Below are 60,948 nucleotides of genomic sequence, written 5' to 3' on the forward strand. Positions count from 1 at the left end.
ACCATTCCTGCCTCTCCCAGGCCCGACGCTCCGGCCCATGTCACTTAACAGTGAATATCGTAATGCTCCTTGGGAGCCGGGGGCTGCCGTGATGGGACCTGAGATAATACCCCGTGAAGATGGATTGGGTGGATGTTATCTTTTTAGAGGGAACAGCTGGCGGGACGACTTCTCTATTACTTAAGTCTGATTTATACCGAGTTTAATTTCATATAAATTTTTTGCAGGCAGCTGTATCAATCAGCTTCAAAGGCGGGAAGGAAATGCTACTGGCAGCTTAATCCTCGTAAGGCTTCGGCATGACTGACCACCAGTCTTCAATGTTGACTAAATCTGAGCTACTATTGTCATTAGTAATTAACGGACGGGTTTGGGAGTCAGGAAAGCGTGCGGAATCCTATATTTTTGCCGACAAATACTTCAAAGGAAACATTGTTTAAATTGTCTATTTTTGGTTTTGTAGCGTTGTGGAAGGCAGGTGGTGCGGGATTGCTGGCACACACATCCAGAGTCTGGGTTGCAGGCACGGAAGAGACCTCTGTGGGACTCATTTACTAGGGGTCCGCAGAGCGCCTTTTCGTTGGGTTTCGCACCGCATTTAACACTGGATTTTGGCGAACGCGTTCGGATTTTGGAGCCTCGGCGCCGGTTTGCACCCGACACAAATGGGGGGCGGGCCGCCAGACAACTTGACGGATTCGGACTAAGCGGGGGACTTAACATTTCGAATTGTGTCGCAAGACACGCACTTACAAGCACCTGGAAGAAGCAGGTGAACTCCGGTGGAGCTCGGCAGGGGAAGCGACGGATGCAGGAACTCGGGCGCATAAGCTACGTGAATCGCGCCAGACTTCATCTTCGTCAGACCGGCCGAATCGGGGATTGCGACAGGACCGTCTAAGTAAATTTGCCCCTGTGTGTCCATGCTGGATTGGAGGACTCTTGGTGATTCTGGGCTCTATTTCTCTCTCTCTACAGTTTATGGGGCAAGTGTCTTTTATATTCAACTCTTGCTGCTTGGTGGTGGACTCTCTGGACCCCCATTTGGCCTGGGCCTAAACACACCTCCCACTCCCTGCAACCAACTGCATCAACTTACCTCTGGCTCCTATAACAAACCTGTTGCATTGCCATCTTGTTCCGGTAACCAAATTGTTCAAATCTGTGAATTTTATGATTCGTTCATCAACGATTAAGTTCCCATGTCCGTCGTTCCTTCTTGCCTTGGCAGGAATTTCCTGATAATAAGATCTTACGTATTCCGATTCCCACAGAAAATTCTCAAATTTCTATCCCCTAGTGATGTTAACACAATAAATATCATTTTAACCCATGAATTCACAATTTTTCTGAGTTTTATTGCTGTTTTAGCTCCTATCACAAAGTGATGGTCATTTTGGGTGGGGACTCTTTAAGACACTATATGATCCATCTAGTTCTATGAGCTGACAATGTACTTAGATTATCAGGGTACAAGGTTTATATACACTTTTATTTACCTTCTGACATTGTACTAATATTTGACACATGAGACAGATCAGAGATGATAAAATCCATGAGATGCCTATTACACACAATGGTACAGTCAGCTCTCCTACATCTATGCTATTCCACAACACACTAGATCTGCTGGGCATCCCCAGATAAATAACTTATCTGTCTGTAGCTTGTAGTTCTCCTCATGCTTCTACAGCTTTAGGAACTCAGATTCTATGTATGAGTGTGAGTTTTGAGCTCCATCCGGGACTGCAGGGGGGGAAGGGCTAGATTGCAAGGGGCGGGGCTAGAGTGCAGGGATCAGAGACAGAGAGACAAGCCAAGCAAGCTCAGGCAAGATGGCTGCCGACCCTAAAGTCAGAAGATCATGGGTAGTGTCTAGGAGAAATTGAAATTGTGTACACCAGGACTGATAGAGACAGGTTGGACTTACATCTGTGAAATACTGCATTTTTGTTAATAACAGTGAATTAGAGAATGTGTTTTTTTTGTTATCCTGAGTATATTTAAGAAGCTTGTTTTTGTTGGGAGGAGTACCCCTTTAAGCCCATCTGCCCTCCGGAATCAGAAGTAATAACTGGCATTATTCATAAATTAACACTTTGTAGGGGATGAAGTGTAGAAAATACCATGGGATAACCCACACATTCCCACAGTCTATCCCTTGTTCCTGATGACTATTAGGGACCCTTTAGGCCTCACAAGAACATCAATAGGTATAATACACACCATAGATATAAGACGCTCGTGTCTGAAGTGCATTACTCTTATGGTGCACTGGTAATGCCCGTTTACACATCACTATTTGGGTTACATCTTGGGGTCCCGTATTTGCTTCTTGACTTGAACTGTTTAACTATGCATTTATCTTGACAAAAGGAAGCAATCTTCTCCGTACAAGAAGTCCATTGTCTTCCTGTGACACCAGAGACCTGAGAACTTCTTCAGGATGGATCCCGATTATCAGAGGAGCCCTTGTCCTGTAGGGCCCAAGGCAATTGCCCTCTTTGCCCTCTTGTTGAAATGGTCCTGACTTGCAGGGCTGTTTTGACCAAAAGGGCAAAAGGTGCAGTTTTACCAGGCTGTAAGACAGCAGGGGCCCGGCCAGTCCCTACTTTAACTCTGCACAGTTGAGTACAGTGGTAATAATAGTATGTTCGGTGTATCTCTACTCTTATCCTGCATAAACTGTATACACACAGTACTACTACTCCTAATCCTGTATGTATAGGTAAGACACTGTACTACTACTCCTATCCTGTATATATAGGTACAGCACTGTACTACTACTCCTATCCTGTATATATGGGTACAGCACAGTACTACTACTCCTATCCTGAATATGTAAGCACAGCATAGTACTACTACTCATATCCTGTATATATAAGCACAGCATAGTACTACTACTCCTATCCTGTATATATAGGTACAGCACTGTACTACTACTCCTATCCTGTATATATAGGTACAGCACTGTACTACTACTCCTATCCTGTATATATAGGTACAGCACTGTACTACTACTCCTATCCTGAATATATAAGCACAGCATAGTACTACTACTCCTATCCTGTATATATGGACACAGCACAGTACTACTACTCCTATCCTGTATATATGAGCGCAATACTACTACTCCTATCCTGTATATACGGGCACAGCACAGTACTACTACTCCTATCATGTATATTTGGGTACAGCACAGTACTACTACTCCTATGGTGTATATATGGACACAGCACAGTACTACTACTCCTATCATGTATGTATGGGTACAGCACAATACTACTACTCCTATCATGTATATTTGGGTACAGCACAGTACTACTACTCCTATGGTGTATATATGGACACAGCACAGTACTACTACTCCTATCATGTATATATGGTTACAGCACAGTACTACTACTCCTATCCTGTATATATGGGTACAGCACAGTACTACTACTCCTATCCTGTATATATGGGTACAGCACAGTACTACTACTCCTATCCTGTATATATTGGCACAGCACAGTACTACTACCCCTATCCCTTATATTTGGGCACAGTACTACTACTCCTATCCGGTATATATGGACACAGCACAGTACTACTACCCCTATCCCTTATATTTGGGCACAGTACTACTACTCCTATCCGGTATATATGGACACAGCATAGTACTACTACTCCTATCCTGTATATATGGGTACAACACAATACTACTACTCCTATCATGTATATTCGGGTACAGCACAGTACTACTACTCCTATGGTGTATATATGGACACAGCACAGTACTAGTACTCCTATCATGTATATATGGGTACAGCACAGTACTACTACTCCTATCCTGTATATATGGGTACAGCACAGTACTACTACTCCTATCCTGTATATATGGGCACAGCACAATACTACTACCCCTATCCCTTATATTTGGGCACAGTACTACTACTCCTATCCGGTATATATGGACACAGCACAGTACTACTACTCCTATCCTGTATATATGGGTACAACACAATACTACTACTCCTATCATGTATATTTGGGTACAGCACAGTACTACTACTCCTATGGTGTATATATGGACACAGCACAGTACTACTACTCCTATCCTGTATATATGGGCACAGCACAGTACTACTACTCCTATCCTGTATATATGGGCACAGCACAGTACTACTACTCTTATTGTGTATATATGGGCACAGCACACTACTACTACTCCTGTCCTGTATATATAGGCACAGCACAGTACTACTACTCCTATCCTGTATATATGATCACAGCACTGTACTACTACTCCCATCCTGTATATATGGGCACCACTACTCCCATCCTGTTTATATTCATAATAATAATCCTGGTTATGGTTTCCCTTCGGAGGGGAGGGGGGGCACTTCTGTAACGTTTGCACTAGACTCATCAATGTGTTACGCCGTCTCTGCTGCCTTGTTCTTTCGCACTATTGTATCTGAGCTAGAAGCATCAATATACTTGTCCTGAATAAATGACTGGATAATATACTGTACAGTATCAGCACAATGTGACTACAGATGGAGCCGGGCCCCGGCCATAACGTGCCCATTAATCACCGCTGATTCACGCTGCTTAAGTCAATGTGGACTCCTTGGCTTAGATCAAGATGTGGGAAGACAACAGAGATGAATCAGACATCTGACAGATAAGAAATGTTCTCCCATTTATCGGAACTCACAGAGATATTATAAATCTCTGCAGCTGCGGGAAAGTTCATTCCGTTAAAAGTTTTTGGACACCTACACGTTATGTGAGCGGGGACCATATGCCATTGTGTAGGTAGTACAGGGCGTCTACCCAGGACCCTTCACTGCCCCCACTAATTCCATAATTAGTTCATTGATTCCGATGTATTTGGATTTTTTTTCTCGAAACCCCGCCCCCATTTTTAGAAAAAAAATTGCTGCAGTTTCCGCACCCAATATGCAAATTAGGCGATTATTAATTATAATATTCATCGAGTGCATAAAATAAGAAACGTCAATTTTATAACATTACTTTATCATTTCAATTTTTTACTTTTAAGTTTAGAACTTTATCATTTTAAATTTATTCATTAATTATGTAAATATATGGAAAATAAGGAATTTATGCTGGAGTAGAATTTTTTGGATAAAATTGGTAGAATTTGATAAAATTGGTTTAAGTGGCATGATTGAATAACCCTAATGTAATTCGGAATGAATAATTATGCTAATAGTAATTATTTTTTAATCTATAGAATTAGAAAAGTTTGTAAAATATCCACTGTATGAAATATTTACATCTAAATATTTTGTTCTGCATTAAAAATTAAGTGATGTATTAATTACTTATCTATTCATAAATGGATAATATATATGCTAATTGGGCCAATAAAAATTTAGCAATTTTGTCTGCAGACCCCCACCATTTTTGTTTGCAGGCCCCCACCATTTTCGGCAAAAATGGCTGCAGTTTTGGCACCCAATATGCAAATTAGGCTATTGTCAGATGGGTGGTGCCAGGCTATCTGCCCCCAACAAAGGACCACCCACCTGACAGTAAAGAGCCATATTAGCATATTGGATGCCAACCTTTTGGGAACTGTAGGGACTGGAGAGAAATTGGTGCAAATTTACGGGAATTGGTGAAAGGACCCCTTTTAAAGGAGGACAAAGAGGTGGAGCTGGTGAAAGGTCTTCCTTAAAGGGGCAACTCGAACTAGTAAATGAGTAAAAAGTAGCTTAAGATATAACACCAGTAAGAGCAGTTTTTACCCTCCTTACCCTACATAGAAATATTTGGGCCCAGTGTACCCCCATTAATAGTAGAAGCTCCGCCCAGAGCAAGGAATAGCGATAAAATGGTATATTCCTGCAAAAACTTCATGGTCCTAAAATTTAGTGCTCCTATTGAACTATCCACATTCTCCCCCCACCAAAAGTAATTTAACATTTTTTAAAAAATTATTAATTACAATATTCATTGAATTCACGAAATAAGAAATGTATAATTTTAATCTATTAATTAGGTGAATACATGGAAAATAATTCATTCAAGTTTCAGTATAATTTTTAGGATAAAATGGACAACCATAATGTAATTAGAATGAATAAAAGTGCTAATAATTATTACTATGGTTGTAATTTTTTTTACACCTACCGTAAATTTTATGTTCTGTATGAAAAATTTAATCATGTATAAAAAAAACTTATCTTTTCACAAATGGAGAATATATAATTGGGCCAATTATATAATAATAATATCATTATTATGAATAATAATAATAATAATATAATTTACAATAATAATAACAATATACTAATAATTATTACTATAGTTGTAATTTTTTTTTACACCTACCGTAAATTTTATGTTCTGTATGAAAAATTAAATCATGTATAAAAAAAACTTATCTTTTCACAAATGGAGAATATATAATTGGGCCAATTAAATAATAATAATATAATTTACAATAATAATAACAATATACAAATAATTATTATTTTATATTATTTTATCTCATTATTATAAAATCAAGGTATAAAGGGTTTTTTTTTTTTTTAAATGGAAGAATAAAATGTAGACACTTAAGTATATAAATTTAATTAAGTTTAAATAAATATTAAAAATATTAACACGCTATTTCTGTGATTTCTTCTACGTTCCTCCTTCCTTGGCATCTACACACCCTTTCCCAACGACTAGAGGACCTCATTTGGCAACATGTCAATGAATCAAACGAGTCTTTCTGCACCTGACAGGCGGACTACATCAAGGTCATCTCTGTGCCCAGAGTGAGACCACTTAGCGCTTCCGTATCTAAGCAACCAAACAAGTCCACCCAGGGCTCCTTGAGTCGCAAACCCACCCTCCCCACAATGATCACACATAAAACCGACCCAGTGACACCAGCCGCGCTGATGCTAACCCCTCTGTCTGCATATGGCGCCCATTCTCAAGGCCCCTTCCAGAATTTCCCCAATTAAAAGATGGGGTTACTGCACCGATGACCTCCACCCAGTCCATTCCACTAATAAGGACCTTTCACACCTCTCCCCCCCCCCACCTCCTACTCTTCCTTCGTCCATTCTGTCACTGAAGTCATTTTATGAACCTTCTGTCTATGACAATAAATTCTGACTAAAAGGTATTTTAACATATACAAAGAGGAGAACGGGAGCCAGAGACGTTTCAATGCGGCTTCATAAATTAACTCCAAATGTCCTGCCCTCGGGAGCTCGTTATATCCCGTGTATATATAAAACCATCCAATTCATTATCGTTCTCTTCTTCCTGGTTTGAAGAAAATATCTACTGGAAATGGGGAAAAAATTGTGAGAAAAATTTTTTGCATTCCTCTGACTACGACTACAAAGTCACATGAGTACTTTCCATACTAGGATCCTGTGACTTCAAGGTTAAGCGCTACAATGTTTGGGTCATGCCATAACCTTGTTTATTACACCATAACTATGTTTATCTATCTATAGAGACATCATAGTCGCCAATTTCCCGCCACCAGCTATGAAACAGCTGAGAGATAACAGTCTATAGAGGGAAAAACTGCTAAAATTACCTCAATAATATTTGGATAATGTTTATGATGTATATTATAAAGTGGTAATGTATATTATTACCTCTTGGATAATTTTTACCATGATACTGGCGGTTCCCTACTTAAGGACACCCGACTTACAGACAACCCCTAGTTACAGATGGACCCCTCTGCCCACTGTGACCTCTGGTGAAGCTCTCTGGATGTTACTATAGTCCCAGACTGTAACGATCAGCTGTAAGGTGTCTGTAATGAAGCTTTATTGATAATCCTCGGTTCCATTACAGCAAAAAATTTTGAAACTCCAATTGTCACTGGAGCAAAAAAAATAATTTGTCTAGAACTTCAGTTATAAAATATACAGTTTCTACTTACATACAAATTCAACTTAAGAACAAACCTCCGGACCCTGTCTTGTACGTAAACCATTGTTGATTAAATTGATCCAGGAGCCTTTTCAAGCATGGTTGACATGGGGTGGCAGGAGAAATTAAGAGTTTAACCAGCACAACCCTTTGTCGGATTTCAAAGAGTCCTTTGTTCCCTTCTACCGAAACATGCAACCTCAGCCAAGACAAGCATACGTATGTCCACAGTTGGTCTAAGAAGTCAACACACAGCCAACATTGGGCTGGTGGTTACTGTTGCCTAAACCGCCCAACCCTACGACAACTTTTGACTTTGAATCCTTCATGAGGGTCTGAATTGTAGGTGTCTTCTACTACACACTTCTTGATTTCCGTATTGTTAACTTTAGGATTACCTGTGTATATAATATGATCAGTTCTTATACCTTAGCTATTCCGGTCTTGATGTTGACCTACTTTTGAAGGAACTAGAAATAGAACCAATATATCACATGTGACTTTGAATCCGGATGGGTTGTCCACCTCCCCAGACTACGAAATTCGTAAGGTTGAAGGATTCTGATATAATAGTGAAAAGTGAAACACATTACACAATAAAGACATATAGAGGCTATACGACATCACCTTAGATGTAGCTCAGTGCTTTTCCATTAATTCGACTCTAGTCCCAATGGATGCTTTTTTTGTACTACAATTGGCAAATTGTGGAATTTCTGGACAATTACTGTCATTTATGGTTAATTCTAAGGTCCTATGTGATTGTTTGAAGATACCTTCAGGCCTTGCCCGTCTTTCTTTGACAGCTCTTGTCAAATTTTGCCAAAGGCTAAAATTGACATCTTTGTCTATTTGAAATTCGAGTCGAAACTAGAAGGTGCAAGATTTGGTACAGAATTGCCCTGGACGAAATGAAAAAAAAAAAACCCTAAAGCAACTGATGATAAGACAATAATGAGGACATTGAGAAGACAATTGAGCATTGGAACCTTCCAAGATAGAAAATAATTACACAAATACTCCAAATTAATAACTGATACTGTATTTAATAATCAGCCAGATCAACCAGCAAAATAAACAAGATTTTGCCGCCAGGTTTCCGAAAAAATACCACAATTCACACACCAAAATATCTTACAAACATACTTATATAAGGAAAAAGCAATGGGGAATCGGAGATGAGGGGAAAATATACACATAAAATTATTGAAAAAGCGGACAGTCCCCATCTTTCCTTTTATAAATAGTCTCTTGTTAGACACCCCTACCGGGGATGAAGTCGGCAAAGGCTTCTTCAGTGCTTTATGTTGTGGATTGCAGTGCTAGCCAGTCTTTGACATCACATAGCCATCTTACAAGTGTCAATTTGACATTGTCTATTTCAAAACTTCAAAAATTTCTATACATGGATTAGTTCTCGCCTTGTCAAAACATTGAATGTTTTCAAAAATTCTGCAAACTCCTGTAAAAAAAAAAGTGCAAAGTCTTGGCAGAAACCTTGGCGGACCAGGCCGAGTGATGGATGCAAATATTTACCACGGTTAGTATGGTCTGAATGGGATCATTGTGTTTCCAAGAAGTCTCAAGGACCGTTCAGACTTTAATTGACACTTTGATCCTCTTGAGCAACATGACTTGTTTCTTGGTTTTTGTTAACATGAGTGAAACCCACCAATTAGGGCTTTTCAACTGTGACAGTAAGTACGAAATTATAATTCGTTACAAATCCACAATCCCTCAGGAATAGTAGTTTTTATCCTATGGATCCACCAGTTTTGGTGCCCCGATACATATTTTGGCTCCAAGTTCTTCTAGAATTCTTGGCCAAAGTGGATGGTGGAACGAAAACTAGTCCATCTGACATTAAAAGTCCAGGGGTTATGGGAGCACCTCCTTACTGCATGGGCATGTAAGGCCAATTAAAGCTGGACCCTGACAGAAGCATGTCTCGGATTAAAGTTTCAATGGGTGTCTTTCCAACAAGACGGACAAAGAAGAGTTGTTCTATAACTGGTGCTGAGACAATACGTAATGACGGCAGGCGGAGTAGAAGGCGACCAAACCTGGTTGGTTGGGTTGGATACTGGTTTCGGACATATTCTTCTAGGGCACATTGGGATTTCTCCTGAATGCTTTCTACATGACCGATATCAGACAATCCTACCGCATCTATAAAATAATAGAAAATGAGTTAGATATCATGAAGTGTTCCATCACAAATATCTCAAAAAGTCAAAAGTCATAAAACAAAAATGCAGTAAACAATCAATTGTTTAGTAGGAAAGTGGATTAAGTAAGTAATGTAAGGCATTACAGCCGAGAGCCAAGGTCTGGAATTTGAAGTTTTGAAGGCAAAATGCGACTGCTGATATCAGAACCCAATCCTGGTAAAGAACAGCTTTTTCTTGATGTAGGCCATGGTCAGACCGTCTTTAGTGTCTTCTTTAGAGGAAATTGGATCAAGTGTAATCTATTTAATATAAGAAAGGCTCTAAGACACCAGAATGCAAGTCTCTTGCTTTGATTCTGGATACTGAAAGTGAATCCCACCCACTATGTTGACCATATGCCCAAATAAAGCTCAATTATAATAAATATGGCTACCTGTTATGGAGGTTATAATCCCAGACTACTCTTGCGGATGAGTGATACTATACCGATTTTACGTCCTAGTTATTGAAGCTAGACCACACAGGGCATTCATAACGATGTGGATTTTTTGAAAGGCGTTGATAAGTTGTGATTTACTTATCCCACAAGTGGACTATCTAGCATCTCCTACTTCTGTGACTCGGGACTGGGTTATATTTGACAATCCAATCATTTCCAATTGCCGGACAGGTCCTTTAACAATAAAGAAATCTTAGTTTGCACCAAACCAAGTTCTCCCTGGACGGTAATAAGTGAGGAAACTGGACAGTAAGTCATGCGTTTTGCTACAGTGCCACCATAGTAGAAATTAAAGGGGTTGTCCGAGTTCTTAAAAAAAAACTCAGGGAGGCCGGGAGGGCGCTGCTTAAAAAAATAAAGTCCTACTTACCTTCCGGTGCCCTCTGGTATCCAGCGCTGCTGCCGCTCCGGGCGCCATGTAAACAAACATGGCCGCCGGAGCTGGACTCAGCTTCCGGACGGACCCGACAACCTTCCGGCCCGCATTCACAATGCTGTGAATAGGGACGGATAGGCGTGCCCGGCCATGGCCGGCTGGAAGCTGAATCCAGCGCTGCTCCGGCGGCCATGTTTGTTTACATGGCGCCCGGACCGGAGCGACAGCAGCGCTGGATACCAGAAGGTAAGTAGGACTTTATTTTTTTAAGCAGCGCCCTCCTGGCTTCCCTGAGTTTTTTTTAAAGAACTCGGACAACCCCTTTAAGCATTGAAAAATGTTCATTTCAATAAATGGTTATCTGTGTAGGACAGGGCAGCACAAGTCCTCCAGAAAGAAAGAGTTTCTTTGTAGCTGTCCTCTTTGGGATGCTGAATGGAGGAATACATCTGTTAACTCAATAAGAGGACCTCCCTATAACTCCTCAACTGGTTGACATCTCTCTATTATTCCATATATCGGAGTCGTGTCTTCACGCACATGGTTGCCCTTGAAGATAGTGTGGGTAGTGTCAGACCTTCCCACCAGAGAACCAAATAATCCTCTGGTGGACCAAGACTGGCAGAAGGACACCCTATTTAAAGGCTACTGGGAAGATAGGCCCCAGGATAATTTTATCTTCTAATTCCAGGGAACATTGTGGCTTAGAGGCTTGGAGGGTGGTGGGGTGGGATTAAGATTTCAGACCCAATGCACTACATATAGACTAGAAATCAAAGAAAACTCCCATCAATCCTTGCTGGAGAAATATTGATTAATATTTATGTCGGAGCTCTGCCTCTGGTGAGCAGCATGTGTTCTGGTTAATGATTTGCTGGTGGTGGCCATACAGACTAATCTACAGACGGTAAATTTCCTCATTTCCATATAACTGAGTCCTTAGTAGAGTCAACGTCCTACGTGGTATGTTACAGTTCAGCGCTGCCCGGTTCACATGGTCTGCACAGCGAGAGCAATGTCCTTGGGATAAGGATTACGGCGTCGGGCAGCTTTTGTGGGAAGGAATGCATTACACCCTTGTATAGTATAGTGACATAATTATTAACGCAGGCGGCCAATAACGTGCGTCACATATGTGTATTAATTGACTCTTGACCCCATTAACGTCTTAAGAAACCGCACATGGAACCTGCATTGTTGACAGATGTCAGGGCTGTAGCCGGCAAAATCCCAGTTTCCACAGTATTGGTGTTGATTGAGGGGTAACACTTAGAAGGAGTTCAACCTCAGACTTCATCACCCGTCCCTGTCTATAAGGAGACAGGATTGCTTGCCGTATGTGCTATTAATGTGTCATTGTAAGCAGACACAGGGCAGACGGGGCTTAGAAAAGATGAACTATAGGTTTTTTTCATTTTTATTCTATTTACTGTACATGGTTATGGGGCGGCCATCTTGTCTGAGCTACCTGGACCATAGCAACCTGTATTCTATTGTAGACTGCTGTGAGCATGCTCAGAGACCTGAGCAGAGGGAAGGGGAGGAGATAATATGTGTCTTATGTGTCTATTCTGAATCTCTAAAGAACAGGAAGCATCATCCTAGTATTAGGCAGTTATTAAAGTAATATAATATGTATTATATAATAAAAAGTCTTGATTTAAACAGGTCAAAGAATTTTTAATTTCCATTAAAGGGAGCTTAAGAGCTCCTGCGGCACCTTACAAGAAAAAACAGAATTGTGTAGGACATTTTATATACTTTTCTAGTTTTACAGGAATATCTAATTTTTGAGAAAATTCTGTTATCATATTTATGCAAATTAGCTTCTCAGTGCACTGGAGGCAGGATAGGAACTTGGGATAGGGCAGTGCTGGGTCTCACAGTGCAGGGATTGGCAGTATAGAAATGCCCTGCCCCTTGGTGCATTGAGAAGCTTATTTGCATTAAACTGAAATTTCTTCTAAGATTAAGCATTTCTGGGGACAGGGGCATGCACAATTGAAGCACCTACACAATGTCTTACAAAATCATTAGGGCTCTTTCCGATTTCCACCCCAAACCTACTATATTGATCCTTACAGATCCTTACGTTGTTCGATCAAGTAAGACGTGTTCAGACAATATCTGTGGGGCCAACAGAGTTGGGGTTCTAACAGTTTAGCAAGCCCATGCCTCTTTCTGCAGTGCCACCTTTCGAAATTCCCTTGTGTTCCCTTCCATTGAGGCAAGTTCCAGGGCAACTAGAGCATCAAGTCGCAACCTGAAAGGTGAAAGGGCCAACAGGAGGGTCTTTTGAGAAAGGTTGTAGAATAAAGACAAAGGCCAGCATGTGATGCATCATTTCCCCCATGGGCAATTCCTTAGATACATCATCAGGTAAGGTAGAGTGGTGCATGTGTGGGCACTTGGTGGAGTAACAATGGATACAGGGGTCCATGAGGGAATTATCAGTTTCCCAGTGGGCCACTTCTAGCTTGGATCCCAGACTAGGATGGCATCAGGGGGTAACTCAAAGTGTTTTATGTGAGCAGAAGATTGAAGGAAAGTGGACTGAAATGAGACCCTCTGGGAGTTACATCAATTCCTCGGAGGACTATTGCTAACTTCGATAGTATGACAGTGGCAGAGTGTAGTACGTGTAGCAGATAGAAGAGTTAAAGAAAGAAACTGGAAGCTATCAATGCATTCATCGAAAGACAGTCAAAAGACAGTCCATGACTCAGTGTCCAGACTCTCCTAATGGCTCGTGTCAGAAACAAGGAGATAAGCTGCTGTGTCTGGAAGGGGAATCACAATGAATAGTTTCCACCAAAACACTCATCTGGCAGCTGGATTGGGATGTCCATTTTTGTTCTTGTTCCCGAGAATTTATCTAGTAGTCATAATAATTTTTATGAAATCTTGTATGGGCTTTCATGAAAAAATAACCACCACATTTTTGGAAAGCAAATCCTATGGGAAGTCCACTTGGAAAGTTCTAATTCATTTATCTATGGGTGTAACCACTTGGTTAGACTTCTCATCAGACAATCATTTTGATAATTCCTGTAAAAACTGTGATTATTCTGGAATTTCAATATATTTATTCCTATGACTACAAACTTCCTCCGAAAGTGAACAGATGTCGAAAAACTGCACTAGTTGGGGAAGGGTTAACTAAAATGGTAGAGGGCCCAGCTATTCCTACAATTGTTAGCATTCAGTCCCATCTTCAACACTTGTGTAAGGGTAGCAGGTGGGCACGGCTGATTTAGCAGGGTCACCCGTCAAGACTGAGTGTCTCAGCTACCATCACTAAGAGCTATGAAGGTCAACTGGAAATGTCTCTGAAGTGCCTCTGACATTATCCATCTGACCCGGCAGGCACCCCTCTCTGCCCGCAGCCTCCTGTATCCAATAAATCATCCGCACTGATTGTTACCCCTGCGGTTCAGCATCAGTTATCAACATTTGTGTCTTAAACATGACACAGGAAGGCTTGTGCTCACACCAACACCCTTCATAACATTGTACGATGGAAGTTCTAGGATCCCCCGAGGTGCGGGCCTCACATTCCATAAACTGGGCCATGTATTGTAACACATAGACGCAGGCTTCTCCTCTGGTGTTGGGTAATTTATTGCACCGATAAATATGCAGTACAATATTTGCTCTAGGGTTTGAAGGTCATGACAGGTGAAACATCTGACATGCTTCCTCCACCATCACAGTTGTCACCAACTGCTTACTTCACTCCCATAATACGTTCCGTACAGCCTCAGAGACATACCAGGGTGAGTCCAGTTTTAAGAACCTGTTATCTCGCACAGAACTAAGGTCACACATGTTCGTAAAAGGTTTGCAACCAATCAGATAATGGGAATTCTAATGTGTGGAGTTGGTCTGAAAGAAGCTCTCAGTGATTGGCTAAAATATAATCTCTCCTCTGTGGGTGGAAAGTGACAACCCAAAGAGGTCAATGTTTTGGCCCTTCACATAAATGGATATGTTATCTTAAAAATGGATTAGAAATTTACTATAAACTATATAATATGATGTTTTATTAATTTGTAACATTAAATACAATCTAAAACATTTCTGGGTTTTTCGATTTAATCGACAACCCAAGGATCAATTTTTTAATTTTTTTTTTAGATTAAAACGCATTCTCATATTTGAAAAACTGCTAAAAATTTTGGACGAATGTGTAATCGAATTCATGGCAAAATACAACTTAATCATTTAAAAGGATGAAATGAGTTCTGTCTGTGGAGTCATTATTTCTAGAACTGCTCATGCCATGTGCTTTGAAGAACCCCCACTAATCTCAAAAAAGGAACCGTAACCTACAAATGGGTGTTATCCAATATAAATTATCCAATTGACGATACATATGGAAATCCATACAGTAAAATGTGTTGCCCATAGGGTCCTGGGGTAAAAAAAATCATATAGGCCATGCTGTTCTGTGATGGCCAGATATAAAAAAGTTAAAACAAAATGTATGCTAAGGTCACCATGACACAGACCACAAGGACACTCTTGTGTCTTCTGTCTAATCAATAGAGCCCTATGTATAGAAGTAATGCACATGGACAAAGCTTTTCCTGGGCTTCACATGCTATAGGGATTAGAGGCAATGTGCAATTAGTGTGCAGTGGGGTCTAAAAATTTTGTTTTTGACTTTACGCTATCTTAGTATTTAGAAAAACACAATAACCAGGTTACGAAGGGCTGTATGGCAGGACATGAAGCTATCTATTGTGAGGACAAGCAAACAGAAACGTGGATCTCATCTTCTTAAAGACCTTTACGTACGACTTGGAGATAAGAAGGAAATTTACAAAAAAGATCTTACCAGGTGTAAACAAGGCCACAGCTTTCAAGCAGGAATACTCGGCAGAGTCAACATGAAGTGCCTTCAACTTTTCCACCTGTTCTTGAAAGACTCGGATATGGTCCATGAAAGCCACCACTCTATCGGCAGACATGGGAGAGGCATGGAGGCCGGCCGCTGCCAGCAATGGGGCCACATGGAGAGGCATCGAACACTGAGCAGCATTGAGGACAAAAAGCTCGCTCCATGTCATGCGAAGGAGCGAGACTTGGTCCGAGAGCTGGAAGTCGGGGAAGAAAGGAATGTTCTTAGCCCACTCAATGGCGCTGAAAAGCAACCGGGCGGCCAATTCACAGATGTTCTCGATTCCCATGATGTTGTTGGGCTGTAGGCACTGAGCACCATATCGGGAAGTTGGGTATGGTTCTGCTCGGAGAAGCAAGGAGATGAATCCCGTTAAGTAAGAGTGACCATTGTAGGGATCAACGTTATTCAGAGCATATTGGCCAGGGCTGGTCTGGGGGTGCGACATTCGTCCACGCTGGACTGCTACAAGGAGAAAAGAAGGTATATATCACTATTCAAGTTCTGAGAGACGGATCAATTCATGTAGGAAGCTTAATAAGCTATAGAAGACTGGAACAAAAAGTTACACATCCTGCAAATAGAATCGTAATTGTGGTCGTAATCCATAACCTTCTAAGGCTTTGCAATAATTCACATGTTTAAGTTAACCCAAGCTAAATCCCCCAAGGGGCATAGAAAGGACACATTTCATAACCAGCCTATAAACCTTCAGGTCTCACGTATGTTTCTTGCTATAGGCTTGACATACCAGCTACAAAATATTCACATGACCTACAAAAGCTAAATGCTGAGACAGGAAATAATATCTGCCTTTCCTAAAGTCATCAAAAAATGTGAAAAGAATGTTGAAATTGGCATTTGTACAAGAACATCAAAGGGAATTTAACAAAAATAATAATAATTTAAAAAATTCTATACATCCAATCTGAGGTGGGTAGCCATCGGTGACACAAAAATGACAGCGTTGGCTACTCAGAAAACGAATTGTATATTAAATAATAAATCCTAAAATTTACTGGTAATTTTTTTTTTTTTTTAAAGGGATGTGCTTTTCTAAAACCACTAGAGGGAGTCCCATCATTTAACATTCAAATGATAATTCCTTTATAGATGAAAATAATAAAAATAATAATAGTGAAAAGAGTGTAATACAATAAAACACAAAAACTACATTACACAATTTACAAATTTGAATAAAATTAGAAATGTCAATATAAAGCTAGAAAAATGGTCATTAGTGATACTTTCCCAAAAATTTTTTAAAAAAATCACAGAATACTATATTTTATATGATCTATTAATATTGATTAACACAGTCTATATCTTTTTACGGTTCTATTTTTTGGCCCTATTTTTTTAAAAAAAAACTGATGATTCCTCTAATTATCTGAGTAAAATTTGGGGATTTTTTAAAAATTCTTTGTGAGCTTTCAGTTATGCCGTCGTATTTTTAAAAGTGAACAGGTTTAAAGTCGTTTCTGTAAGCTGTAGACCATGATATATCGTAAGCTAACCTGTGATAACGGAGTAATATATAGTTTTGCTGAAGATTTAAAAATTAATTGTAAATTGGAGTAAAAAAATCGAAAGATTAGATGTAGATGTGCCGATGACTTTTCATGTCAAAACCCGATTTCACACAAATTGGATCGTTCTTTTTGCAATTTTAATTTTTGTTTCTCATATGTAAAACACTCCAGGAAATGTACAAGGAGAAAACGGCAAGAGCCAGATGTTGTAAAACAAAAAAACCCAAAAAGGATAAAAACAAGCAAAACTAAAAACACAAGATATTATACCTTAAAAAGACTAAACCACATGTAGCCCTGCAGTATGTTTCCAATAGGAAGAAATTCTAAAAGCAATCTCCACTTTTTGGAAAAAAATATAAAAATCTGATTAATACAGCATCCAGCTATTCTCTATATCTAGTTGCCGTAATAATCAGATTTCTCCTGATGAAGTTTCTTCCATAAACGGAAACTTGGGTTTGAGAGCCTGAATTTTTATTGGTTATATTACTCTCTCAGCCTTCAAGGACACAACTACGGTTACCGATAGGCCTCCACTACACCGGCCACCATCAGATAGGTCTTGTAATGCGCCTTCTCGGGGGCCACTTGCCTGAGTTTCTCTTGCTGAGAGAAGCTGCCTCTCTACGGGGGTATTTTTCTCCCAGGAGAAAGGGATCCTGTTTTTTGCTTTGTATGCAACCTCAAAAAAAAAAAAGTTGCCTTGTTTCTAGCTTTGACTGGGTTAAACCATTACAATAATGGCCACTTGGTTTTAAGTGCAGTAGCCACATCTGCTCGACCATTTAATTACAGAGGAGAATTGATCATAATTCTGCAACATGTCATAACAGGAGAGGAGACTTGAAGGAAAATCACCCGGGTCACCGTAAAATTAATGGTAATTAACCCATTCAGTTTACAGCTCGCTGTTCAATTGCAAGGCAGCACACGTTTTTTTTTTTGTTTTTTTTTCCGCTATGCCACCCTTCCCCCTCCACTTCTTGTGTTTTGTAGAAAATGTGGGTTCGGGAGTCACCACCATGGTCTATTGTACTGGTGCACAGGCAGAACATGAGTGGAATCAGTCAAAAAACTCCATTGTCCATCACCGTTCAGTCATAATTTGGTGTAACGCTAATTTACTTTCATTGCCATTGTTTGTTGCTTAGTTATGTCTAGATTATTCCGTAGCGTATCCATTTTGTGTATTAGGTAGTAGCATTTAAAGCTATGGTCTTTAGATTTATTAAGTCTGTCTACATCTGTATTGCCAAGGGCTGTATATGAGGGCTACCGGTGTGAGGTGCCAGGGGGTGGACAATAAGCCTCTTTGTCAGAGTATTTAGATATATGGCTACCACCATAAGTCTACCACCGCTTTTGGCATCCAGAATATTTGATAATCCGACAGTTGGGGGATTGTGAAAGTTTTTAGCCCTTCAAACACATCACATAGTAGCTGGAAGAATAACCGTTTATCTCTCCCGACTCCCAAATGCACATGCAAGATCGGCAGTGGAAGACGAAGATTGGTCAGATCAATTAAAACTTGTCTAATCCATATATTCGAGAGTCATAAGGGATAGCTGTCGAACTATTGCTCAATGTGGCCCCATACCTCCATATGGTGGATTCTGACGATTTTACGGGTAATGTGTATGGAGGTCTTTAGATGGTAAGCTTTTGTGTGAGAGGAATAACTGAATAATCTGTATAATGGAGCATAATATGTCAGTATTATACAGATAATGGCGGTAATAATCACGCGTGTCACCCTCAGTAGATAACAGCCAGGTTGTACCTCTCTCGAAGCTTATTTTCAGTGCAAATTAGGCCTTTCCACTTATATAAAATGGTAATTTTCCTCAAAGGTCAGGTGACCTGCATATATTAGACACTCAATGAGCTGATGAGATGTTGGCAAATGGTTTAATGGTTTAACCTATTCTCTGCTATGATTTTGTGCGAGGGAATTAACTACTGACGGAAACATGTGTGGACGATGATCGAATCTCCGGTGTTTTTGATCCTTTTTATATAGAAATATTGAGATAAACAAATGAAAATGGAATTTTTTCATCCGTTAGTTGCCATTAATGTAGGCATTGTTACGTGAGTAGTAGAAGCTTCCCATGGGATGGATCCACCACACCAAGAAGAAGGCTTCCTAAAATGGTCCATAAGAGCTCTATTTTTACATCGAAAAACAAGGGCTTGTATGGGAAACTTGGATTCTCATGAGATTAGCCTGGTTTTATGGAGGTAAGGTCATATCAGGTCCTACTTTATCTGAACCCTTCATCAACTCTAAGACCATGTCTATGTCATTGCTATGTCAACATGGCTTGGAGTAGTGCTTACGTATGTGAAAATAGAGACATATTTGTAGAAGGTGCAAATTTAGGAGTGGAACATCGGTCCTGGGCAAAGAAGCACGTCTGAACATATATGGTTGGGAAGGGCTTACAAACAATAAAGTTTATTGTTTTGTAAGCTCTCCCGAGCCATGTATCACATTTTTCATCCATGGACAACCCCTTTAAGATAGACTAACACATTAGATGTTTGTGGGCAAATCCACCAATATTGGAAAAACCATCCAACCATTCAATGTTTATGAATTCAGATGATGTTTAAAATTATTTAAAAATTAAAGTTCTTATTAATTAATTAAAGTTGGTTATGAGAAAAAACTCAAGGCTGATGAATGTTTCGATCAATTCCATGAGCAGATTGGCAAACTCATCTTAAAGGGATTTGCTAAAGAATTTAAAAAAAAATGTAAAAAGAAAAAGCCTACATTTAGCTATCAAGCGTTCCCCACTTCTAATGTTTGACCGAAAGTATTGAAGGCTAAGCCAATCAGTGGTCTGAGAAGACTTGTGCACAATGACCATGATATCATGATGGAACCTAAAGCCCCAGGGACCAAAGAAGCAATTCCGGGACAAGGGGCCCCAGATGAGCTTAGTACATGTTTTATAACTTCCGTGGGCTTCTTATTAGGTGACCATGACTTGGTGACCACAATGTCGGGAAACATTACTTAGCAGTAGGTGGAGTCTATCTCCTGACCTAAGTAAAAGGTAAAGAAGTCAAGAAAACCTTTATCTGCATATATCTATGACCTACATGTGCGTCTGTAAGTGTCAGCCACACAATCCTGTGTAAACTAATGAGCACTTTTCTTATTGATTTGACACAAAGTCCACCTGAAGACAGGTTTTGCATTCTCGAGGCTTTCTTTGTAGTTGTCTCAGGTTTCGGTTATGCCTGCAGACAATGAATATTTTTTTACGTAAAATTTGAGTCTAGGAACACTAATAGCAATTACAATGGTTTGAGAGTGAAAACAGCCGTTTCTGACAGATGAAATTAGCAGATGTGTCTGGAAATGGCTTTCCAACATGTTGCAAAAAAATTATTTTGACAGATGGTCATCCTAGACAGGTGTTATTGGAGCATTAAGTGCAAATTTTTGAGATGGACATAGACAAAGAGATTGTCTCCAAATCTGATGAGTACTCTTGATATTTTCGGGTATTTGGACACCCAATGGTAGGGTTATCAAAAATCTTTACATTCTTGACTACCTTTAGTGATATCTACTACTTTTCAAAAAGTCTCATCTAGAATGAGACTCCTCCAGTTGTCGTTAGACCACAGGGTTTAAGCTATGGAGAACTTCTTACCATGAGAAGAGTACACGATCACATATTGAGATTCAACAACATTATTCACCTAGTTCTCAAAAATATGGAGATATCTGTATGACTAGGACCGAGCTCCTTTTGGTTTTCAAAAATATATCTTTCTAACCATGCGTGGTGGTATAACATCTCGCCAAGGAGGGTTAGCTTAACACATACTATAATGTTCTATTCAGTTTTGATTTTTTTTTTTGCTGCAATCTTAGTTTTGATCTTCAAAAAATCACAATTGTGTAGCCCTGGATGTTGGCCTCCAACCCAACATAGTACCATATATACTTGAGTATATGCCTAGTTTTTCAGCACAAAAAATTGTGCTGAGACCTCAAACTCGGCTTATACTCGAGTAAAAAAAATATAGCTTTTACCAGGTTTTTGTGGTAAAATTAGGGGCCTCGGCTAATACTTGGGTCGGCTTATGCTCGAGTATATACGGTAATTGATTTAGGATGATTTAGGATAATTTGTAAGTTCTGGTCACACTCAAGTTGACCTAAACTTGTATATATTCTACAGGTTAGATATATAATTTCCATATACTAGGAGAAAAAAATATGACCATATCATAAAAATTTATAAATATATTAAAATATAATATTTTTGTAAATATTTTTCGAGGTCCAATATTAGAATTTTGTCCAATATTAGAATCAGAGCTGATTTCTGAATCAACCACTCTATACAACCAGCAAAGACATTCTAACCATTACTACTGAAGACTTTCATCTCCTCAAATTAAGACATCATCTTCCAAAAAAAAAAAATCTAGGGAAAAAAAAGTCATCGCCTAGCTGCTGTTTTTTTATATTACAGCAATTTCCTCATCTCTTGCTGCTTAGGAATTTTGATACGTACTGTAGTTTCTATTGTGTCAATTTGACAAGCTCTTTAGAAAGAAGTCGAGCTAAGCCGGGGACAATTGTTGGATTCTATACAGAAAATCTACTGCTACATTCTACGGGTGACATATTCCAAAAACAACTTCTTACTACGGGTGGGTGGGCTGGAGAAGACTTCGAGTGAGATCTATTGGTATAAAAACAGATTTGGATAGATGGGGTAATTCTATTCTGTAATTCATTGCCATGTTTTTAGTTGACTGTTTAGTACTTTTATTACTATATTCGGTCCGTCCTCTATGGAGTTTACTATCTAATAATAAATTTTTTTCGGATAAATAGGGGAATAAAAAATACAATAAAAATAGTAAAGACTCCGCCTACTTGTATAAAAAAGACTTATACTAACTTACACAAAAGCCCTATAATATATAAATATATAATTATATTATTAAATTTACAGGCAGCCCCCAACTTAAGAACACCCGACTAACAGACGACCCCTAGTTACAAACGGACCACTGTATATTAGTAATTTACTGTACTTTAGCCATAAGCTACAATAATCAGCTATAACAGTTATCACAGGTGTCTGTAATTAAGCTTCATTGTTAATTCTGGTTCTTATGACAACCCAAATTTTTTTAAATCCAATTGTCACAGAGAACAAAAAAATTCTGTCTGGGGCTATAATTATAAAATATAAAGTTCCGACTTACATACAAATTCAACAAACCTACAGAACCTATCTTGTACGTAACCTGGGGAGTGCCTGTATTGACAAAAAATGTATAACATTCTATACTTAAAAAAGTAATTTACTGTTTGCTTATTAAAATTAACTTTTAGTTTAAATGCAATTTATACAAAAAGTTTTTTATAATTCAATACAAAAATAAACATTAAAAAATCTAACGAAAAGAATTAAATACACTTAAAACAATAATTAAGAAAAAATCGATGTTTTTGACCTTTTTTCTTAGACATTTTTAGTATCTTACGTTTGGGGGGGAAATCACTTTAGAATGAGTTACGTAGAATTTTTACATTGATTTATGAAAACATTTTAAAAGGTTTTTTTGTTCTTTGACAGCTCAAGTCATTTAGATCTGTCATTGATCTTCTGCGTTCAATCATTGTCTTTCTCTTTTTTTCGAAATTAAACATTTCTCGCCTTGGGGAAAAATCAAGACTTTCAGCTGATAGAGTTGAGCACCTCTGGTAACATTGCCAGTTTCATGACATTGTAAGATGAAAAGAATTTACCACGGGCTTTTAAGACTGACAAAACTTAATTGGAAAAAGTTTTAAATAAGTGTCGAAAAAAAAAAAAAAGGGCCGAAAGAAAAACTCTATACCTGTTTTTTCAAGTCAGTCAATCAACATACTTTCTCGACATGCCGATGTCCTGTGAAGGGCTGACCTTTCTAACATTGTGCAAGGTGTTTAGAGTAGGGATCGGATGACATGGCTCATTAACCCTTTGTGGATTGGAGGTGTTTGGAGTAAGGATCAGATGACAGGGATCGTTAACCCTTTCGGGAGGGGGGGGGGAGTTTTGTTTTCTGAAGCGTTAAAAGCAAATACCTAAAGCTACTCATTACAGAATGTTTACACTTACATTTTTTTTTAGAGTTTTAACTTTAACTAGAGAGCTGTAAATATTAACAATTTTTTTTTGAGGAATATTCATCTAATTGAAATTTAAAATTTTACAAAAATTACAAATATTTTTTTAGATTTCTCATTATTTGGTTTTTAAATTTTTTTTTTTCTAATACTTTCAGGTTGATAAGTATTTTTTTGGTTTTCCATCAAAAAGACCCAGCGTGACACAAGATACAGCAATTACTCGAGATTTTAGTGGATGTTTGTAGATGCTACCAGATGCTTAATCTCAATTTTGTAAACACATCATCCGTGTGTCGTGTTTGATCACAGGGAGAGAGTGCTGAAGAGTAACGCACTCCCACTTTTGTCTTTGCCTTTGAATAACTGGGCTGGTTCTTCTCGAACAGATTTGATACTGTCTTGGCAACAGCAATGGGAAAGCTTTCAAAAAGACAAATTTTCCCAGAAATGTTTTTGTATTATATATCAACACCTTTCATACTTAGTAAATCTAGAAAGAGATTTTTACGCATTTTTTACCATTTTATGTTTTTTTTTAAATTTTTTATTTAGTTCCCTTATAAAGTATGGCTGTACCATTATACAAGCTCTTACAACTCTTGTGTCACCCGGCCATCCTCATAGACTGTAAGCTCTTGTGTCACCCCCTCATCCTCATAGACTGTAAGCTCTTGTGTCACCCCCTCATCCTCATAGACTGTTAGCTCTTATGTCATCCCCTCATCCTCATAGACTGTAAGCTCTTGTGTCACCCCTCATCCTCATAGACTGTAAGCTCTTGTGTCATCCCCTCATCCTCATAGACTGTAAGCTCTTGTGTCCCCCTCATCCTCATAGACTGTAAGCTCTTGTGTCACCACCTCATCCTCATAGACTGTAAGCTCTTGTGTCACCACCTCATCCTCATAGACTGTAAGCTCTTGTGTCACCCCCTCATCCTCATAGACTGTAAGCTCTTGTGTCACCCTCTCATCCTCATAGACTGTTAGCTCTTGTGTCACTCCCCTCATCTTCATAGACTGTAAGCTCTTGTGTCACCCCCTCATCCTCATAGACTGTAAGCTCTTGTGTCACCTCCTCATCCTCATAGACTGTAAGCTCTTGTGTCACCCTCTCATCCTCATAGACTGTAAGCTCTTGTGTCACCCTCTCATCTTCATCGACTGTAAGCTCTTGTGTCACCTCCTCATCCTCATAGACTGTAAGCTCTTGTGTCACCTCCTCATCCTCATAGACTGTAACCTCTTGTGTCACCCCCCTCATCCTCATAGACTGTAAGCTCTTGTGTCACCCCCTCATCCTCATAGACTGTAAGCTCTTGTGTCACCCCCTCATCCTCATAGACTGTAACCTCTTGTGTCACCCCCCTCATCCTCATAGACTGTAAGCTCTTGTGTCACCCCCCTCATCCTCATAGACTGTAAGCTCTTGTGTCACCTCCTCATCCTCATAGACTGTAAGCTCTTGTGTCACCTCCTCATCCTCATAGACTGTAAGCTCTTGTGTCACCCCCTCATCCTCATAGACTGTTAGCTCTTGTGTCACCCCCTCATCCTCATAGACTGTTAGCTCTTGTGTCACCTCCTCATAGACTGTAAGCTCTTGTGTCACCCCCTCATCCTCATAGACTGTAAGCTCTTGTGTCACCTCCTCATCCTCATAGACTGTAAGCTCTTGTGTCACCCCCTCATCCTCATAGACTGTAAGCTCTTGTGTCCCCCCTCATCCTCATAGACTGTAAGCTCTTGTGTCACCCCCTCATCCTCATAGACTGTAAGCTCTTGTGTCACCCTCTCATCCTCATAGACTGTAAGCTCTTGTGTCACCCCCTCATCCTCATAGACTGTAAGCTCTTGTGTCACCCCCTCATCCTCATAGACTGTAAGCTCTTGTGTCACCCCCTCATCCTCATAGACTGTAAGCTCTTGTGTCACCCCCTCATCCTCATAGACTGTAAGCTCTTGTGTCCCCCCTCATCCTCATAGACTGTAAGCTCTTGTGTCACCCCCTCATCCTCATAGACTGTAAGCTCTTGTGTCACCCCCTCATCCTCATAGACTGTAAGCTCTTGTGTCACCCCTTCATCCTCATAGACTGTAAGCTCTTGTGTCACATCCTCATCCTCATAGACTGTAAGCTCTTGTGTCACCCCCTCATCCTCATAGACTGTACGCTCTTGTGTCACCCCCTCATCCTCATAGACTGTAAGCTCTTGTGTCACATCCTCATCCTCATAGACTGTAAGCTCTTGTGTCACCCCCTCATCCTCATAGACTGTAAGCTCTTGTGTCCCTCCCTCATCCTCATAGACTGTAAGCTCTTGTGTCACCCCCTCATCCTCATAGACTGTAAGCTCTTGTGTCACCCCCTCATCCTCATAGACTGTAAGCTCTTGTGTCACCCCTTCATCCTCATAGACTGTAAGCTCTTGTGTCACATCCTCATCCTCATAGACTGTAAGCTCTTGTGTCACCCCCTCATCCTCATAGACTGTAAGCTCTTGTGTCCCTCCCTCATCCTCATAGACTGTAAGCTCTTGTGTCACCCCCTCATCCTCATAGACTGTAAGCTCTTGTGTCACCCCCTCATCCTCATAGACTGTAAGCTCTTGTGTCCCTCCCTCATCCTCATAGAATGTAAGCTCTTGTGTCACCCCCTCATCCTTATAGACTGTAAGCTCTTATGCCCCTCCATCCTCATAGACTGTAAGCTCTTGTGTCACCCCCTTTATCCTCATAGACTGTAAGCTCTTGTGTCACCCCCTCATCCTCATAGACTGTAAGCTCTTGTGTCACCCCCTCATCCTCATAGACTGTAAGATCTCGTGTCACCCCCACATCACCATAGACCGTAAGCTCTTGTGTCACCCCTCATCCTCATAGACTGTAAGCTCTTGTGTCACCCCCTCATCCTCACAGACTGTAAGCTCTTGTGTCACCCCCTCATCCTCATAGCCTGTAAGCTCTTGTGTCACCCCTCATCCTCATAGACTGTAAGCTCTTGTGTCCCCCCTCATCCTCATAGCCTGTAAGCTCTTGTGTCACCCCCTCATCCTCATAGACTGTAAGCTCTTGTGTCCCCCCTCATCCTCATAGACTGTAAGCTCTTGTGTCACCTCCTCATCCTCATAGACTGTAAGCTCTTGTGTCACTCCCTCATCCTCATAGACTGTAAGCTCTTGTGTCACCCCCTCATCCTCATAGACTGTAAGCTCTTGTGTCCCCCCTCATCCTCATAGCCTGTAAGCTCTTGTGTCACCCCCTCATCCTCATAGACTGTAAGCTCTTGTGTCACCTCCTCATCCTCATAGACTGTAAGCTCTTGTGTCACCCCCTCATCCTCATAGACTGTAAGCTCTTGTGTCACCCCTCATCCTCATAGACTGTAAGCTCTTGTGACTAGGGCCGTCACTCCTATTGTTTTATATGACTTTGTTATTACCCTGTAATGTCTTATTTTATTTGTCTCTGTCCCTCCATAATCTGTAAAGTGCTGCGGAATATGATGGCGCTGTCTAAATTAAGACTATTGTTATCATTATTATTAATTTTATGTTTATTTATTTTTTCATTTTTTTATTTTGTTTAAAAAAATTTTTTTTGTAAATTTCAAAAAGTGAAAGTCCACAACCAAAACTCAATCGCTCAAATATCTACAAAATAAAAAAATTCTATCGCCCTCTACATTGTAGACAACGCCCCTTGAAAACTGGTAATTTTTTTGTTTCTGTGATGTTTTTTTTTTAATTTTTCCTTCTGAATCCACACATAGAGGCTAATTTACAACACGACTTTTTAAATTCTATGTAACAAAAATTTCGTGATATATTTTAGAACCTCAGGCATTGAATTAAACATACGTCAAGGTTGATTTTAGGATTTAGGATTGACCCCCCCCCCCCCCCCAAAGATGTTTTTACTAATTTACTTAACTTTTTGGAAATGATGATGTCACAAGGGAAATAGTCGTGGCCTCATGTCACGTGGATTTTATCTACTGACAGTGTGTCATGGGATAATAAGCCATAAGTTTGGACCATTGTGCCAAGATTTTGTTATGTTTTCACGTGGAATTATTCAAAAAAAATTCCATATTATTAAATTATTTTTAAAAACTCTGATGTTTTTCATGAATTATAAATCTAAACAGATTTATATGGATACATATAAATATAACATATATTACACATAATACACAAATACATATATATGGATATATACAGGATATATAAGTGGATACATCATGGGAGATCAGCAAGGAGAAGTGCAATGATTTATCAACCAGATTAATGCCACAAATATGAAATCTCCGAGTCATCTTTCTGATACATGACATCATCTTGGATGTTGGGGATTTACCAGGATGCAGTGTGGACCTGAGGCGTCGGAAGGTTTCCAGATATTGTGATGGAACAATGTTCCGGCTTCTCATGTAGGATCACATGGGACACGTTACATTAGATGTCTACATGACTAATTCATAAGAGCCGGCACCTCCTGGAGCACAATGCCGGAGCTCTGCAACAGCTGTCACTCTCACCACAGATATATATATATATATATACAGAGGAATATCTATAGAATAAGTGTGCGGATGGGAGCCGGGAGACCTTCTATCTCATATCTATCTATCTCCTATCTATCTATCTATCTATCTCATATCTATCTATCTATCTATCTATCCATCCATCTATCTATCTCATATCTATCTATCTATCTATCTATCTATCTATCTATCTCATATCTATCTATCTATCTATCCCATATCTATCTATCTATCTATCCATCCATCTATCTATCTCATATCTATCTATCTATCTATCTATCTATCTATCTATCTATCCCATATCTATCTATCTATCTCATATCTATCTATCTATCTCATATCTATCTATCTCCTATCTATCTCCTATCTATCTATCTATCTATCTATCTATCTCATATCTATCTATCTATCTATCTCATATCTATCTATCTCATATCTATCTATCCCATATCTATCTATCTATCTATCTATCTATCTATCCCATATCTATCTATCTATCTATCTCATATCTATCTATCTCATATCTATCTATCTATCTATCTCATATCTATCTATCTATCTATCTATCTATCTATCTATCTCATATCTATCTATCTCATATCTATCTATCTATCTCATATCTATCTATCTATCTCATATCTATCTATCTATCTATCTTCTATCTATCTATCTATCTATCTCCTATCTATCTATCTATCTCCTATCTATCTATCTATCTATCTCCTATCTATCTATCTATCTATCTTCTATCTATCTTCTATCTATCTATCTATCTATCTCATATCTATCTATCCATCTATCTATCTCATATCTATCTATCTATCTATCTCATATCCATCTATCTATCTATCTATCTCATATCTATCTATCTATCTATCTATCTATCTCATATCTATCTATCTATCTATCTATCTATCCATCTATCTATCTATCTATCTATCTCATATCTATCTATCTATCTATCTATCTCATATCCATCTATCTATCTATCTATCTCATATCTATCTATCTATCTATCTATCTCATAACTTATCTTTCTATTTATCTATCAGTCATGTATTTCTTAGTTCTTTGGGCCGCATGTATCAGTACTAGTGCAGTTGCCTGTGGAGTGTGCAGGGGTCTTCATGAATCTGGCACCCCCTGCACTGCTTGGGAAGGGGGCACCTTTTTTGGGGGGTGCACATTGTTCATGCTGCAGAATTGTGGGGAAAACTTGGACTAAGCAGTAACAGCCCCTTTCGGTGACATTTTTTTAGCAGCTGCGGCACAAAACTAGAGCAAAGTCAGACGGAAAACTGGCGCAAACACTTTAATAAATGTGGCCCAATGTTCTCTCATTTATTACTTTATCTGTCTATCTCTAACCTATCCCTCTCTTTTATCTATCTCTTCTTTGTGTATGATCCGATTCTCTTCCTTTACTTATCTACATGATATTTATCCTAACTACGCCATCTGTTTAATAAATTATCAATCGTCAATTGGCTTTGTCTCATGTGAATCAACCGATTTTTTTGCATGATTATCTATCAATTATTTATCTCATATCTATCTATCTATCTATCTATCTATCTATCTCATATCTATCTATCTATCTCATATCTATCTATCTCATATCTATCTATCTATCTATCTATCTATCTCATATCTATCTATCTCATATCTATCTATCTATCTCATATCTATCCATCTCATATCTATCTATCTCCTATCTATCTATCTATCTATCTCATATCTATCTATCTATCTCATATCTATCTATCTCATATCTATCTATCTATCTATCTATCTATCTATCTATCTATCTATCTATCTCATATCTATCTATCTATCTCATATCTATCTATCTCATATCTATCTATCTATCTCATATCTATCCATCTCATATCTATCTATCTCCTATCTATCTATCTATCTATCTCCTATCTATCTATCTATCTATCTATCTATCTATCTATCTATCTATCTCATATTAGTCCCTCCCGACCGTCTCTTTAGCCCCAAAAAACTAATGAAGAAGTCATAATACACCAAAAATAATCTTCTCTTTGGACTGGATTTCCTTAGTAAGACCTATGAGAAGAGATGCTTGTGATGAGATATAATGAGGGGAGGGAGAGGTGACATTTCCCTGGGGTCGGATCCACACTCCTGCATATGTCGCACATTTGTGATGGGGTAATGGGGCCCTGTGTGTAGTGTGTGCTGGAGCTTATCTCTGTGTACATGGATCCCTGTGATAAGCTACACAGGAATGCTGCCCGACCAGATCCTTCCTCTTATAACATAAACTACCACTTACCTCCTGACAGTCCACATTCACAGTAACAGATCACCTCTGATTCTCACCCCACAGCCCCTTCACTTTCATAGCAATTTTTTTTTTTTTAAGCATAGAATATTTATGTCAATTTTTTATTACTATTATTATTTATACCCTGAACCCTATATCCATTCTATAATCCATATTATATTCCCACCACATCATTACAACTGGGGGGGTTATGGGTCAAAAAAAATCACAAAAATATTTTACCCACTAGAACAGGAATTTATTTTTGAATTAAATATTAGGAGAGTAATATTTGTTTTAAAAAAATTTAGGGTGGGACATAAAAAATGTAAATGTACATGTAAATTTTTATTTTTCATAAAATCTTCATATTATTTGATATATTTATTTTGTGCGTAATTTGTACAATTTTTTCAATCTATTCAGAGTAAATCTACTAATCACTAATTATTATTATTATAATTTTTTTGCCTTAAATGTATGACGTCCTCTTATGTCCATTATTAACTAATTAATTTTTTTTAATTTAGGACCTTATTTACTTATTATCTAATCAACACAAAATGTTGTAGTAAAATTATTGTATATGTTACGTGATACTTAAAATCAGGGCTTAGTTTCCTACTGAAATTCTTAATTTCTTGCAGTAATTTACATTTTTCTGCATTTTTTTTTTCTTTATTATTATTTTGTTCTTTATGTACTTTTTATTTGAGGTATTTAGTCATATTTTCTATTTTTAGGTTTTTCTCTCCTTATTTCAGGCTTCTGATTTTTTACCGAATTATTATAAGACTCTACTAAAAAAATACAAAAATAAAAACAATTTTTCTAAAAACATTGATCAACCAATAAAATTTTTAAAACGTGAAAAAAAAAAAAAAAATTTGAGGACCAACCGGTAAGTATTCTAGAATCTGAGTCTCCCCCAACCCATGCCAGAACTCACCTTCTCTCCTCATGCCAACTTTGAGGCACTTCTTTAGGCGGCAGTATTGGCACTGGTTCCGATGATGCTGGTCTATAGGACAGTCTCGGTTGCCCCTACAAGTGTAGGTGAGGTTCCTTCTCACTGATCTCTTGAAGAAGCTCTTGCACCCTTCGCAGGTGAACTGACCATAGTGCTTGCCACTCGACTTGTCCCCACACACCATACAGTCCACATTGGGAACTCCTTTGTCCCCTGAATGAACAGGGTCCTGACCCGGGACAACTCCTTTAGGCGTGCTTGGTGTTTGAGGTGGGCCTCCTGGATCTTGATTGCATAGCCCCGGTGGATTGTTCACCTGTGAGGCTGCCACCCCTGGGATGTCTTCCTGCCAAGGATTAACCACCATGGCCATAATACTGTATCAAAAGCTGAGATCCACAACTCCACAATCTGCTCGAAACAACACAGGCTGGTGGGGGGGTAGGTGAACGTCAAAGTCTGCAAAGTTTACCCAACCCGGGTCAAAAGGGTGTCGAGAGGCTGCCTCTTTGCTTTAGGAAGATATATATGTATCTGTGTATATATGTATATCTATATACCCTCTGATCCAAAAGCAGGCTGTGTCCAGAGTCCAGATATCCCTCCAAGCAAACAGGAAGACTGAGTGTGCGTTCAGATCCTCCTTAAAGGGAGGGCGAGATTAGTCATGCACTCACAGCACCAATGTCCATGTGTGACTACAACAATCAGTGTACAGGACTGGCTGCGGAGGGGGGGGGGGAAAGTTGGCTTCTGACCACCTACGAGAGAGAGAGAGAGAGAGAGAGAGAGAGAGAGAGACAAAAAAAATTACAAAAAATTCCTCGGTAAAGAGCCATGCAAATTTTCTAAATTCTACCTTTTTTATTATAACAATAACAATCTTAATACTGATTATAATAATAATACTAATAATACTACTACTAATAATAATACTAATAATACTACTACTAATAATAATACTAATACTACTACTACTACTACTAATAATAATAATAATACTACTGCTACTAATAATACTACTACTACTAATAATAATAATAATAATAATACTAATAATACTACTACTAATAATAATACTAATACTACTACTACTACTAATAATAATAATAATACTATATCACCAAAATATAAAAAAAATATTGAAAAATACTACATACTAACAATTAAAACAAATCTGAAATATTTTTTAGAGAATTATTGTTAATACCGATAATAATAATACTAATAATACTACTACTACTAATAATAATACTATATCACCAAAATATTCTGCCGCATACATAATACAATAAAAAAATACTACATACTAACAATTTAAAAAAAATCAGAAATATTTTTTAGAGAATAATTGTAATTTTTTTTAAAAAATTTGGCAAAATTGAAAAAAGATATATTTTTTTTAAAAGGGGAGTGCAATTTAATTTCCAAAAATTCAGCTAGGGAGGTTACTTACGTGCGATGTTGTACGGATACACCAGGCTTAGTCGCTCATACAGAAATGCTGACTGTCCCCCATAGAAGACAAAGCTGCCGCAGCTCGCACGCCGGCCGAGTGAATAGCATGAAAGAAGTTTGAAAAGTGACACAGATTTTGCCTCTCGCGAAGTGCCTGCCCCTTCCCTCCTCCAGAGCCTCCAGTGAGTGAGGATGTCCTCCTGCTGCAGTGAACTCTGACAGTAAGTCCCATTTACACTGTGTCCATGGAGATCTCCTAATCAGGACAGACATGGGGCAGAGCTATGACTCACAGGCGGTGGGGGATGAGCTTGAGCACAAGGCGGCCATTGGCTGGTAGATACAGGGGGCTGGAAGGCAAGTTGTGGTGGTGGTGGGGGGGTTGGCTACTGACAGTGGCTGCGTCCTGCTGCCTTCTCTCCGTCGCTCACCTGCTAGGGCGATTTCTCTCAAATGAACAGTGGGATTGGAAGCAAAAAAAAATCAAAAATAATGAAAAATATTAGAATTCAGGAGGGAGGGAATCAAACCAAATGCAGAGAGACGGCATCGAAGAGCGAAGACGGGAAGAAAAAGCTCGAAAATGGCAAAAAATTTGCGGTGTAATTGAAAAATGTTGATAAATATATAATCCAAAATAGTGAGAAATTCAAGAAGGTGAAATACATAATACGTAATACAAATGCATAGTGATAAAAGATAAAGAAGAAAATATCAATAAAAATGTTATAAAAAATAGAAGTAAATACAGAAAGGCTCTGGAAAAGGCTCCTCAGAACAGAAACCACAGCGATTACTATGATACATGTGTATTTTAGGAGAAAAAGAGAATAGAAATGTGAAAATAGAGAGTAAAATGATGAAATAAAAATAATACAAAAAAAAGAGTGGGGTCATTCGGTTAGGAAAAGCTCTGGAAAGGCTCGGAGGGGATAACACAGTTCTATGGAATAAGTTGGCGCCATATAAATCATTAGTAATAATTATAGATTCTGAAGCATAAAATAGACATAAAATATCCTAAAAATGAAATAATAATATAAAATGGAATAAAGAAACAGCAAAAAAAGGCTCTGGAAAAGCTCGGAGCGGATAATACAGAGTGATAAATATAAATAATAAAATAATAAAGAAATAAAACAAAATAAAAAAATGGAATGAATCATCGGCAGGGAGAAAGATCCAGAAAGGCTCAGAGCCTTTGGCGCCGTAATAAAAACCGGTGATCGATATAGAATATCAATTAAAAAAATATGTATGAAATATCATATGCATATATAATACAAAATTAAATAAATATTTCAATAAATAAAATGCAGTGTAAGGCTCTGGAAAAGTGAAAGCAACCTGAAAAATCTCAGTGCATTAAGGTAAAATAGGAGATAGATAGATAGATAGATAGATAGATATTAGATAGATATTAGATAGATAGATATGAGATAGATAGATAGATATGAGATAGATAGATATGAGATAGATAGATAGATAGATAGATAGATAGATAGATATGAGATAGATAGATAGATAGATAGATAGATAGATAGATAGATATGAGATAGATAGAAATTAGATAGATATTAGATAGATAGATAGATAGATAGATAGATAGATAGATAGATAGATAGATAGAAGATAGATATGAGATAGATAGATAGATATGAGATAGATAGATATATAGATAGATAGATAGATAGATAGATAGGAGATAGATAGATATGAGATAGATAGATAGATAGATAGATAGGAGATAGATAGATAGATAGGAGATAGATAGAAAGGAGATAGATAGATATGAGATAGATAGATAGATAGATAGATAGATATGAGATAGATAGATAGATAGATAGATAGGAGATAGATAGATAGATAGATAGATAGATAGATAGATAGATAGATAGGAGATAGATAGATAGGAGATAGATAGATAGAAAGGAGATAGATATGAGTTAGATAGATAGATAGATAGATAGATAGATATGAGATAGATAGAAGATAGATAGATAGATAAATAGGAGATAGATAGATATGAGATAGATAGATAGATAAATAGATAGATAGGAGATAGATAGATAGATAGATAGATAGATAGATAGATAGATAGATAGGAGATAGATGGATAGATAGATAGATAGATATGAGATAGATAGATAGATAGATAGATAGATAGATAGATAGATAGATAGATATGAGATAGATAGATAGAAGATAGATAGAAGATAGATAGATAGATAGATAGATAGATAGATAGATAGATAGATAGATAGGAGATAGATAGAAGATAGATAGATAGATAGATATGAGATAGATTGATAGATAGATAAATAGATAGATAGATAGATAGATAGATATGAGATAGATAGATATGAGATAGATAGATAGATAGATAGATAGGAGAAAGATAGATATGAGATAGATAGGAGATAGATAGATATGAGATAGATAGATAGGAGATAGATAGATAGATAGATAGGAGAAAGATAGATAGATAGATATATAGTTATGAGATAGATAGATAGATAGATAGATAGATAGATAGATAGATAGATATGAGATAGAAAGATAGATAGATATATAGATATGAGATAGATAGATAGATAGATAGATAGATAGATATGAGAGAGATAGATAGATAGATAGATAGATAGATAGATAGATAGCCCAGCGTGGAGTCTATGTGCTTGGATTCTATTACACAGCTCTATAGACAAGATACAGGACTACACTCTGCCAATACTAAGCAAAATGAGAGAGAAAAGCTGATGATGAAGAAATTAAGAAATAAATGAGTAACACAATTCATGAATCTCAGCAGAGTTTACAGGAATTGTGAGGGAATTGGTTAAAAAGTGTCTTTTTCTATTCACGTGGCAAACATGGATGATCACTCCAGAAGGTCACCAGTAAGTAATGTCATGTATGTACACAGTGACTGCACCAGCAGCAGAATAGTGAGTGCAGCTCTGGGGTATAATACAGGATGTAACTCAGGATCAGTACAGGATAAGTAATGTCATGTATGTACACAGTGACTGCACCAGCAGCAGAATAGTGAGTGCAGCTCTGGAGTATAATACAGGATGTAACTCAGGATCAGTACAGGATAAGTAATGTCATGTATGTACACAGTGACTGCACCAGCAGCAGAATAGTGAGTGCAGCTCTGGGGTATAATACAGGATGTAACTCAGGATCAGTACAGATAAGTAATGTCATGTATGTACACAGTGACTGCACCAGCAGCAGAATAGTGAGTGCAGCTCTGGGGTATAATACAGGATGTAACACAGGATCAGTACAGATAAGTAATGCCATGTATGTACACAGTGACTGCACCAGCAGCAGAATAGTGAGTGCAGCTCTGGAGTATAATACAGGATGTAACTCAGGATCAGTACAGGATAAGTAATGTCATGTATGTGCACAGTGACTGCACCAGCAGCAGAATAGTGAGTGCAGCTCTGGGGTATAATACAGGATGTAACTCAGGATCAGTACAGGATAAGTAATGTCATGTATGTACACAGTGACTGCACCAGCAGCAGAATAGTGAGTGCAGCTCTGGGGTATAATACAGGATGTAACTCAGGATCAGTACAGGATAAGTAATGTCATGTATGTACACAGTGACTGCACCAGCAGCAGAATAGTGAGTGCAGCTCTGGGGTATAATACAGGATGTAACTCAGGATCAGTACAGGATAAGCAATGTCATGTATGTACACAGTGACTGCACCAGCAGCAGAATAGTGAGTGCAGCTCTGGGGTATAATACAGGATGTAACTCAGGATCAGTACAGGATAAGTAATGTCATGTATGTACACAGTGACTGCACCAGCAGCAGAATAGTGAGTGCAGCTCTGGAGTATAATACAGGATGTAACTCAGGATCAGTACAGGATAAGTAATGTCATGTATGTACACAGTGACTGCACCAGCAGCAGAATAGTGAGTGCAGCTCTGGGGTATAATACAGGATGTAACTCAGGATCAGTACAGGATAAGTAATGTCATGTATGTACACAGTGACTGCACCAGCAGCAGAATAGCGAGTGCAGCTCTGGAGTATAATACAGGATGTAACTCAGGATCAGTACAGGATAAGTAATGTCATGTATGTACACAGTGACTGCACCAGCAGCAGAATAGTGAGTGCAGCTCTGGGGTATAATACAGGATGTAACTCAGGATCAGTACAGGATAAGTAATGTCATGTATGTGCACAGTGACTGCACCAGCAGAATAGTGAGTGCAGCTCTGGAGTATAATACAGGATGTAACTCAGGATCAGTACAGGATAAGTAATGTCATGTATGTACACAGTGACTGCACCAGCAGAATAGTGAGTGCAGCTCTGGAGTATAATACAGGATGTAACTCAGGATCAGTACAGGATAAGTAATGTCATGTATGTACACAGTGACTGCACCAGCAGCAGAATAGTGAGTGCAGCTCTGGGGTATAATACAGGATGTAACTCAGGATCAGTACAGGATAAGTAATGTCATGTATGTACACAGTGACTGCACCAGCAGCAGAATAGTGAGTGCAGCTCTGGGGTAAAATACAGGATGTAACTCAGGATCAGTACAGGATAAGTAATGTCATGTATGTACACAGTGACTGCACCAGCAGCAGAATAGTGAGTGCAGCTCTGGAGTATATTACAGGATGTAACTCAGGATCAGTACAGGATAAGTAATGTCATGTATGTACACAGTGACTGCACCAGCAGCAGAATAGTGAGTGCAGCTCTGGGGTATAATACATGATGTAACTCAGGATCAGTACAGGATAAGTAATGTCATGTATGTACACAGTGACTGCACCAGCAGCAGAATAGCGAGTGCAGCTCTGGAGTATAATACAGGATGTAACTCAGGATCAGTACAGGATAAGTAATGTCATGTATGTACACAGTGACTGCACCAGCAGCAGAATAGTGAGTGCAGCTCTGGGGTATAATACAGGATGTAACTCAGGATCAGTACAGGATAAGTAATGTCATGTATGTACACAGTGACTGCACCACCAGCAGAATAGTGAGTGCAGCTCTGGAGTATAATACAGGATGTAACTCAGGATCAGTACAGGATAAGTAATGTCATGTATGTACACAGTGACTGCACCAGCAGCAGAATAGTGAGTGCAGCTCTGGGGTATAATACAGGATGTAACTCAGGATCAGTACAGGATAAGTAATGTCATGTATGTGCACAGTGACTGCACCAGCAGCAGAATAGTGAGTGCAGCTCTGGGGTATAATACAGGATGTAACTCAGGATCAGTACAGGATAAGTAATGTCATGTATGTACACAGTGACTGCACCAGCAGCAGAATAGTGAGTGCAGCTCTGGGGTATAATACAGGATGTAACTCAGGATCAGTACAGGATAAGTAATGTCATGTATGTACACAGTGACTGCACCACCAGCAGAATAGTGAGTGCAGCTCTGGAGTATAATACAGGATGTAACTCAGGATCAGTACAGGATAAGTAATGTCATGTATGTACACAGTGACTGCACCAGCAGCAGAATAGTGAGTGCAGCTCTGGGGTATAATACAGGATGTAACTCAGGATCAGTACAGGATAAGTAATGTCATGTATGTGCACAGTGACTGCACCAGCAGCAGAATAGTGAGTGCAGCTCTGGGGTATAATACAGGATGTAACTCAGGATCAGTACAGGATAAGTAATGTCATGTATGTACACAGTGACTGCACCAGCAGCAGAATAGTGAGTGCAGCTCTGGGGTATAATACAGGATGTAACTCAGGATCAGTACAGGATAAGTAATGTCATGTATGTACACAGTGACTGCACCACCAGCAGAATAGTGAGTGCAGCTCTGGAGTATAATACAGGATGTAACTCAGGATCAGTACAGGATAAGTAATGTCATGTATGTACACAGTGACTGCACCACCAGCAGAATAGTGAGTGCAGCTCTGGGGTATAATACAGGATGTAACTCAGGATCAGTACAGGATAAGTAATGTCATGTATGTACACAGTGACTGCACCAGCAGCAGAATAGTGAGTGCAGCTCTGGGGTATAATACAGGATGTAACTCAGGATCAGTACAGGATAAGTAATGTCATGTATGTACACAGTGACTGCACCAGCAGCAGAATAGTGAGTGCAGCTCTGGAGTATATTACAGGATGTAACTCAGGATCAGTACAGGATAAGTAATGTCATGTATGTACACAGTGACTGCACCAGCAGCAGAATAGTGAGTGCAGCTCTGGGGTATAATACATGATGTAACTCAGGATCAGTACAGGATAAGTAATGTCATGTATGTACACAGTGACTGCACCAGCAGCAGAATAGCGAGTGCAGCTCTGGAGTATAATACAGGATGTAACTCAGGATCAGTACAGGATAAGTAATGTCATGTATGTACACAGTGACTGCACCAGCAGCAGAATAGTGAGTGCAGCTCTGGGGTATAATACAGGATGTAACTCAGGATCAGTACAGGATAAGTAATGTCATGTATGTGCACAGTGACTGCACCAGCAGCAGAATAGTGAGTGCAGCTCTGGAGTATAATACAGGATGTAACTCAGGATCAGTACAGGATAAGTAATGTCATGTATGTACACAGTGACTGCATCAGCAGCAGAATAGTGAGTGCAGCTCTGGGGTATAATGCAGGATGTAACTCAGGATCAGTACAGGATAAGTAATGTCATGTATGTACACAGTGACTGCACCAGCAGCAGAATAGTGAGTGCAGCTCTGGGGTATAATACAGGATGTAACTTAGGATCAGTACAGGATAAGTAATGTCATGTATGTACACAGTGACTGTACCAGCAGCAGAATAGTGAGTGCAGCTCTGGGGTATAATACAGGATGTAACTCAGGATCAGTACAGGATAAGTAATGTCATGTATGTACACAGTGACTGCACCAGCAGCAGAATAGTGAGTGCAGCTCTGGGGTATAATACAGGATGTAACTCAGGATCAGTACAGGATAAGTAATGTCATGTATGTACACAGTGACTGCACCAGCAGCAGAATAGTGAGTGCAGCTCTGGAGTATAATACAGGATGTAACTCAGGATCAGTACAGGATAAGTAATGTCATGTATGTACACAGTGACTGCACCAGCAGCAGAATAGTGAGTGCAGCTCTGGGGTATAATACAGGGTGTAACTCAGGATCAGTACAGGATAAGTAATGTCATGTATGTACACAGTGACTGCACCAGCAGCAGAATAGTGAGTGCAGCTCTGGGGTATAATACAGGATCTAACTCAGGATCAGTACAGGATAAGTAATGTCATGTATGTACACAGTGACTGCACCAGCAGCAGAATAGTGAGTGCAGCTCTGGGGTATAATACAGGATGTAACTCAGGATCAGTACAGGATAAGTAATGTCATGTATGTACACAGTGACTGCACCAGCAGCAGAATAGTGAGTGCAGCTCTGGAGTATAATACAGGATGTAACTCAGGATCAGTACAGGATAAGTAATGTCATGTATGTACACAGTGACTGCACCAGCAGCAGAATAGTGAGTGCAGCTCTGGAGTATAATACAGGATGTAACTCAGGATCAGTACAGGATAAGTAATGTCATGTATGTACACAGTGACTGCACCAGCAGCAGAATAGTGAGTGCAGCTCTGGGGTATAATACAGGGTGTAACTCAGGATCAGTACAGGATAAGTAATGTCATGTATGTACACAGTGACTGCACCAGCAGCAGAATAGTGAGTGCAGCTCTGGGGTATAATACAGGATCTAACTCAGGATCAGTACAGGATAAGTAATGTCATGTATGTACACAGTGACTGCACCAGCAGCAGAATAGTGAGTGCAGCTCTGGGGTATAATACAGGATGTAACTCAGGATCAGTACAGGATAAGTAATGTCATGTATGTACACAGTGACTGCACCAGCAGAATATTAGTAGTACTGTGCTGTGACCATATATATATATAAAAAAAAATAAATAAATAAATATATATATATATATGTATATAGGATAGGAGTGGTAGTACTGTGCCGTGCTCATATATTCAGGATAGGAGTAGTAGTACTATACAGTGCCATTATATATACAGGAAAGGTGTAGTAGTACTGTGCTGACCCCATATATACAGGATAGGAGTAGTAGTACTGTGCTGTGCCCATATATACAGGATAGGAGTAGTAGTACTGTGCTGTGCACATATATACAGGACAGGAGTAGTAGTACTGTGTTGTGCTCATATATACAGGATAGGAGTAGTAGTACTGTGCTGTGCTTATATATACAGGATAGGAGTAGTAGTACTGTGCTGTGCTTATATATACAGTATAGGAGTAGTAGTACTGATCTGTGCTTATATATACAGAATAAGAGTAGTAGTACTGATCTGTGCTTATATATACAGGATAGGAGTAGTAGTACTGTGCTGGGTCCATATATACAGGATGGGAGTAGTAGTACTGTGCTGTGTCCATATATACAGGATAGGAGTAGTAGTACTGTGCTGTGCCCATATATACAGCATAGGAGTAGTAGTATTGTGCTGTGTCTATATATACAGGATAGGAGTAGTAGTACTGTGCTGTGCCCATATATATAGGATAGGAGTAGTAGTACTGATCTGTGCTTATATATACAGGATAGGAGTAGTAGTACTGTGCTGTCTCCATATATACAGGATAGGAGTAGTAGTACTGTGCTCTGCCCATATATACAGGATAGGAGTAGTAGTACTGTGCTGTCTCCATATATACAGGATAGGAGTAGTAGTACTGTGCTGTCTCCATATATACAGGATAGGAGTAGTAGTGCTGTGCTGTGCCCATTTATAAAAGATAGGAGAAGTAGTACTGTGCTGTGCCCATATATATAGGATAGGAGTAGTAGTACTGATCTGTGCTTATATATACAGGATAGGAGTAGTAGTACTGTGCTGTCTCCATATATACAGCATAGGAGTAGTAGTACTGTGCTGTGCCCATTTATAAAAGATAGGAGAAGTAGTACTGTACACATATATACATTATAGGAGCAGTAGTCCTGCAGTCAACTCTTTGTGTGTCCTGAGATGAAATTTGGACTCACTAGGGCCCCCCTGATGCCATAGGGCCCAGTGCAGCTTGTTTATGGCCATGACCTGGATCTACTTTCCCAGTTACAAATCATAGTTGAAGGCCGAAACTTTTTTACGTAACGGGAAACCCATCTGTAGAAGTTTCTTCATGTCCCTCATTCAGTACATGTGGGTACAGGACCCCACAGGATGATCCACACTCCGCCATGGAGCATGTTAGCGCTATGGCGGGCTGTGAGGCCTATTATTAGCGCTGTGTGGATGAGGCCTGGGCTCGGCCGGGAGGAGGTGTGTGGGTTTGGGGAGATGACACATCCAGGAAGAGTCCTCAGTAGCGTCTGGCTGCGGATCCTAGACACACTCATCTCTCGGACCCTTTTAAGCTTTGCGGTTGGTCAAAGGGGACTGTAAATAAGCTGTTTCTTATAATTGCCCATAAAATCTTTCACTCCAGCCTCCATTATTCACTGCAAGCAGAGCCAAGGGGCTCGGCAGTCACATAAATTTGTTTTGGATCCCTTTTAGGTAAAATTCATTACGTTTATCTGGAGTGAAATCCTTCTCTTAAGGTCAGAGATTCCTCCGGCTTTTCCCGGTGATTTATAATCTGGATAGAGAGACTAAGACTGATCATTATTCATCCGGGAAAATGTGGCTCTCAGGTGAACCCTCCGCAACCACCGGCTGCAACCCCATTTATTTCCAGGGGATTTGGGAGCTTAAAATGAAGCAAAGGTTAAATTGATGGGGAATATTATTACAGAAAGTGGCTACTGTGAGGAGCCGGGCCAACCCGATGATAATAGCATATCCATAGACGTATTTTCCATATTCAATGGGGTTCCCTAGTGTCATATATATGGGTCCTCATACTGATTGCTAGCTATACATGACATTAGAGACTGGGGGCTTGCACTTACGGTGATGTACGGTAGTTTAACATGGCACTCATGGGCAACAGCATTGCACTTGTCCCTACGAGATGCTGTCTGTAGCCGTCCTCTATCACTTGTATTTACTGCACCCCAAAAATTAAAGATCAGACCTTATAAACAAATAAAGACCCCAGACCACCTAAACAAATTCCGGCCCAATCGAGGTCCCTTCCATAAGTAATGACCCAATATCAGAGGCTATATAAATACAGACCCCCGAATGTATACAAAACCAAACGAGGTCCCTTACATGAGAAAAGACCCAATATCAGACCCTATAAATAAATACAGAGCCCTAAATGAATAAAGGTTCAAACAAGATCCCATACAAAAGTAATGACCCAATATTAGACCCTATAAACAAATACAGACCCCCGAATGTATACAAACCAAACAAGGTCCCTTACATGAGAAAAGACCCAATATCAGACCCTATAAATAAATACAGAGCCCTAAATGAATACAGGTTCAAACAAGATCCCATACAAAAATAATGACCCAATATTAGACCCTATAAACAAATACAGACCCCCGAATGTATACAAACCAAACAAGGTCCCTTACATGAGAAAAGACCCAATATCAGACCCTATAAATAAATACAGAGCCCTAAATGAATACAGGTTCAAACAAGATCCCATACAAAAATAATGACCCAATATTAGACCCTATAAACAAATACAGACCCCCGAATGTATACAAACCAAACAAGGTCCCTTACATGAGAAAAGACCCAATATCAGACCCTTTAAACAAATACAAACCCCAGCCCCCCTAAATGAATACAGACCCAATCGAAGTAACGACCCACAATAAGACCCTATAAACAAATACAGACCCCGAAACCAAAACACCTAAACAAGTACAGACTCCAACCAGGTCCATTAAATAAGAGACAACCCAATATCAGGCCATATAAACAAATACAGACCCCCAAATGCATACAAACCCAAACAAGGTCCCTTACATGAGAAAGACCCAATATCAGACCCTATAAATAAATACAGACCCCAGACCCTTAAATGAATTTAGGCTCAAATGAGATCCCTTACAAAAGTAATGACCTGATAAACAAATACAGACCCCCAAACCGCTAAATAAGTACAGACTCCACCTAGGTCCATTACATGAGAATAGACCCAATATCAGTCCCTTTAAACAAATACAAACCCCAGCCCCACTAAATAAATACAGACCCAATCAGAGCCCTTACATAAGTAATGACCCAATATTAGACCCTATAAACAAATACAGACCTGAAAACAAAGCCCCTAAATACAGACTCAAACTATATCCATTACATGAGAAACTACCCAATGTCAGACCATATAAACAAATACAGAACCCCAAAAGGATACAAACCCAAACGAGGTGCTTTACATGAGAAAAGGCCCAAAATCAGACCATGTAAACAAATACAAACCCCCTAAATGAATACAGACCCAATCGAGTCCCTTACAAAAGTAATGACCCGATGTTAGACCTTACAAACAAATATGGACCCCAAAACCCCTAAATTAGTACAGACTCCAACTAGGTCCATTATATGAGAAAAGACCCAATATCAGACCCTATAAACAAATACAGACCCCAGACCCCTAAATGAATACAAACGAAGTTCCTTACAAAAGTTTAAAAAAAAACCCTGACCCTAAAAAAATCTAATCAGATCCTATAAACAAATACAAACTACTTACCACCTGTAGAAATGATAAAAAAATGAGACCCCTTACGTAAGTATAGACCCCATATTAGATCCCCTTACAAAATAAAGTTAAATGCAGACCCCAGACCACTTGAATAAATACAGACCCAAGATGAAACCACCTAAATAAACCAAGTCCCCAGATCAAACCCCTTTTAACTAATTCTGACCCCCCCCCCAGAGATGACCCCCATAAATACATCCCACTGTTTGAAGTAGTTTTGCATATTTTTCTTATATACACCCCAAAAATACAGATCAGACCCTATAAACAAAAGCAGACCCCAGACCAATCAGATCAGACCTCTAAAATACTTATAGCCTCCACAGATACACCACATCGTTTATAGTATTTCTCCATCTTTTTCTCATGTACACCACAAAAAATACAGATCACATCCTACAAACCAGGGGGGTAGATCCCATACCAAACACCCCCCCATAAAAATATGGAGACCCAATCAAGGGTCCCAACCCAACCAATTATTTAAGTCCCTTATTAAAGACCCAAATTCAAACCTCTTAAAATACAGATCTCAAGTCAACCCCCCCCCCCCTAAAAATACAGGCCCCAGACCAATGCCCTTCAATAAATAAGACTACCCCTCACAAATACAAACCCCCATACAAGACTCTCAAGTACAGACCTCACCAGTAAAGACCCAACAAGTACATAGAGACCCTAGAAGTACAGACCCTTAGATAGCATTTCCATTATGTCCCACGCTGCTCCTCTGTCTCTGGCTTCAGGACCTGCATGGATCTGGTCATGTGACCCTTTGAGTGCAGGTCCTTCTGCAGTAGCAGAATAGGTGGAAGCATCGCTCCCCTTCCTCATATGATGATATAGAGTAATCCTATATGTTTTATTTCACACTATACAGGTTACATGGCACTATATGGAGGTATTATTTGGGGTATTACTTGGATACTTTTATTTTGTAGTGTACAAATAGTATTGTCATATTTTTTACATATTATTAGTTATTCCTCCCCCCCCCCCCCATAGATTTGACATGACCTTTGTTGACCCCCTTTGGGAAACTCTAAAATCCAAATGCTGTGGGGTCTTCACTGCTCACCAAGCACAGCGCCGTACATTGTATAGTGGCCACGTGTGGTAGTGCAGTTTATCACCATTCACTTGATGAATTAAGCTGCAGACAGATGATGTGAAAGATAAATGTGGAGTCACTAGTCTGAGAACAGAAAGGAGCGGGACTTGGATTAGGGTTAGGGGTACGTAGGAGATTGAATTCTGAATAATGATCACTTCTTAGTCATGTGACATTGTGGCGGTAGCCCGGGGCCCAAGCCTTTTAGGGGGCCCATGAACACCCAAACCATTCACCAAATTTTATACTGAGAAGGACCTTCACCCATAAAATCCGTTTACATTTGTTCTTGCTCTCTATACACAAGTACACAAGAGCCAATTCAGGACCTTTGAAGGTCCTTAAAAGGTCCTAAAACTGCAGATGTAAAGCAGCAGAAGGGACAAACCCTCCATTCCCCAAGAAGCTGATTTTGGTACCACATGTAGGAAGTGACACCAGACTTGTAGGAGCCCTTATATTCATACAGCCCAGGAGCCATGGCAGTCCTAAAGTCTCAATGGCAGTCTCAATCTAGCACCAGGATGAAGGATTGTAAACCAAGTACACTTAATACTGGTGTGTGCCCCCTCTGTTAGGATCTGTTCATCTTTCAGCTCATTATGCCCTTATTTTAACTAAAAAAAATGGCTTTAAAAATTATGTAACTGAACCTGAGGAGCTCCAGGCTCCATTGACATCTATGAAGCCAGGAGCCCCTAAGGCTAATTTGCATATTTTTTTAATCCTTTAAAAAAAAAAACAAGGATTCAGAAGCTAAAAGAAGAACAGATTCTAACAGAGGGGGCACATACCTACATGTCAGTGTAATTGGTTTACAGTCCTTCATCTTGGTCGTAGATGTCCTTTAAAGTAAATCTACCACCAGGATGAAGGAAGTAAACCAAGTATACTGACATACTGGTGTGTGCCCCCTCTGGCAGGATCCACTATTCAATAAGGTTTTTATGCCCTTTAAAAAAAACTTTTAAAATTTATACAAATGAACCTTAGGGGCTCCAGGCTCCATTCACACCTATGGGGCTTGGAGCCCCTCAGGCTAATTTGCATAATTTTATAAACTTTTTTTTTTTAAAAACCAAAGCATAAGAAGCTTAAAGAAGAGCAAATGCTTCCAGAGGGGGCACACACCAGTATGTCAGTATGCTTGGTTTACAACCCTTCATCCTGATGGTAGATGTCCTTTAATCTACATCTACACATGATTTTTATTTTTATTTCCGAAAATACATTAAGCGGGTAGGTTTATTGTGTCACATTAAGCCCAGAATACAACCTTCCCCCCCCCCCTTTATAAGATTCTCCCGCTCCCTCTTGCCAGGCGCCTAGGACGCGCACTGCGGTCACGGATTCGCACACCTGTGTTTTGGGGCTGCGGTAACTTTTGCCCTTTCGCTCTTGAACGATCCCTGAGCTGAGATTTCTAATCCCTCCTGATGAACGGAAAGGAAAACACAGCTGCGGGGAGACGGGGGCTACGCTCCGATGGCGGATCTATCATTCCTTCATGCTGTTCCGACAAAATGGCTTAGACAGGGAGGAAGGGGGGGCAGAAAAAAAAAATTTGCAAAGTTCAAAGGTCGCCTATCATTGAAGATCCATTTCCCTATTTGTTGTGACATCTTGTGTGAGAGTAGCAGTTTTTAGTGGCGGTCTGGGAGCAGGAGGTTGGGATACGTGGAGGTAGCGGTCAGTAATGCCGCTATAATACATCCCATGGTTTATTTATTGTTATTCTCCATTGTTTTCCAGCATGGGGTTTGTTACATTTGTAAGAGAATTTATACATATTCCAGGGGAGAGACCTGCAGCTGGGAGACAGCGTGGAACGCGCAAAAATAGCGGAAAACAAACAAAAAAATATAATAAACTATTCATCAATCCGCACACGACGGATCCTACGGCGGACGCTGGGGACATGAATAATGCACCGAACAAGCGCAAAGCAGAGAAGAAGAGAAGAGAACAGTGAGGAGCGAGGGAGAAGACGCCGGAAACTCGCTCTCTGTATTTCCATGGGTTATTATTTTTGAATATTAGATATTAACACACCTACTATAGAGGACTGGAGGGCGTACAGGGCTGAGCTGTCACCACATGCGCTGCGGAGGACTCAGCATGTACATGATACTCCTGTAGTGTTACTCCTGGGGGGCGGCAACAAGTGTAATTCCTGGGGGGCGCAACCCACATGCCAACTACATTGTATATGTTATGGATTCTCTCCTGTTTGCTATGTATAACTCACTCACTATGTCTAGAACATAGGCTGTAATGTGGTACTTTGGACCCTATAAAGGGGAGAAGCACACAGTAACATCATAGTACAGAAATAGTACACACAGTGATGTCATAGTACAGGGATAATACACACAGTGATGTCACAGTACAGGGATAATATACACAGTGATGTCACAGTACAGGGATAATACACACAGTGATGTCATAGTACAGTTATAGTATACACAGTGATGTCACAGTACAGGATAATACACACAGTGATGTCACAGTACAGTTATAGTATACACAGTGATGTCACAGTACAGGGATAATACACACAGTGATGTCACAGTACAGGGATAATACACACAGTGATGTCACAGTACAGGATAATACACACAGTGATGTCACAGTACAGGGATAATACACAGTGATGTCACAGTACAGGATAATACACAGTGATGTCACAGTACAGAGATGATACACACAGTGATGTCACAGTACAGGGATAATACACACAGTGATGTCACAGTACAGGGATAATACACACAGTGATGTCACAGTACAGGATAATACACACAGCGATGTCACAGTACAGGGATAATACACAGTGATGTCACAGTACGCAGATAATACACACAGTGATGTCACAGTACAGGGATAATACACACAGTGATGTCACAGTACAGAGATAATACACACAGTGATGTCACAGTACAGGGATAATACACACAGTGATGTCACAGTACAGGGATAATACACACAGTGATGTCACAGTACAGGATAATACACACAGTGATGTCACAGTACAGTTATAGTATACACAGTGATGTCACAGTACAATTATAGTACACACAGTGATGTCACAGTACAGTTATAGTATACACAGTGATGTCACAGTACAGTTATAGTACACACAGTGATGTCACAGTTGCAAAACTTAGAAGAAGCTACATTCAAAACATTTCTTAGTGAAAACTGTATCCATTAACTGTTGGCGCCCAAAGCAGCTTCACAACCTGATTTCCTATTAGTTATGCCATGGGGTCAGAGTCATAATTTTAAGCTACTTAGTACCATAGAAAATGAGGTTAGAAGAAGACATAACTCTATCAAGTCCAACCTCATAAATTATACCTTGTTGATCCAGAAGAAGGTAGAATCCCTGAAAGGTTGATGCCATTGGCCCAGAGCAGCAAAAAAATTCCTTTTATGTACTAACCTTTTATGCGGCTCCGTATCAAATGCCTTTGAAAAATCCAGATATACAACATCCACAACCTACCCCAGGCCCAGTCTAGAACTCAATCAGATTAATCTGACAAGACTGGTCCCTCATAAACCCGATGCTGACGCTGGGTTATAAGGTTACATAAAGTGAGATACTACAGGATAGCATCTCTAACAAACCCCTCAAATACTTTCTCCACAACTGATGTTAGACTCACAGGTCTGTAGCTTCCAGCATAGCTTTTTGATCCTTTTTTAAATATTGGCACCACATCTGCTATGCTGATGTTGATGTTGGCTAATGTCCTCCTAAATACCTTCAAATACGTTTTGAATCAACTTTCTTCTCAAAACCAGGTTCACATATGTAGTTTTGTGAGCCAGAGACATAGAGGGATGACTGATACACATTGGCTTAAAACTAAATGGGCGGTTCCAGGACACAGGAGAAGACTTCTATGGAGAAGATGGACACAGATTTTCTGATTCTCCAATCCAAGCCATTCCCTCTGTTCAAAGGAGAATCATTGAACAGAGGGAATGGATTGGATCGGAGACCTCCTGATTTCAAACTTTAATGTTCTGGATGTTCTTTAGATTTTGCTTCATAACATCATGACTGCCCCTTCAATGTTAATACATGGATTGGATAGTGAATCTCCTTCTCCGCTGCACCCCGACTCCTGCCCTCACTTACCTTTCCGCGCTCCTGCTTCCGGGCTGGTTGATTGCCATGCGCGTTCCCGCTACCGAGGGTGTGCGTGCACTTGCTCTCTAAGATTTGAATGGCCAGTGCACCTCTGATTGGCGCTGGCACTTCCGGGTTTCCTATTTAAGCTGGTGCTCCCAACATTCCCTACCGGATCTTTGAGCTCACAGCCTTAGAGAAAGCTTCCCTTGCGATTGTTCTTGTTCTTGTTCCTGTTCTGCTTTGATCTCCAGTTGTGACCCCAGACCTCACCTCTGATTTCGCTTCATTGCCACCAGCCCTGACTATCTGCCTGTTCCTGACTCCGAGCCCGCATTCCAAATCTGTACCTCGACCTTGGCTGCCACTGTGGGCTAGTCGCACCTGTGGAATGACCTGGTGGCTCCATGCCGCAGCAAGACCATCCTGCTATGCGGCGGGCTCTGGTAAAGAGCAGGTGCCACTTAGATTCCGGTCCCAGGTGTCGGCTTGTACCACCTCCCGTGGCGGTAAAGGGGTTCACTGACCCCGAGCCCTGACAATTATTATATAAAGGGTGGATAAACTCTTATGTTGCTCGGAATAAGAAGCAAATGTCCGGAAACAATTGAGACTTATATAATAAGATGAACTTTCCAGTTTGGAGAGCTGCATATTTGGCCGGCACAGAAGAGCCTAGCCTTTTTGTGAACTGCCCTGTACAATAATAAAATCCTGTCCTTCCCCCCCCAGCTGTCAGACATAGAGGCAATGACAAATCTCCCATGGCTCTCCATATTTTAACATGCGGAAGAAGAACACAATCTTGACTCCGAGCCGGCAAGTTCCTTCCTCGTGGTGCCAGACAAGAAACATTAACTAAAAGAAAGAAAAAAAAAAGCACAAAAAACATGAAATGTGTTACAAGGGTTACATCTAACGATGGATAGAACAGCAAATATCTGCAGCCATTGCCTTCATAATGGAAGGCTGGGGGGTGTCAAGGCTGGGTCAAGACCTGGGAAGAATGGAGAGGTCTTAAAATTTACAACTTGAAGTGCCACCCACTGCAGCCGATGGGTAATGGTCACACAATGAAACAGGAACAAAAGATGCACTATTGAAGACTTGCGACTAGTTTTATGAGAAAAAAAACCCTACAAAAATAATTATTGCGTAATGAAAAATGTACAACTGTACCTAGATCTGGATCACGTGGTGATGTGATAATTTAGTCTGAACCTAAAGGCTTCAACTAGAGCAAATGCAGTTCCCCAATCCCCATAGACGGGGATTCTATACAGTAAGAGCAGTGACACTATGGAACTCTTCCCCACTGGATGTTATAATAGTTGATACAAGCTCAGGAGGGGCCTGGATGCCCTTTTTGTAAGCCAAAATTTCACATAATGCGAACTAGATTCTTGGGATAGGACACTGATCCAGGGATTTATTTTGACTTCCATATTTGGAGTTGGGAAGGAATTTTTCTTCCCAATATAATACATTTGGCATCAGTCTTAGTTACTCTACAGAGTTAAGTAGCATCTGCAAATACTGCAACTCTACTGTGTAAACCCTCTGTGAGGTCATTAATTAAATAATTAAAAAGAAGCGGGCCCAATACTGACCGCTGTCGCCCCCCACTTGTAACTTTAACCCAATCTGAGAATGTGCCATTAATTACGACCTTTTGTTTTGCGGAAGCCATTTACGTCCCCAAATACACAGATTTACCCCTAAACCCGGCAGTCTGATTTTATATACCAACCTTTAATGCAGCACTGTGTCAAAAGTTTGGAAAAGTCCAGATATACAACAGCCACAGCCTCCCCCAGGTCTAGTCTAGTCTCCCTATAATAGCCAATCAGATTAATCTGATGCTGACGCTGGGTTATAAAGTTATGTAGAGTGAGATACTCCAGGATAGCAGCTCAACAAACCTCTCAAATATTTTCCCCACAACTGATGTTAGACTCACAGGTCTGTAGTTTCCGGGATCACTTTTTGACCCTTTTTTAAAAAAAAATATTGGCACCACATCTGCTAAGCACCAGTCCTGTGTGCCCCCTATGGCGGGATCTGCTCTTCTTTAAGCTTCTTATTCCCTGTTTTTAAAAAGGGCTTTTAAAATTATGCAAATGAACCCGAGGGACTCCAAGCTCCATAGCTGTTAATGGAGCCTAGAGCCTCTCAGGCTCATTTGCATAGCTCCTAAAGTCTTTTTTTCTTATAAACCTGGGCATAAAAATCTAAAAGAAGAGCAGATCCTGCCAAATGGGGCACACACCAGTATGTCAGTATGCTTCGTTTACAATCCTTCATCCTGGTGGTAGATTTCCTTTAAGAATCTTCAAATATTAGTAATACTAGTCAGACAATCACAGAACTAGATTCTTGGGATAGGACACTATAATACAATTGGCATCAGTGTTACTTGGGTTTCGCCTTCTTCTGGATCAACACTTTAAGATTATAAGTTATATACCTGCATCTTTCTCAATTATGATACTCTGATCATTTGGGCAGATCCTCCTACTTCCAAAAAAGTTTTTACACTTGGACACTTAACAGTAGATGTTCCTCTCCCCCTCCCCGTCTCTGCAGCCCACACACTCAGCCCAGGGCCTATTATCAAAACAAGTCCCTTGCGTTACAAAATAGCAGCCAAAAATTTTTGGTTTCCAGCTGCTTCCCTGCCTTTGCCAAAATTCCCTGCCACTCGAATCCTTAACATCTTCTACACTGTGCTTCACTTCTGTGCCTACCTGCCAACTTGTAACAACAGCTCTAAAATTGTCGAAATGTATGGACACTTGCCAATGAAGAGGTCTTGGGAAACCGAGCCGAAACAAGGGTGGCATTTGACGATCTAAAAATAGTCTGATAATGAGAATTGTTTCATTTGGAAATGACAATAAAGTATTTGTTATGCAGATAGACATCGTGTCAAATCGGGAAGTACACAGTATGGAGGCAGCCATGTTTTTCAGCCAGACACCTGTTCCTATCTTCATATAGTTTCCCATGTACATACATAGATTAAAGGGAACTTGTCATGTTAACATGGCAGTACCTTGTATGCCTGTCAATGCATAGGACTGCCCACTGGACTCTTAAGAATGGAAAGATCTTCATAAATTATGTTATAGAACTATATGTACGATGCAATGGGCTCTCTATAAGTCCTCAAGAGCTGAAAAACTACCCAACTAACTTGCAGGAAACATATCAATTTCCACAAATCTAACTGAAACCCGATTCTGCTGACTAGTCAATCCGATTACACCATAGAGTAGCTGCCAAATTTGTCTAAACAGACACTCAATAGGTTCTTCCAATGATATGACCATAAGAGTCAAAGATATAAGCTACTGCGGAAGCTAGGTTGAACGTGCATAGATGTAGGGTGGGCAAATCCAGTGTCGGCTTGGCCCATTAGAGCATCCTATGGTTTTAACTTACTACTGGACCCCAGATGACCTTGATTGTCCAACAATGGTGGAATATGAAGGAATAGCTATTAGGGCTTGAACTAACAAGCGACTAAGGTGTATAATCTGCTAACTATGGGGTCCCGAAGAAGGATACTTGGGTCAGAAGAATGGTTTGCAGATAAGGTTTGTGTCTTAAGTTTTTGGCCATCTTAAAAAGGTTTTCTGAAGCCTGGGGAAAATGGAAAAAAAACATAAGGTATGGTTGGTTACCCTGATCCAGCCCACCATGGAAAAGTATTAGAGGGGAAATGGCTCGGGTCTTGTGACCACTATGGTCCACCAGTGGCCTCAGCAGTCAGAGGAATGGAAATTGTAACACTCGGCAGTATTCCTGCTCTTATGACTCCTAGGAATTGTGTTTAAGAAGAGGCACTAGTCTACCTGGGATAACATATATAGAGGTACTGGTAGTGTAGATTTGTACCAGGTTGGCCATGAAGAGCGGAAGAAGTGTGAAGAAATCAGGCAATACCTTTTTGAGGCTAACTGAGTATATTTGATGGTGAGCTTTCGAGAACACAAGTTCTTTTCATCAGACATAATATTATGCATTAAACAAAAATTCACAGCATTTTATACACACCTGGCAATATATAGAGATACATCAATTGCCGATAGAGCTGTTTTTATATCTGGTATGGACAGCTACTTTAAGGATCGTGGTCTTCAAGAACCAAAATGCTTGGGGTCCCGGATCCTGTAAAACCTCATATAACCACAATGAAAACAGGGTCCATGGAGGTCCATGGGTGGCTAATAAAGGACACCTTATGGTAGGGTCCGCTTTATCACCCTATCTTTGTGGGACATCCCTCTAAATGGACCCATTCATCCTAAGTCCAGTATGTCTCATTCTCAAAAAGTACAAAATGAAATAAAACTTTGCAGAGTTCAATTCCGAGGAATAAAATATATATTTTTTTTGTGTTTATATTTAGAACCACTCCCCCATCTGGCGTCCTAACTTCCTGACACAAGATTAACGTGTTTACACAAGAGATGGATGGTTTATTGGTGTCCTTCCATGTAAGAGTTCTAATGAGTACTCGGCTGTAAATTTCACACAATCCAAAACTGTTTGTTTTGTTGGAACAGATTTAATGCTAATACATTTTAACCATTTGGGTGTTTTTTTTTGTTTTTTTTTGCTTCCAACAAGTCCATTACAGAAAAATACAAAAAAAACCTATCCCCTTAACCATTTAGAGTGTTGTGTCCTGCAGTTTTTATTGTTGATGCTCCCTACTGGCACGTCCACCCACATCACTGAAATCAGGTGAAGACCTCTCTAAAGATATCTGTTATTGTGAGGGCAGCCATCTTGCAGAATGAGATACTCGGTAGTCCAAGAAATGGTTAAAAAATATTTTTGTCGAAAAGTTTTCATGTTTGTCAATATCAGTGTTCTATACGGATGTCGTAATACAATTCCCATTCAATTAAACATCTTTTTTTTTTGGAAAAAATATATTTTGATAAATAGTTTTTTGACTTTATATTTTAAATGAAGTCCTTTGCCTATCATTGTTGTAATTGTATGCCAAATTGATGGTTTAGCTAATGGGGTACTATGGTACCAGTCTATCCAAAGACCCATTACCACATATGAAGACCCCAGATTTATAAATAGCACAGGGTGTGTTGAAAGGGGCCCATTGTAGATGTTGTTTGGGACCTAGAGCCCCAAAAAATACAGAATTATTGGGGTATCCAAAAAAATGCAATGAGGCAGCACTCCGGTAAGTATAAAGGTGATCTTTATTCACCCATGGCAAAGTAAGGTACAACGTTTCAGCTCATCCATAGTGCCGATATTTTGGATATCTGCTCTTACAAACCGGTGGATCGGGTTTGTTGGAGATGTGCACCCACCATTGGACTTGATCTATTATACTCACTGTGCTGCTCCGTTATCGGACTGTTTGGAAGTATTGGGGTAGATTTAACAAGGCTTATATGTCTGGACGCCAGATATGTCGGTGTCAGGAACCAAGAACCTCCTGATATATCTGACATAGTGGGAGAAGCAGTGATGTATAATAACCCCTCCACCCCCATTGAGTCTTACCTCAATAGGTTGGTTGGTAGTCTTGCCAAACAAATCAGTTTAGGGGTCCATATGTTTCCATAACATTGGGATGTAACTTAAAGCTGCAACACCCCAATGTAAAATTATTTATGGTACTTATTTCTTTATATCGGTAAAGATGCTCTACGGGCCCCCTAAGGCTCCTGGATCCCAACGAGACCTTGAGTTACCCATCTGTCTTATGCCACCAACCAATGTAACTCTACAACATTTTAAGGATACAGGCGGTTCCCTACTTAAGGACCTACGACTTACAGACGACCCCTATTTTAAGACAGATCCCTCTGCCCACTGTGACCTCTGGTGAAGCTCTCTGGATGTTACTATAGTCCCAGGCTACAATGATCAGCTGTAAGGTGTCTGTAATGAAGCTTTATTGATAATCCTTGGTCCCATTAAAGCCAAAAAATTTGAAACTCCAATTGTCACTGGGGCAAAAAATAATTTTTGTCTGGAACTACAATTATAAAATATACAGTTCTGATTTACATACAAATTCAACTTAAGAACAAACCTATCTTGTATGTAACCCGGGTACTGCCTGTATTTAAAATTTTACTATTTAAATCTCAAAAATACTTTCTGGCAAATGAATTTCTGTATATAAAATTTGTGACCCCACCCATTAGGCAAAAAGTTGTAAGTAGGAAGCGGTGGTAGACCTTCACCCCGGGTCGATGTTATTATAAATTCACGGCTGATCCAAACTTCTAAGAGTTCCCAGAGTGTTTATGTAATGATCTCAATTCTGTCACAACATACAAAGTAGTCGTCTTCTCTCTGATTAACTCAGATCTTATTTCATCCCCTGACATCAACATGTAAATCCCCTGCAAATCACAGGAATTATCACTCCATGTAAACCGGGGTAAGACAAGACGTAGAGGTTACCACTCAAAAATCACAATGGAAAATTGTATTATATGTACGTATGTCATGTAAACAATGCAACATGTTCAATCAGTAATATAATAAACTAATAAAATAACATAAAAAATCAATACTATAATAAACTGATAAAAAAACATAAAATCAATACTATAATAAACTAATAAAATAACATATAAAATCAATACTATAATAAACTAATAAAATAACATATAAAATCAATACTATAATAAACTAATAAAATAACATATAAAATCAATACTATAATAAACTAATAAAATAACATATAAAATCAATACTATAATAAACTAATAAAATAACATATAAAATCAATACTATAAAAAAAATACGACCAAAAAATGAAACAACCCCTAAATTTTACATAAACAACAAGCATTAAAATAATATAATTTTTAAGATAAATGTAATAATATAAAAACCTTATAAGTCCAAAAAATATAAAAGCAACTATTACATTTTGTATAAATAGTAGATATAAAGTTAAAATAAAGAAGTAGAACAATATCGAAAAATACAAAATTTCACATTAAACAGTAAAAAAAAAAATTTTTTGTCTGTTAGTAATTAAAAAGGAAATAGACATTTATGATTTATTGGACAAAAAAATAATTGCTAAATTGTTAACAATTAGAAGAATATGGTGTAAAACCGTAAAAAAAATTTAAGGAATAGCATATTAATTAGATTGATGGTGACCACAAAATTACTGACACATTTTTGTATAGTCCAAACACTCAGACCTCCAAAAGGGAGAAGAAAACAAAAATTGATTGGGCCAAATTGGTAAAGACTTAAAGACTTAAAATACACATTTTTTATATGACTTCTATGAAATACGGCCCTTTAACAACATCTCCCAGTATACGGTCTTCCTGGTCTTATCAAGATTTGGCTAATAAAAATTGTTGCAAATTTGTAAGAAATAAACCCCCACGAAAAAACATTCTGGATGTTTTGAAGTACAGATTTTTTTTTTTTATCAAGTGCGTCCCTTTAATTAAGACCTAGAAAAATGTAGGCGATGGTAATATTGTACTAACAGCAGGTCAAAACCAATCAAAACAGATAGTTAACGCGTTTCGGGCTCTCCCAAGTCTTTGGTCATAACATGGAAGCAGAAATGACATTCACATTATTAAAATGGAAAAATGACCAATCAAACGTCTTAAGAATGGTCACGTGATTTAAGGATCCATCTGGTTCTAACGGCAAATTGTAAGACACACCAGTATAGCTGAACTGACCAATCAGAGAAAAGGCAGAACTGAACAGGTGTTTCGTGCAATTCACCATTATGATGGATCTTTAAATCATGTGACCTTTTTTACAACATTTGATTGGTCATTTTTTCTCTTAAAAAATATGAATTTTTGTGACTCGGTGAAATCCAAAATGTGCGACCTATCTGATATGATTGGTTTTAACCTGCTGTTATTACAGGAAATTATAAGTTTTAGAAGAAGTATCGATGTCCCGGGAGTCTCTTCTACACTTTTCTATATGCCTCTCCAACATTTGGTTCTGGAGCACTAGGACTCGGTCCGGTTAGGAGAACTCCCTTAATATTGCAGAGCCGGTTTAGTCTTCTGCTGCTTTGAATTAAGACCTACGCATGCAAAAATATGGGTCCGGGCTTTGTTAAAGGGATTCCCCATGGATTGACTTTGATGGTACAGAATCGGCTTTTAATGTTTAATGTTGGGGGGCAACACTTCTACAGGGGCTGATTGACATAAAATAACAACGTCCAATCTGATTGGCTATACTATGTGTGGGTGTGCGCATGCGGGGAATTTATTACTGTTATTGTTATGATTGTTGTTATCTTGTTACTGTTACAGTCACTGTGGTACTGACCCCCCTTTCGTCCTCTGATATGTATACTTCCCACCTACCCCTTTCCATTTCCCCTCCCCCCTCCAATTCCTTTCTACCCTCCATATTCCATTTAAGTTTTGTATTATTACATTTAAGTATGAAGCATTGCTCTCCGAATACACCGGTAGTTCACCGAAATCAGCTTCTTGCTGTGTTGTGTAAAATTGTTAAAATTTAATAACAAACTTATTTTAAAAAAGCTGGGGTCCTGGGTTCAAGTCCCATCCATGTCAACATCTGCAAAGAGTTTTTATGTTCTCTCCGTGTTTGTGTGGGTTTCCTCCCGGTCCTCCGGTTTCCCCCCACACTCCAAAACATACTGGTAGGGTGATTAGATTGTGAGCCCCATTGGGGACAGAGACTGATTTGGAAAACTCTGTGCAGCGCTGCATAATCTGTGCGCTATATAAATAAAGGAATTATTATTATTGTTAAAAAAAAGAAATAAAATAAGGCATACCAGGAGATGTGTATATAAAGTATTAGGAGGATGGGGCAGAGCGATGTAGTAGTGTGCTACAAGTGATCTGGGACCTGTGAGCTTGGGGTCTAAATATATGTAAATGATATAACAAGTGTAGCATGTAATGTCAGTTATAAGCTCTTTATGTACTATATGTAAGGTAAAGATGAGCTTCCCTTACCTCGTCTTGGTAGGGGTCGCACCAACTCAAATCCTTGAAATGAAAGGATATCAGGGGGTTTCTTTTTGATTTGAGAGGACAAAGCAAGAATCCTACAACCATCAAGGATCTTTTTGAACATTATAATATGAAAAAAATAGGGGAAGTTTTAGTTGATGCTACAGATGGCTCCGGTAAAGGGGTCATTCCCGCATCTCTCTGCCCCTCCTTCCAAAGATTTCCCAATGTACATAGACAACAAAAAAGTTGTGAGTCTTTGACTATTGAAAATCAATCAAAAGTCTTGGTCGGGGAGATTGATAGTGTAACATCATAATATCTCCCTTTGTGAGAGGCTAATTACTTACATCATATGATGGAGTTTCCATTGTCATGTTCTTTTTCCCTCTGAATCATCAGAAATCAGGAGTTCCTGGACTAAGAAACACCTCATCCTTTCTGGTTGTCAGGGTTTGGGATCGGTGGGCCTTATGGACCACCGCGGGAGGTGGTACTAGCCGGCACCTGGGACCGGAATCTAAGTGGCACCTGGTCTTCACCAGAGCCCACCGCAAAGTGGGATGGTCTTGCTGCGGCGGGGTGCCACCAGGTCCTTCCACATGTGAGACTAGCCCCCGGTGGTACAGAGGTACAGAAACAGGAGACAGTCTCGTTGTCAAACACATGCGGGCAGTCATCAGAAATGCAAGGTCAAAGTCCAAGTCTGGGGTCAGCAACAGGAAATCATGTAGGAGCAGGAACGGACACGGGAATGGAAACGGGACACGGGAACAACAAAGGAAGCTTTCTCTTATCACCATTAAGCTCAAAGATCCGGTAGGGAATGATGGGAGCTGCTGGATTAAATAGAAACCCGGAAGTGGCCAGCGCCAATCATCGGTGCTCTGGCCCTTTAAATCTTCGAGTGCTTGATCGTGGAGAGGTAAGTGAGGTCGGGGACGCCGCCACGGAGAGGGACACGGGTGTGCCTGTGATCCGTGACATGGAGAAGTAAGTGAGGTCAGAGACGCTGCCACGGAGAGGGACATGGGTGTGTCTGCAATTCGTGACATGGAGAAGTAAGTGAGGTCAGAGACGCTGCCATGGAGAGGGACATGGGTGTGTCTGCAATTCGTGACATGGAGAAGTAAGTGAGGTCAGAGACGCTGCCACGGAGAGGGACACGGGTGTGTCTGCAATTCGTGACATGGAGAGGTAAGTGAGGTCGGGGACGCTGCCACAGAGAGGGACACGGGTGTATCTGCGATACGTGACATGGAGAGGTAAGTGAGGTCCAGGACGCCGCCACAGAGAGGGACACGGGTGTATCTGCGATACGTGACATGGATTGCAGGGACACCCGTGACACTGGTTGACCCCAAAGTAAATATTATAGCAGGTACTTGGGAGCAGTAAATAAAGATATTTCATGCTTCTGCTATTGACATCCATTCGGCTCTGATCCAATAGCGAATACAGTAAATCTTTATGTGGAGAATATCAGTATTCATGTTACTAATTAAAAAGAAAATAGACAGAAAAATAACTTTAACACAAATAATTGCTAAAAAATTGGAAGAATATGGTATAAAGACGTAGAAAAATGTAAATGTAAAATTAATTAACTAATTAATGGAGAGACATTTTTGAGTAGTTCAATCGCTGGGACCTCCCAGAGGGAGATGGAAACAAAAAGTCATCGGGCCACATTTGTAGAGACGTTAACCGTTTCCCATTAGCAAAAAGTACACATTTTTCATATGACTTGATTGACATACTGCCCTTTACAAACTTGTAGAATATGTTAATGGACTTATCAAGATCTGCCTGTAAAAAATGACATACACGCAGGAAAGAATGGTGCACGTTTGTAAGAAATGACCACGCATGGAAACATTTTAAAAATGAAGGCCAAAGATGTGATGAACAATTCTAAATGAGGACGTTTTTATTATCATGTGGTCAAAGTTTCACCATTTTAGACGAGAGAAAAACTTTATTAAAATCTAGAATGCCCCTTTAATCTATACATACAAAAATATTCACTGTGTAGGAAAGCCTGGACCAATTCTTATAGAAGTGCCCAATAGAGTTTGGTAAAGGGGTTGTCCATGGATTATTTTTGGACGTCCTATTTGTAGAAGAGGCTATCAACGTCTGGTTGTTTGGGGGACCCAAAC

The 60,948-nt window shown here is 39.5% G+C and overlaps 1 protein-coding gene across 3 annotated transcripts; it reads right to left on the reverse strand.

The window, feature by feature from the left end:
- Positions 1-8,963: 8,963 nt before the first annotated feature.
- LOC140069361 (nuclear receptor subfamily 2 group F member 5-like) lies at positions 8,964-45,357 on the reverse strand. Of its 3 annotated transcripts, none has more exons than XM_072114981.1 (4): positions 45,237-45,357; positions 31,346-32,127; positions 15,795-16,322; positions 8,964-10,077 (listed from the first exon to the last, which is right to left on the reverse strand). In XM_072114981.1, exons 2-4 carry the CDS (start codon positions 31,737-31,739, stop codon positions 9,803-9,805), a joined length of 1,197 nt encoding a protein of 398 aa, XP_071971082.1. In that variant the 5' UTR covers positions 31,740-32,127; positions 45,237-45,357; the 3' UTR covers positions 8,964-9,802. The 3 variants fall into 3 exon arrangements, with proteins under 3 accessions (XP_071971082.1, XP_071971083.1, XP_071971081.1); XM_072114982.1 differs by lacking the exon at positions 45,237-45,357 and adding an exon at positions 32,823-33,071 and having other exon boundaries at positions 15,795-16,319; XM_072114980.1 differs by lacking the exon at positions 45,237-45,357 and adding an exon at positions 32,823-33,069.
- Between the last annotated feature and the right edge of the window lie 15,591 nt (positions 45,358-60,948).

Source organism: Engystomops pustulosus, chromosome 7 (assembly GCF_040894005.1).
Source record: "Engystomops pustulosus chromosome 7, aEngPut4.maternal, whole genome shotgun sequence".
Lineage (NCBI taxonomy): Eukaryota > Metazoa > Chordata > Amphibia > Anura > Leptodactylidae > Engystomops > Engystomops pustulosus.

What these genes read in the sequence shown, in the direction of transcription:
- LOC140069361 (XM_072114981.1), bottom strand. Translation starts at nt 31,739, where the DNA reads ATGGCCATGGTGGTTAATCCTTGGCAGGAAGACATCCCAGGGGTGGCA. An exon ending in AGTTGGCATGAGGAGAGAAG is followed by an intron (nt 16,323 to 31,345) that starts GTGAGTTCTGGC and finishes TTCTCCTTGTAG; the next exon opens with CAGTCCAGCGTGGACGAATG. An exon ending in TGTGGCCTTGTTTACACCTG is followed by an intron (nt 10,078 to 15,794) that starts GTAAGATCTTTT and finishes ATTATTTTATAG; the next exon opens with ATGCGGTAGGATTGTCTGAT.